Genomic DNA, 72,089 nt, shown 5'->3' with positions numbered 1-72,089 from the left:
AACTAGGCATTTTAGCGCTGTGTGCAAGAAACGACAGTGGCGCCCCCCCCCCCATGTAAATAGGGGCAGTGCGCGCCCCAGGCGCGCAAAAAAATTATAGGGGCGTGGCTTCACAGGGAAGGGGCGTGGCCACAAAATAATAGCAATTCATACTACGGTGCACAGTAGTCTACATTATTCAAATTACGCTGCACAGTAGCGCCACTACACCAGGTAGAGCCCCTTTTATACATTACAGCAGACAGCGTCCCCCTTTTTACACATTACAGCAGACAGTCCCCCTTTTTACACATTGCGGCAGCCAGTCCCCCTTTTTACACATTACGGCAGCCAGGCCCCCTTTTCTCTGACGTCCTAGTGGATGCTGGGAACTCCGTAAGGACCATGGGGAATAGCGGCTCTGCAGGAGACTGGGCACAAAAGTAAAGCTTTAGGACTACCTGGTGTGCACTGGCTCCTCCCCCTATGACCCTCCTCCAAGCCTCAGTTAGTTAGATTTTTGTGCCCGACCGAGCAGGGTGCAATCTAGGGGGCTCTCCTGAGCTTCTTAGAAAAAGTTAGTTTTAGGTTTCTTATTTTCAGTGAGACCTGCTGGCAACAGGCTCACTGCATCGAGGGACTAAGGGGAGAAGAAGCGAACCTGCCTGCTTGCAGCCAGCTTGGGCTTCTTGGCTACTGGACACCATTAGCTCCAGAGGGACCGAACACAGGCCCAGCCTCGGAGTCCGGTCCCAGAGCCGCGCCGCCGGCCCCCTTACAGAGCCAGAAGCAAGAAGAGGTCCGGAAAATCGGCGGCAGAAGACATCCGTCTGCAACAAGGTAGCGCACAGCACTGCAGCTGTGCGCCATTGCTCCTCAGGCACACTTCACACTCCGGTCACTGAGGGTGCAGGGCGCTTGGGGGGGGCGCCCTGAGCAGCAATATAAACACCTTGGCTGGCGAAAATACACCACATATAACCCCCAGGGCTATATGGATGTATTTTAACGCCTGCCAGAATTCAGCAAAAAGCGGGAGAAAAGTCAGCCGAGAAGGGGGCGGAGCCTATCTCCTCAGCACACTGGCGCCATTTTCCATCACAGCTCCGCTGGAAGGACGTCTCCCTGACTCTCCCCTGCAGTCCTGCACTACAGAAAAGGGTAAAAAAGAGAGGGGGGGCACTAATTTGGCGCAGTTTGATAATATCAGCAGCTATAAAGGGAAAAACACATTATATAGTGGTATCCCTGTGTATATATAGCGCTCTGGTGTGTGCTGGCATACTCTCCCTCTGTCTCCCCAAAGGGCTAGTGGGGTCCTGTCCTCTATCAGAGCATTCCCTGTGTGTGTGCGGTGTGTCGGTACGATTGTGTCGACATGTTTGAGGAGGAAAATGATGTGGAGGCGGAGCAATTGCCTGTAATAGAGATGCCACCCCCTAGGGAGTCGACACCTGAGTGGATGGGCTTATGGAAGGAATTACGTGACAGTGTCAGCTCTTTACAAAGGACAGTTGACGACATGAGACAGCCGGCTACTCAGCTTGTGCCTGTCCAGGCGTCTCAAAGGCCATCAGGGGCTCTAAAACGCCCGTTACCTCAGATGGCAGACACAGACGCCGACACGGATACTGACTCCAGTGTCGACGATGAAGAGACGAATGTGACTTCCAGTAGGGCCACACGTTACATGATTGAGGCAATGAAAAATGTTTTACATATTTCTGATAATACAAGTACCACTAAAAAGGGTATTATGTTTGGTGAGAAAAAACTGCCTGTAGTTTTTCCTGCATCGGAGGAATTAAATGAAGTGTGTGATGAAGCGTGGGTTTCCCCCGATCAAAAACTGATAATTCCTAAAAGGTTATTGGCATCATACCCTTTCCGGCCAGAGGATAGGGCACGTTGGGAAACACCCCCTAGGGTGGATAAAGCGCTCACACGCTTGTCTAAACAGGTGGCACTACCCTCTCCTGAGACGGCCGCCCTTAAGGAACCTGCTGACAGAAAGCAGGAAAATATCCTAAAATGTATATACACTCACACGGGAGTTATACTGCGACCAGCAATCGCCTCAGCCTGGATGTGCAGTGCTGGGGTGGCTTGGTCTGATTCCCTGACGGACAATATTGATACCCTAGACAGGGACAGTATATTACTGACTATAGAGCATTTAAAAGATGCATTTCTATATATGCGTGATGCACAGAGGGATATCTGCCGACTGGCATCAAGAGTAAGTGCGCTGTCCATTTCTGCCAGAAGAGGGTTATGGACACGACAGTGGTCAGGGAATGCGGATTCCAAAAGGCATATGGAAGTATTGCCTTATAAAGGGGAGGAGTTATTTGGGGTAGGTCTATCAGACCTGGTAGCCACGGCAACTGCTGGGAAATCCACATTTTTACCCCAGGTAGCCTCTCAACATAAGAAGACGCCGTATTATCAGGCGCAGTCCTTTCGGCCCCATAAGGGCAAGCGGGCAAAAGGTTCTTCTTTCCTGCCCCGTGGCAGAGGGAGAGGGAAAAGGCTGCAGCAAACAGCCAGTTCCCAGGAACAGAAGCCCTCTCCCGCCTCTGCCAAGTCCTCAGCATGACGCTGGGGCTTTACAAGCGGACTCAGGCACGGTGGGGGCCCGTCTCAAGAATTTCAGCGCGCAGTGGGCTCACTCGCAAGTGGACCCCTGGATCCTTCAGGTGGTATCTCAGGGGTACAAATTGGAATTCGAGACGTCTCCCCCTCGCCGTTTCCTAAAGTCTGCTTTACCGACGTCTCCCTCCGACAGGGAGGCGGTATTGGAAGCCATTCACAAGCTGTATTCCCAGCAGGTGATAATCAAGGTACCCCTCCTGCAACAGGGAAAGGGGTATTATTCCACGCTGTTTGTGGTACCGAAGCCGGACGGCTCGGTGAGACCGATTTTAAATCTAAAATCCTTGAACACTTACATACAGAGGTTCAAATTCAAGATGGAGTCACTCAGAGCAGTGATTGCGAACCTGGAAGAAGGGGATTATATGGTGTCTCTGGACATCAAGGATGCTTACCTCCATGTCCCAATTTACCCTTCTCACCAAGGGTACCTCAGGTTTGTGGTACAGAACTGTCACTATCAGTTTCAGACGCTGCCGTTTGGATTGTCCACGGCACCCCGGGTCTTTACCAAGGTAATGGCCGAAATGATGATACTCCTTCGAAGGAAGGGAGTTTTAGTTATCCCTTACTTGGACGATCTCCTGATAAGGGCAAGATCCAGGGAACAGTTGGAAGTCGGGGTAGCACTATCTCAGGTAGTGTTGCGGCAGCACGGTTGGATTCTCAATATTCCAAAATCGCAGCTGATCCCGACGACACGTCTTCTATTCCTAGGGATGATCCTGGACACAGTCCAGAAAAAGGTGTTTCTCCCGGAGGAGAAAGCCAGGGAGTTATCCGAACTAGTCAGAAACCTCCTAAAACCAGGCCAAGTGTCAGTGCATCAATGCACAAAGGTCCTGGGAAAAATGGTGGCTTCCTACGAAGCAATCCCATTCGGCAGATTCCACGCAAGAACTTTCCAGTGGGATCTGCTAGACAAATGGTCCGGGTCGCATCTTCAGATGCATCAGCGGATAACCTTGTCACCAAAGACAAGGGTGTCTCTCCTGTGGTGGTTGCAGAGTGCTCATCTTCTAGAGGGCCGCAGATTCGGCATTCAGAACTGGGTCCTGGTGACCACGGATGCCAGCCTGCGAGGCTGGGGAGCAGTCACACAGGGAAGGAATTTCCAGGGCTTGTGGTCAAGCCTGGAGACATCACTTCACATAAATATCCTGGAGCTAAGGGCCATTTACAATGCTCTAAGCCTAGCAAGACCTCTGCTTCAAGGTCAGCCGGTGTTGATCCAGTCGGACAACATCACGGCAGTCGCCCACGTAAACAGACAGGGCGGCACAAGAAGCAGGAGGGCAATGGCAGAAGCTGTAAGGATTCTTCGCTGGGCGGAAAATCATGTGATAGCACTGTCAGCAGTGTTCATTCCGGGAGTGGACAACTGGGAAGCAGACTTCCTCAGCAGGCACGACCTCCACCCGGGAGAGTGGGGACTTCATCCAGAAGTCTTCCACATGATTGTAAACCGTTGGGAAAAACCAAAGGTGGACATGATGGCGTCCCGCCTCAACAAAAAACTGGACAGGTATTGCGCCAGGTCAAGGGACCCTCAGGCAATAGCTGTGGACGCTCTGGTAACACCGTGGGTGTACCAGTCGGTCTATGTGTTCCCTCCTCTGCCTCTCATACCCAAGGTTCTGAGAATTATAAGACGGAGAGGAGTAAGAACTATACTCGTGGCTCCGGATTGGCCAAGAAGGACTTGGTACCCGGAACTTCAAGAGATGCTCACAGAGGACCCGTGGCCTCTGCCTCTAAGAAGGGACCTGCTCCAGCAAGGACCCTGTCTGTTCCAAGACTTACCGCGGCTGCGTTTGACGGCATGGCGGTTGAACGCCGGATCCTGAAGGAAAAAGGCATTCCGGAGGAAGTCATCCCTACCCTGATCAAAGCCAGGAAGGATGTAACCGCAAAGCATTATCACCGCATTTGGCGAAAATATGTTGCGTGGTGCGAGGCCAGGAAGGCCCCAACGGAGGAATTTCAACTGGGTCGATTCCTGCATTTCCTGCAAACAGGAGTGTCTGTGGGCCTCAAATTGGGATCCATTAAGGTTCAGATTTCGGCCCTGTCGATTTTCTTCCAGAAAGAACTGGCTTCAGTTCCTGAAGTTCAGACGTTTGTCAAGGGGGTGCTGCATATACAGCCTCCTTTTGTGCCTCCAGTGGCACCTTGGGATCTTAATGTAGTTTTGGGGTTCCTCAAATCACATTGGTTTGAACCACTTAAATCTGTGGTTTTAAAATATCTCACATGGAAAGTGGCCATGCTGTTGGCCCTGGCTTCGGCCAGGCGAGTGTCAGAATTGGCGGCTTTATCCTGCAAAAGCCCCTATCTGATTTTCCATTCGGACAGGGCGGAATTGAGGACTCGTCCTCAGTTTCTCCCTAAGGTGGTGTCAGCGTTTCACCTGAACCAACCTATTGTGGTGCCTGCGGCTACTAGGGACTTGGAGGACTCCAAGTTGCTAGACGTTGTCAGGGCCCTGAAAATATATGTTTCCAGGACGGCTGGAGTCAGAAAATCTGACTCGCTGTTTATCTTGTATGCACCCAACAAGCTGGGTGCTCCTGCTTCGAAGCAGACTATTGCTCGTTGGATTTGTAGTACAATTCAGCTTGCACATTCTGTGGCAGGCCTGCCACAGCCAAAATCTGTAAATGCCCATTCTACAAGGAAGGTGGGCTCATCTTGGGCGGCTGCCCGAGGGGTCTCGGCTTTACAACTTTGCCGAGCAGCTACTTGGTCAGGGGCAAACACGTTTGCTAAATTCTACAAATTTGATACCCTGGCTGAGGAGGACCTGGAGTTCTCTCATTCGGTGCTGCAGAGTCATCCGCACTCTCCCGCCCGTTTGGGAGCTTTGGTATAATCCCCATGGTCCTTACGGAGTTCCCAGCATCCACTAGGACATCAGAGAAAATAAGAATTTACTTACCGATAATTCTATTTCTCGTAGTCCGTAGTGGATGCTGGGCGCCCAACCCAAGTGCGGATTGTCTGCAATACTTGTACATAGTTATTGTTAACTAAATCGGGTTATTGTTGTTGTGAGCCATCTTTCCAGAGGCTCCTCTGTTATCATGCTGTTAACTGGGTTCAGATCACAAGTTGTACGGTGTGATTGGTGTGGCTGGTATGAGTCTTACCCGGGATTCAAAAATCCTTCCTTATTGTGTACGCTCGTCCGGGCACAGTATCCTAACTGAGGCTTGGAGGAGGGTCATAGGGGGAGGAGCCAGTGCACACCAGGTAGTCCTAAAGCTTTACTTTTGTGCCCAGTCTCCTGTGGAGCCGCTATTCCCCATGGTCCTTACGGAGTTCCCAGCATCCACTACGGACTACGAGAAATAGAATTATCGGTAAGTAAATTCTTATTTTTACACATTGCGGCAGCCAGTCCCCCTTTTTACACATTGCGGCAGCCAGGCCCCCTCTTTACACATTGCGGCAGCCAGTACCCTATTTTACACATTGCGGCAGCCAGGCCCCCTTTTGTCCCCCTTTTTACACATTGCGGCAGCCAGGCCCCCTTTTTACACATTGCGGCAGCCAGGCCCCCTTTTTACACATTGCGGCAGCCAGGCCCCCTTTTTACAGCCAGTCCCCCTTTTTACACATTGCGGCAGCCATCCCCCTTTTTACACATTGCGGCAGCCATCCCCCTTTTTACACATTGCGGCAGACGGTGACCCCCTGAGAGAGAGAGAGAGAGAGAGAGAGAGAGAGAGAGAAAGAGAGATATACTTACCATCTCCCTGCTGGCAGTCAGGCTCCTCGTGCAGCTCCCTCGGTCACGGTGCAGGCAGTGAGGTGAGAAGGAGGAGGAGGGAGGGGGAGCAGGGAGCCGCAGCAGCGCTATGTCATTGGTAGTAAGCGCCGCTGCAGCATCCCCCTCTCCTTCCGTATTGGCTGCCCGGCGCTGCTGTGGATGCTGGGATGGAGGAACCGCATCCCAGCATCCACAGCAGCGCCGGGCAGCCAATACAGAAGGAGAGGGGGATGCTGCAGCGGCGCTTACTACCAATGACATAGCGCTGCTGCGGCTCCCTGCTCCCCCTCCCTCCTCCTCCTTCTCTGCTGCCCGGCGCTGGTCCTCTTCTCCCTCCACAGCGCGGCGCACACAGCACACAGCAGAGGCGGCATGTAATGAGTCAATTTGACTCATTACATGCCGCTGGCCGTGCGCCCTCAGGGCAACTGCGCTGTGTGCCAAGCCCACTTGGCACACACGTAGTTACGGCCCTGCTCTTCGCTACCTCTTTCAGTTGGAGTACCGCAAGGCTCAGTCTTAGATCCTCTGCTTTTCTCTATCTGTACCTCATCTCTTGGTAAACTAATCAGCTCTTTTGGTTTTCAGTATCATCTGTACGCAGATGATACTCAAATCTACCTATCCTCACCTGACTTGTCCCTATCTCTACTGGACCGTGTCACTGAATGCCTTTCTGCCATTTCATCCTGGATGACATCTCGCCACCTCAAACTGAATATTTCAAAGACAGAGTTAATTATATTTCCACCGGCCAATAGTAGGTACCAACCTGATATCTCTATCACTGTTGAAAACTCGACTATCTACCCTACCCCACAAGCTTGCTGCCTAGGTGTCATCCTTGACTCTGATCTGTCCTTTGTTCCCCACATTCAATCTGTCTCAAGATCATGTTACATGCATCTAAAAAACATATCCAAAATACGACCATACCTTACACAAGACACTGCTATAACTCTAATCCACGCTCTCATTATCTCCCGCATTGATTATTGTAATAGTCTCCTAACTGGTCTTCCCAAAACGAGACTCTCACCACTACAATCCATTCTGAATGCAGCGGCGAGGCTTATCTTCCTCGCTAGATGTTCATCGTCTGCAGATCCACTCTGTCAGTCCCTCCATTGGTTACCTGTACTCTACCGCATTCAATATAAAATACTTTTACTCACACACAAGGCCATTAACCAAACTACACCAACATACATCACTTCGCTTATCTCAAAACATCTCCCAACCCGACCTCTTCGCTCTTCACAAGACCTGCGTCTCTCATCCACACTCATTACTCGCTCCCACTCACGATTGCAGGACTTTCATCGGGCTGCACCCACTCTGTGGAATGCCCTACCACGCACAATAAAACTTTCCTCTAGTCTCCAAACCTTCAAGCGTTCCCTGAAAACTCACCACTTCAGGCAAGCATACCAAATTCCAGAACCGCCCACATAACTTTCATAAACCTTCCTATCAAATTGCATCCACTCTGTACAGTCCACACATATCCTCACATGTCTTCTCATTCTATGCAATAGATAGCACCTTTCCTTGTGTACATATGCCTATTTCCCTATAGATTGTAAGCTTGCGAGCAGGGCCTTCCTATCTCTATGACTGTTTGTTATCACCCATTTTGTTATTGTTATTTCAAATTGTAAAGCGCAACGGAATTTGCTGCGCTATATAAGAAACTGTTAATAAATAATAAATAATAATATACTCTAATTGTATTTTTCTCTGTGATTTTAGTCACCATACCTCTCCTGTATCCCTGCTTGTGCTCACTACACTGCACAGGGGTTTGGGCAAGAGGTATTGGCCCTCATTCCGAGTTGTTCGCTCGCAAGCTGCTTTTAGCAGCTTTACACACGCTAAGCCGCCGCCTACTGGGAGTGAATCTTAGCTTCTTAAAATTGCGAACGAAAGATTCTCAAAATTGCGATTACACACCTCTTAGCAGTTTCTGAGTAGCTTCAAACTTACTCGGCATCTGCGATCAGTTCAGTGCTTGTCGTTCCTGGTTTGACGTCACAAACACACCCAGCGTTCGCCCAGACACTCCTCCATTTCTTCAGCCACTCCCGCGTTTTTCCCAGAAACGGTAGCGTTTTTTCGCACACACCCATAAAACGGCCAGTTTCCGCCCAGAAACACCCACTTCCTGTCAATCACATTACGATCACCAGAACGAAGAAAAAACCGTGAGTAAAATACCTAACTGCATAGCAAATTTACTTGGCGCAGTCGCACTGCGGACATTGCGCATGCACATTCGCGACTAATCGCTCCGTTGTGAAAAAAAAATAACGAGCGAACAACTCGGAATGACCCCCATTGTGCTGCTGATAATTGTACTGTGTTACCTGATATTGCAAGTTATATCATGTCTGCTTCTGAGGGTAACGGTTTTGGGGCTGAACACACTACCGGTGTTGCTGACGCCACAGATCCCTATGAGGATAATAAAGCAGCTGAGGGCTCTGGTTCTGGGGGCTCTTTGCCCCCCAGTGGGACTGTGGCAACGGGGGTCCTTAATGACCCACCATGGGCTGCTTTCTCCACACTTCTGAACACGCTAGTTACTAAACTAACGCCCCCTATGGGACCTCTTAAGCTGGTTCAACCGTATGTGGTCCCCACGGCTAACCCGCCGTGGGCAGATAACATGTCTGCTCAATTGAAGAAATTGAACCAGTCTTTGACTACTAAAAAGTCTGACCCTCGCTCGCCTAAGACCAAGGGGTCCTCTAAGCGAGCTATTACCTCCTCACAATCCACTGCTGTCACTGACGCCTCGTCTGATGAAGATGGCGCTTACTCTGACCCACAGATTCTGACACAGATACTGCTGATGGGGAGGGTAGTTTGCAAGTGGATGTTCCTGATTATGGATGATCCCGAGCCATCCGTCCCTCCTAAGAAACCAGATAGGTTCAAGCGTCAGAAGGTTGTTATACAAGTTTTACCTCATTCTGATCACCTGGTGGATATACATCAGGAATCCTGGGAAAATCCAGGGAAGAAGTTTGTGCCTCACAAGAAGATGCTGGCTCGCTATCCTCTCATGCCAGAACTGTCAAAAAATTGGGAGACGCCTCCTACAGTGGACTCGCATGTGGCAAGGATGGTGGTTTCCTCAGCTCTACCGGTCACTACCGTCACGTCTCTGAAAGAGCCTATGGATAAACGCGTGGAGGGTTGTCTGAAAGCGATTTACACCCTCACGGGTGCTGCGCAAAGGCCCACTATTGCAGCAACATGGGCTGCAGAAGCTATTGAAGCGTGGGCCCTAGAGTTGGAAGCTGAAATCTCTTCTGACCATGCTAGACAGTGCTTGTCGTATATTGTCACAGCTTCTCACTATATTAAAGAGGTGGCTTCTGATGCCGGTATTCTAGCAGCCAAGGCTTCTACTACGTCAGTCCTGGCCCGCCGGATATTGGGGCTGAGATCCTGGTCTGTGGATCTGGATTCTAGAAAAACCCTGGAGGTACTCCCTTTTAAGACCAAGACCGATAAGCCTATCGCATGATGGGGCGGGCCTCCCCCTGGGGGACCCCAGGGTGGGGGGCCAGAGTCTAGGGTATACCCAGGAATGGTTGAAGACCACTTCAGATGCCTGGGTACGGGAAGTTGTCACTTGAGGTTACGCCATAGCCTCCAAAAACTGTCCCCCTCGCCGATTTTGCCTGACAGACGTCCCTTCGGATCAGGTGAAGGCAAAGACTCTACATTCGGTGGTACAGACCCTCCTGGACACAGGAGTGGAAGTACAGGTGCCTCTTGCTCAGAGGGGCCAGGGGTACTATTCTCCGCTGTTTCTAGTCCTGAAACCGAATGGGTCCTCCCAGCCCATTCCCAACCTCAAGGCATTGAACAAGTTTGTGAGAATCTCCAAATTCCGTATGGAAACACTTCGCTCTATTGTTCTGGACTTGGAACCTGGGGATTATATGGTCTCCCTGGATATACAGGATGCTTACCTGCATATTCCTATAGCAGCATCGCATCAGCAATACCTGAGGTTTGCGGTTGGCAACCTCCATTATCAGTTTCGGGCGTTACCTTTTGGTTTAACCACGGCTCCGCGAATCTTCACCAAAGTTATGGTGGTGATGACGGCGGAACTCCGCCGTCAAGGGGTCAGGATTCTACCGTACCTGGACAACTTGTTGATCCTGGCAAATTCCCCAGAAATTCTCCTACGTCAATTGGATCTGACTGTCAGGTTTCTGCAAGCCCACGGGTGGCTCATCAACTGGAAGAAGTCATCCCTGGTCCCTGCTCAGAGCATGGTGCACCTGGGAGCGATATTGGACACTCACAACCATCGGTTGGTCTTGTCTCAGGAGAAAGTCCTGAAGCTTCAGGACAAGATTTGTTGCTTCCTCTCTCGTCCGCAAGTGTCGATACATTCGGCGATGCAGGTGCTGGACCTCATGGTGTTAGCATTCGACATGGTGGAGTATGCTCAATTCCATTCTCGCCCCCTCCAGAGGCTGATTCTGGTCAAGTGGGACGGCCTGCCTCACAGAATCAGGTCTCACATGATCTCATTGACTCCGGAGGTCCATCTGTCGCTGTACTGGTGGCTCCAGGACCAACGATTGTGCAGGGGCCGTCCCTTCTGGATATCTGACTGGGTCCTGTTGACGACGGATGCCAGTCTAAGGGATTGGGGTGCGGTGTTGGAGCAACACTCCCTTCAGGGTCGGTGGACCAAGGAGGAGTCTCTCCTCTTGATCAACGTTCTGGAATTGCGGGCGGTATTCAACTCGTTGAACCTGGCCCAGCATTTAATACAGAACCGTCCTGTTCAAGTACAGTCGGACAACGCCACAACAGTGGCTTACATAAAACATCAAGGCGGCACTCGCAGCCGCTTGGCAATGAAGGAAGTTTCACGGATTCTTCAATGGGCGGAATGCCATCTACCGGCCATATCGGCAATATTCATTCCGGGAGTCCTGAATTGGGAAGCGGACTTTCTCAGTCATCAGGACGTACACGCCAGAGGGTGGGGCCTCCATCCAGATGTGTTTCAACTCATAGTGGAAAGGTGGGGCCTTCCAGATGTGGATCTGATGGCGTCTCGACACAATCACAAGGTTCCGGTCTTCAGAGCAAGGACAAGGAATCCTCAAGCAGCATTCATGGATGCGCTGGCGGTGCCATGGAACTTTCGGCTGCCGTATGTGTTCCCTCCGGTGTCTCTCCTGCCCAGGATAATTCGGAAGTTCAAGCAAGAAGGAGGAATCCTGCTTCTCATAGCTCCAGCGTGGCCCAGGCGGCATTGGTTCTCAGACCTGCAAGGCATATTGTCAGAGCATCCGATTCTACTTCCACAATGCCCAGATCTCCTCGTTCAGGGCCCCTGTGTCTACCAGGGCCTGGCCTGACTGTCTTTTGATGGCGTGGCTCTTGAAGCTTCCGTCTTGAGTGCTAAAGGTTTTTCTGAGGCGGTCATTAAAACTATGTTGCGGGTCCGGAAACCGGCTTCTGCTCGGATTTACCATAGGGTCTGGCATTCTTACTTTGTTTGGTATGCATCTAACAATTATGACGCTTCCAAGTTTAGTACAGACAAACTTTTGGCTTTTCTTCAGCAGGGCCTAGACTTAGGCCCGCGTCTGGCCTCCCTCAAGGTTCATATTTCTGCCTTGTCGGTGTGGTTTCAGAGAAAAATTGCGACCTTGCCTGATGTTCATACCTTTACTCAGGGTGTGTTGCGCATCCAACCTCCCTATGTCCCGCCTGTGGCTCCTTGGGACTTGTCGGTAGTGTTGGAGGTGTTGCAAGAGTTTCCGTTTGAACCTCTGGGCTCAGCTGACCTTAAGTGGCTTTCCCTTAAGATGGTGTTTTTGCTGGCTATTGCCTCCGCTGGAAGAGTGTCGGATTTGGGTGCCTTGTCCTGTAATTCCCCATATCTGATTTTTCACTGTGACCGGGCGGTTCTTCGAACTCGTCCCGGATATTTACCTAAGGTGGTATCTTCGTTCCACCTTAATCAGGAGAATGTGGTTCCGGCCCTGGTCTCTCCTGACTTGTCTCCCAAAGAGCGGTCTTTGGATGTGGTACGGGCTCTCCGTATCTATGTGAAGAGAACTGCTTCTATTAGGAAATCTGATTCTCTCTTTGTTCTGTTTGGTTTTCACAAACGTGGCTGGCCTGCTCACAAGCAGACTTTGGCCAGATGGATTAGAATGGTGATTGCATATGCTTATGTGAAGGCTGGTTTGTCAGCTCCTGCTCACATTACTGCCCATTCTACTCGGTCTGTTGGACCTTCATGGGCGGCCCGCCGTGGTGCGACCCTTGAACAATTGTGCAAGGCGGCTACGTGATCCTCAGTGAACATGTTCATAAGGTTCTATGCCTTCAATACTGCTGCTTCCCAGGATGCTTCCTTTGGACGCCGGGTACTTGTGCCCACTACAGTGCGTCCCCTCCCATAAGGAACTGCTTTAGGACATCCCCAATGTAACCCTTTTTTCACCTCCAGGGGTTACTTAATACATATGACAGAGTGCCTCCACCCAAGCAATGATAGATCCACCCCAGGCTTGCTTGGGAAAGCTGAGACACGTAGTGATATATTTACAGTCTCGGGGGGGGGGTAGTTAAGATGTTGTATTTACCTGTTATATATTCTTGTGTTTTTCAGGTTCTGATCTTCAGATGACTGAGACAAATCATCCCCTTAAACGGTAAGTATTTAGTAGTAGAACTTTATTACTTTCTCATTTCCTTTCTTCACAGAATAAACACTTCTTAAATTTAAGTTCAGGGTACCGTACTAATGTTTATGGGCAATTGGAATCATTACTCGCAAAACAATAATATAATTTACCAACATATAGTAATATACATGGAATATTATATACTATACCATACAACAAATTAATTTAACTAGGGTCATCATATAGATTATCACTAAATTGACTATAATATTATCAGTCCCAATACAGTATGAAGCTTAAGCGTTGGGTATACCAGTTGGATGTCGTTGGTGCACTGTTGGGGCCCAGTTTTTTTTCTTTTTTATTCCTGAGGTCTTCTTAGCTAAATAATCACTGGACTGGTGATTATTGTACCTTTATACGAGATTTCCATCTACATGAACCCCATTTTGTAACTTTTCCAGGATAGTCCTTGTCAGGATTTTACAAGGATACTGTTCGGGAGGTATCAAATGCCTATTGAGAGCCCACAGATTATGTATTAGCAGTTTAATATTACATGCACAGGCGTATCTATAAATGCAAGATGGCTATGTTGGGGTTACCACCTTTATTATAATAGTCAAGATGATTAATATGAACTATTCTACTCGTTATTCCACACTGGCCCACACAACTGGGGCATAGGACTTTCTCAAAATATCTATATCTCCCTTGGAGGTGATACAGAACCACTTTAGGATCTTTCTCCCCCAATTACTTTGGTTAGAGAAAAGCTCGGAAAGAGATATTCCATTAGGAGACAGTTCGGAGCATATAATAACATAACGAGGGTAGTGTAGACTTTCAGAGTACTTGGTACGGGAACTCATATACTCCGGGTTTTAGTATTGGATGCTAATTATACATATATCTGCGTCCCTGTAGTAACTTATTACTGAAGCTGCGAATCAAGCAATAATTTCCTCAGAATGTGATGATTGCTAATGAATTACCATGGTGCTATTCCACTGGCGAAACTACTGACAGACTGAATGAATAGTCCGACTAGTTCTGACCGAACTATTGCAGCGTTGGGTATCCAGTAATACTGGGTAATATAGTGCTGATAAATGTGGGCAGTCACACCGTTTATTTCCTCAGTACAAGGTGCGTTAAAAGTCTATAACATAAACACTGAGTTGAATACACTGAGGGCATTATATGTGTATTATACTGCGTATCTATGATGATGATGAGGAGGGCTGAGGCACATCTGAGTACAGTACTAATTGTCCCTGACAATGCTGAGGCAGTTATTATCCTTAGTTTAATAGTCAATGACAGGACTGACTCTGGGCTGAATTGCTGAAGAGAACACTACAGGGGAATGGCTGTTACCGGCTCATCAGTAATATATCTGGTACTCTGGTTCTGTCATCATACCTCCCTCTTTGGGGATGGTATATTGTATAGTGCCGCCTATGATCCGCCCAGCCGGGAGGGAGTATACTCCGGGTACCTCATCGATGACGCCGCCAGCGTCTCCTTCCGTCACCAGCCTCCTCCTCCGCTCCGTCAAGCGGGAACAGCCGCTTCAAGTCACACTGCTGCTCACTACTGTTATGGCCACTCGGACAGTTCTCCACACGCCACCGGAGCAACCGATATGCACACCGGAGTCCTTCACTCCAAACTCCGGATCAATTCAGGTGCGTCAGTCACTCCAGGTAGCATTCACTGCCCCTTCGTCGTTCCTCTCCCTCCGTCTCTCCTCAGGCACCCGTCCTCGCGGCTCTCTCTCCCGCTTCCTTCACGAGCTGGGTTCAACGGCTCTCTCAATCCGGGCATAAGAATGAGCAGCACGAGAGCTCCTGGAAGCTTCTCTGGAGTCCAGCTCGTGCCACAGTACCACATCACCAATTAAAAGCTGCACAGTTCACCCTCACTGCTCCCCACCATCAACCCTTCAATATATATATATATACATGACAAGGGTTGCATTAACCAATTTACATATAGTTCATATATTTACAACGGCATTAAATAGAATAATGCATATTTCATACATTTACTCAGGAATTAAATAGTTAGTATATAGGGATATATATATATACATATTGTAATCCTCAGGCAACATTTATTTATTTATTTTTTACTGGGCTACACTCTCCCCCTGGTGAGTACATTTACACTTTTTTAAAGTTAACTGGATTTCACCACATACATTTACATTCCCAGGGTCATTCTAAGTATTACCAGGTACACTCCATCCAAAATATGGCCATGACATCACCATATGGGGTTGCAATATCAAGGGAATTTCAGTTGGCGTGCCTAACTGGTCACAGGTGAGTATTCTAGGTGCCCTCTTAACCCTTTGAGGCCTAGGTGACATAGGTGGTGGTTCAGGAATAACTCCTTCTCCCATATTACCCAAATGGATTTGTTCAGGAACTTCTGTTATTTCACATAGTGATTCAATTCCATTACCATCATGGCTTCCAATACTATCCTGTTCTACCCTATTACATGAAGAGGGTATTTTTTCTTGTCCCCCAGTATATGAATCCAATACATGGGTTTGGGATCCCCAAGGTTCACTATCCCAATAATAATATCCTGCATTAGAGTCATCCTCAATCTCTTCATCTTCTGTTCTCTGACTCTGAGAGTTAATTTTCTGTGTACCAATGCTTTCAACTTCATTATCTTCCATAGGACACGATACAGTATTTTCCCATCTAATGTCCTGAGCAATAGGGAGTAAATGTTTTCTATGGTAAGTGACCATATTTCCATGTCCATTCGCTGGGGCGAGTTGGTATACTGGAATGTTAGGGAGCTGTCTCAATACTATATAAGGAGTGGGTTTCCATTTATACTGTAACTTTTGCTTTCGAGGTAACCCCAGAGCTCTAATCAGCACTCGATCTCCAGACTTTAATATGTGTTCCTTAATGTGTCCATCAACATAATCTTTGTTTCTGTCACACATTTTCCGGGCAGCACTTTCAGCTAGTTGATAGGCTTCTCGCAATTGTTGACGAAGTTGTCTCACATACTGGCTGTGAGATATATTTGAACCAGAATTATTCCGAGTTCCTAAACAAATGTCTATGGGCAATCTGGCCTCCCGACCGAACATGAGATAATATGGGATGTATCCGGTAGTGTCGTTCCGAGTGCAATTATATGCATGCACTAAAGGAGCAATATATTTCCGCCAGTTGGATTTTCTTTTAGAGTCTAATGTACCCAACATGTTTAATAAAGTTCTGTTAAATCGCTCAGGCTGAGGGTCTCCTTGGGGATGATAAGGGGTAGTGCGGGATTTAGTTATACCACAGCAATGACACAGTTCTCGAATTACTTTACTCTCAAATTCGCGACCTTGATCGGAATGAATCCTTGCTGGCAACCCGTAATGTACAAAGAATTTCTCCCACAATGTTCTTGCCACAGTTATTGCAGTCTGGTTCACAGTTAAGTAGGCTTGGGCATACCTCGTGAAATGGTCAGTTACTACAAGAATATGACAGTCTGATCTGCCAGGGCCATCTAAGGTGAGAAAATCGATGCATACTAATTCCATAGGTCCCGTGCTGGTGATATTAACTAATGGAACGGTAGATATAGGTAATTTTTTTCGGATAATACAATTCCCGCAGGTTCTACAGAATCGTTCTATATCCTGATTCATATGAGCCCAGAAAAAACGATCGGACACCAACCCCTGGGTTTTATCATACCCAAGGTGACCATGGTGATCATGCAATGCTTCTAGCACCATCTGCTGATACTTGGTTGGTAATACTATCTGCATTTTAGTACCTCCGTCCTTCTTAAGTACTTTCCGATATAATACCCCATTCAGAATAGTTAACTTCCTGTACTGTCGCATCAATACTTGTGCCTTAGTTGGTAATTGAGAGCGATGTAACTGATAAGTATGATCTTCGATAATCCGAACAATAGGAAGAATATTGGGGTCATTTCGTTGTTCTTGAGCTAGTTGTTCGGAGGTTATTATCCCTAACCCCTGCAGTTCAACCCTTCCTAATCTACAATAGGAAGGTGGAATAGCTATTTCAGAAGCTCCTATATCATATACAGCAGCCACTTCTTGATTTCTGGTGATACTAATATGTCGGCACAGTCCTTTCACTACTCCAGCGGGTACTTCAATCCAATCAGAGTCACCTCCTGGAGCTTCCGTATGAGGCATTCTAGATAAAGCATCCGCAGCCTGATTATTAATACCTGGCCTATATTTGATAGTGAAGTCATAGTTGGTAAGGGCTGCAAGCCATCGGTGTCCAGTGGCATCAAGTTTAGCGGATGTCTGTACATAAGTAAGTGGATTGTTATCCGTCTGTACAATGAATTGAGCTCCATAAAGATAGTCGTGCAATTTTTCGCTAACCACCCATTTTAATGCGAGAAATTCCAACTTGTGGACTGGATAATTTCTTTCACTACTGGAAATTCCTCTACTAACATAGGCAATGGGTCTCAATAGTTGCTCTTGTTTTTGGTACAACACTCCTCCAAGCCCGTCTAAGGAGGCATCTATGTGTACTTCGTAAGGCAAATCAGGTATAGCATATGCCAACACAGGAGATTTAGTGAGGCGATCTTTCAGAGTAACAAATGCTTCCTCACACTGGTCCGTCCACCTGTTTCCAAACAATTCTCGGGGCTTATGGTAAGACATGTCTACATCTGATTTCTTCCTTCGGTCTTTATTGACTGGCGGATATCCTCTGGTTAAATCTGTCAATGGTTTAGCGATTTTGGAATAGTGCTCTACAAATTTCCGGTAGTAGCCGCAGAAACCCAGAAAAGACCTCAATTCTTTAAGGTTGGTGGGTCGGGGCCATTTCTTCACCGTGGCCACTTTATCTGGGTCTGTGGCTATTCCGTTCCGACTCACCACATGTCCCAGATATTTAACTGAAGATCTACACAGTTTACATTTTTCAGCTGACAACTTTAGCCCTCGGGCTCGTAGACGATCTAATACTTTCAGTAATCTGGCATTGTGTTCATCTAGATCTTTCCCAAACACAATGATATCGTCTAGGTACACTAATACTTCCCGATAACACATGTCACCTACAGTTTGTTCCATGGTTCGTTGGAAAGTAGCCGGTGCTCCCTTGATTCCTTGGGGCATCTTTAAGAACTCGTAGAACCCAATAGGGCAGATGAAGGCGGTTTTGGCTCTATCCTCCTTACTCATGGGGATCTGATAGTACCCGCATCGTAGATCAAGAACGGAGAACCACTGGCTCCCTTGAAGGCAATCCAAAGCCTCGTCTACTTTAGGTACAGTGTACTGATCAGTCACGGTTCTATTGTTAAGAGTACGATAGTCTATACATAGACGAATTTCTCCGGTCTTTTTCCGAGCAACCACAATAGGTGAAGCATACTGACTCTCGGAATCAGCGATAACATTATTTTCCAACAAATTCCTAAGGTGACTCCTGACGTCTTCGAAATCAGCTGGAGCCAATCTCCTGGATCTCTCTCGGAATGGAGTATTATTTGTCAATCTGATATGATGTTCAACACCCGAGGCAGTCCCTAGATCCCAATCACTTTTTGAAAAAACATCTTCCCTTAACATGAGTTGTTCCATTAGTAGTTTTTTTCGTGGCTGATCAATATCACTCCCATGAAAACACTCTTCCAGATTCAATTGGTGGTAATATCCCGGAGACCCAGTAGACAAAGGGGTAACCATTCGATCGGGATGACTTTCCAAAAAGTTACAGTGAACTGTTTCTGGTTCTATCGATGATCTCATCTCTTCATTATTTCCTCTGTCTTGTTTATCACACCATTGCTTTAAGTTTCTAAACATATTGGTATTAGTACCCACTATGGCGGACAAGTGGCCATTATCTCCAGGGGAATCAGGGCAGATTAGGGCAACCAATGGAATAGACTCATTAGGGGTAATTAATCCAGGTTCCAAAGTAAGTTGTGTAACTATGTACCCCAAATACGGATACTTCTGTTCACTGAGGCCCCATACTGTAAGACCGCTAAGAGCTTGAATGGGAACAGTTGACAGATTCTCCCGGTACCATGTTTCAAATACAATGGACACTTGTGACCCACTGTCCAACAACACCATACATTCCTGTCCATTTATCAAAGCTTTCATTAATGGTGCATGTCCCATGAGACTGTCTGGAATAGCATCAGACCACTGGGCACTCCCCATAGCATGAACATTTATTGTTGGGGAGCCTGTGAGGGGTTCACAGTACTCCCGTTGGGGTTTTCCATCTGCTCATCTCTGGACCGGTGGTAAAACGACATTCTTCCATTCCTTTCCATACCACTCACGGAGCATTCAAAGGATCTATGTCCTGGTTGTCCACAATTATAACAAAGCATATTCCCACGACTACCACTTCCCCTTGTCCGTCCTCGGTTTGAGTCCGATGACCAGTATGGCCTTGATGAAGCTGTACTCTGTAACGCAATCAATTGGTCTATTTTTTTATTTTGATCTTCCAACAATTTAATCAATCGATCATCCATAACAGAGGAGGTGGGGGCAGGGATAGCAGGTAGGATAGCTTTGACTCTTTTAATAGTCTTGTCTCGATTCTCGATTTGGACTTCTTCTAACTTGACCTCCTTCACAAGTTCGGTGAGACTTGGTGCTGATCCTGACCGCCGGGTACACCGTAGTCTTTGTGCAACTGGATTAAGAGTGAGAGCTCCTTTCAGAACCTGTCGCATTCTGTTTTCATCTACCGCCTCCTTATCGATCCCCCCTTTCTCTACAATTTGGTAAATCAATCTATCCACTCTATAAATATATTGAGTTAGAGTCTCCCCCGGTTCCTGATAGGTGCGATGTAATCTTGACATCAAATCCCCTACATCCTCCATGGTGCCATAGGAAAAATCCAAAGCCTCTAGATAATCCTTCAGAGTAGCTGTAGATTTACTCCTCCTTGTGGCTTGAATCACCCTCATAGCGGGTCCCCGGAGACTTTCCACTATACGTTGTCTTTTGATATGCTCGGGACATTGCCACTCTTCAGAGTGTTGAATGGCTGCCTCTCTCCAAGTATCGTAGGTTTCTTCACCCGCAGGCACAGGGGAAATACCCGAGAAAATCCTGAGTCTTCTATATCCCCCTTCATAATGTAATCTCTCCATCTGACTAACCATTTTATTCATCATTGTTTCCACTCCTTTCCCAGTAGATTCGTCCACATTCTCTGTCAGATCCTCCCCACTATGGATATGAAAACAGTCTCCTGCTGCCGTGGTATCATTTCCCATCTCGTCTCCTGGTGTGGCTGCTTCTTCCATACTTTCCGGCCATAATAGTTGAACTTTTCGCCCAGGGACATCTTCAACCACCACCATACTGGGTAGTAATGTGTTATCCAAAGGAAGTCTATTACTAAGTAAAATGGCGAAAGTTTCTCCCTCTTGTCCTTTCCATCGATCAACAGTACATGGTTGACTAATCCCATATAATTGCACCACAGCCCGAATGACTGCATCATCACTGGCTAATGAAAGTTTTCCAACCAGCCCAAAGCTGCATAAGGGTTCCACGCCCTTTTCTTTACACCACCTATAGATATCGGCGTTGGTAATTTCTTCCATAATGTATAGTTTCGATATCAACCACTGAATCTTGGGATCTCAGCAGTGCCTCCAAATGTAACCCTTTTTTCACCTCCAGGGGTTACTTAATACATATGACAGAGTGCCTCCACCCAAGCAATGATAGATCCACCCCAGGCTTGCTTGGGAAAGCTGAGACACGTAGTGATATATTTACAGTCTCGGGGGGGGGGGGGTAGTTAAGATGTTGTATTTACCTGTTATATATTCTTGTGTTTTTCAGGTTCTGATCTTCAGATGACTGAGACAAATCATCCCCTTAAACGGTAAGTATTTAGTAGTAGAACTTTATTACTTTCTCATTTCCTTTCTTCACAGAATAAACACTTCTTAAATTTAAGTTCAGGGTACCGTACTAATGTTTATGGGCAATTGGAATCATTACTCGCAAAACAATAATATAATTTACCAACATATAGTAATATACATGGAATATTATATACTATACCATACAACAAATTAATTTAACTAGGGTCATCATATAGATTATCACTAAATTCACTATAATATTATCAGTCCCAATACAGTATGAAGCTTTAGCGTTGGGTATACCAGTTGGATGTCGTTGGTGCACTGTTGGGGCCCAGTTTTTTTTCTTTTTTATTCCTGAGGTCTTCTTAGCTAAATAATCACTGGACTGGTGATTATTGTACCTTTATACGAGATTTCCATCTACATGAACCCCATTTTGTAACTTTTCCAGGATAGTCCTTGTCAGGATTATACAAGGATACTGTTCGGGAGGTATCAAATGCCTATTGAGAGCCCACAGATTATGTATTAGCAGTTTAATATTACATGCACAGGCGTATCTATAAATGCAAGATGGCTATGTTGGGGTTACCACCTTTATTATAATAGTCAAGATGATTAATATGAACTATTCTACTCGTTATTCCACACTGGCCCACACAACTGGGGCATAGGACTTTCTCAAAATATCTATATCTCCCTTGGAGGTGATACAGAACCACTTTAGGATCTTTCTCCCCCAATTACTTTGGTTAGAGAAAAGCTCGGAAAGAGATATTCCATTAGGAGACAGTTCGGAGCATATAATAACATAACGAGGGTAGTGTAGACTTTCAGAGTACTTGGTACGGGAACTCATATACTCCGGGTTTTAGTATTGGATGCTAATTATACATATATCTGCGTCCCTGTAGTAACTTATTACTGAAGCTGCGAATCAAGCAATAATTTCCTCAGAATGTGATGATTGCTAAGGAATTACCATGGTGCTATTCCACTGGCGAAACTACTGACAGACTGAATGAATAGTCCGACTAGTTCTGACCGAACTATTGCAGCGTTGGGTATCCAGTAATACTGGGTAATATAGTGCTGATAAATGTGGGCAGTCACACCGTTTATTTCCTCAGTACAAGGTGCGTTAAAAGTCTATAACATAAACACTGAGTTGAATACACTGAGGGCATTATATGTGTATTATACTGCGTATCTATGATGATGATGAGGAGGGCTGAGGCACATCTGAGTACAGTACTAATTGTCCCTGACAATGCAGAGGCAGTTATTATCCTTAGTTTAATAGTCAATGACAGGACTGACTCTGGGCTGAATTGCTGAAGAGAACACTACAGGGGAATGGCTGTTACCGGCTCATCAGTAATATATCTGGTACTCTGGTTCTGTCATCATACCTCCCTCTTTGGGGATGGTATATTGTATAGTGCCGCCTATGATCCGCCCAGCCGGGAGGGAGTATACTCCGGGTACCTCATCGATGACGCCGCCAGCGTCTCCTTCCGTCACCAGCCTCCTCCTCCGCTCCGTCAAGCGGGAACAGCCGCTTCAAGTCACACTGCTGCTCACTACTGTTATGGCCACTCGGACAGTTCTCCACACGCCACCGGAGCAACCGATATGCACACCGGAGTCCTTCACTCCAAACTCCGGATCAATTCAGGTGCGTCAGTCACTCCAGGTAGCATTCACTGCCCCTTCGTCGTTCCTCTCCCTCCGTCTCTCCTCAGGCACCCGTCCTCGCGGCTCTCTCTCCCGCTTCCTTCACGAGCTGGGTTCAACGGCTCTCTCAATCCGGGCATAAGAATGAGCAGCACGAGAGCTCCTGGAAGCTTCTCTGGAGTCCAGCTCGTGCCACAGTACCACATCACCAATTAAAAGCTGCACAGTTCACCCTCACTGCTCCCCACCATCAACCCTTCAATATATATATATACATGACAAGGGTTGCATTAACCAATTTACATATAGTTCATATATTTACAACGGCATTAAATAGAATAATGCATATTTCATACATTTACTCAGGAATTAAATAGTTAGTATATAGGGATATATATATATACATATTGTAATCCTCAGGCAACATTTATTTATTTATTTTTTACTGGGCTACACCAATGTCTATCCTTGTGGAGCCCAGTGTACCCCGCAGCAGAAAACAAGTTTTATGGTAAGAACTTACCTTTGTTAAAACGCTTTCTGCGAGGTACACTGGGCTCCACAAGGCGCCCACCCTGACGCACTTAGCTTCTTTGGGTTGGTATGGCATTAGCCGCTGACACTTCTCCTGTTGTGAGAATGTGGTGTTTGTGGCTACTAACTGTTGTCGTCTCTTTTCCTGCTACTGCATTGGGCTGGTTAACTAAAAACTGAGCTCCTATGCAGGGAGGCGGGCTTATAGAGGAGGCGGTGCTATGCATCTTGGGAACAGTCAAAGCTTTTGAGCCTGTTGGTGCCTCGGTTCAAGATCCTACTTTATACCCCAATGTCTATCCTTGTGGAGCCCAGTGTACCTCGCAGAAAGAGTTTTAATAAAGGTAAGTTCTTACCATAAAACTCGTTATTGCAGCGGCTAAGTAAGTCCTGGGCTGCGCAGAGACTGCCAAACTGATTTTTGTGCAGTTCTGCAAAAGAAGCGAACGCATACTTGCACGTGCTTTTCCCCACCCCCTGTAGGTGGTGACTATCTGATTGCAGGGCAGCAAAACACGCAGCCCAGCAATCAGATCTGAATTATCCCCCTGGTCCTAAGCAAGTATACTAACAATGAAGGTCTTTTCGTGCATGCTTTCCCCTGAAAATGCATTTTATTAGCATCGCTACGTGAATAATATGCACAAGTAGCTGGTTAATATGATATGCGGCATGCTTATATTCTGTGTGCAACTGCAGATGTATCTGTATACGAAACACAACATTACAGTATCAGTGGCTGTTTTCCACTGACATGTACCATTTCATACACAGAGACAGTAAATATTTCTCATTCACATTATTCCCTGTCCTAATGGAGCTTACAACGTACTGTAAATTCCCCAACACACGAGTGTACCAAATATTAGGGTTAATTATGGCAGAGTCCAATTAACATAACAATTTGCTTTGGAGTATGGGTGGAAACCGGAGCACCCAAAGGAAACCCACATAAAATGGGATCACATAGTCAGGAATTAAATGTATATGGTAGTTTATGTAAGAGGTGGAAAAGGCACAGTGTCAGTTGCAGACAGGGCCGTCTTTTCGTATGGGCTCAATGGGCTCTTGCCCAAGGGCCCCAGGAGTCTAAGGGCCCTAGGCTGATAGCTGAGGGTCTCCTCTTTCCAGGGGTACCAGTTTTTTGAAAATCGGCCCTGGAGAACCGGAGATATCTGACTTCGAAGCAGTGGTCCCCATCCAAGACTGTTAATTGCTCTTCCCAGCCAGATATCTCTGGTTCTGTCTGACTTAGAGTTTTTTTGAGGGTATTCTCCAAAATATGGGACTCCCCCCTTTCAGTGGACTCTGGCAGCTTGTCTCTACTATGCCCAGAACCAGAGATATCAGCCTTCAAGCAGCTGGTCCCTGCTCCAGCTCCACACATCTGGTTTGCAGTTTTATACTTTTGCCAGTGCATTGCTTTGGCTCCTGAACTCTGATCCCCAAGTACCCAGAACTTCTTGAAAGGTGGGACTCTCTAGTTTTTTATTGCATTCAAAGCTAAGAAATATATTTCCAGGAACTGGAGATATCTGCAGTCAACCAAGCTGCCCTCCCACCAAAAATTATGAATATTAAGTCCACTCCACTATCCACCCCTCCCCTGCGTATTACACACCCCCTACCACCCTGGAAATTATGTACCAGGGCCCCTTCATTCAGCCCAATGCCTCTTCTACAGTTTAGTGTTATCCCTCCCGCCCCACCTTACACCATCTGTGCAGTAAAGGAGTGATTAGCAGAAATTACTACTCCAGGTCCTACATACTGAGTGGCAGATAGCACACCCCCTACTGCCCACGGGACATCAATGCTGCGGCTGATAGCACCCCCACCCCTACCGCTGGAGGATGGGTAGGGGGCCCAGTGCATTGCTGTGCCCAGGGGCCTACACTGCTGTTAAGACGGCCCTGGTTGCAGACTCAGGTAGCAGTATACTTAAACACACCACAATATACTGTACTGTACATACATGTGTTACTTACAAGTACTTACTTTGCTTGAAAGAATGCAGCAGATTGGCTCGCCTTCCTGCAAGGACTGACAGGGCTGCCACGGGCGTCATTTAATGGAAGAAGTTAACCGTTTGGAACTCATCCACATAAGATACATTTTGCTTTAGCAATTATCTTTTTGCATATATGAGTTACTGTAGAATTATATGTACATGGATGCATAGAAAAGAGGCTGAAACTGCACATATCTGCCGCCATATACAAGTAATTGTGTCCATGTTTCCATAAAGTTTTATGCAGAGACATCATTTAAAAATTCTTTCACATTTTGGTCATGCATTGGGTGGAGGCTTCCCTTCTGATGGAGGGTCATATGACTCATATCCCATCTCTTCAGTCTGTCTGATACCTGGGAAAGCTTTATTGCTCTCCTTTCTGAGCCAGTCAGACAGTGAGTGCTTCTGTGCCATTACCTGGTATGAGACACGTGTATGTGTGGGGGACGTGTATCTGTTCTTACTGATTGTTTGATTTAGCTTTATGCTATACTCCACTTCATTAATAAGATCTTTATTGCTGCACTAGAAATGCATGAAACATTTGACCAAGTTGTAAAATTCAGTAAATGTATTTATTGGACTGCCCTACAACTTTGTCCGTTTGAAGGCTTACCAGAAATTACAATATCATATTGGTATTTCAGGGAACGAAGCAACTAGAAGTCAGTCTTTTAATTGAAACCTTCTGCATCTTTTACCATCAGCACACATCTGAACGGGATGCAGTTACAATGCCAGCTGTCAGGATCCTGGCGTTCAGGAGACGCCAGCCCGACACCAGCCCGTAATTCCCACACGGTTGGTGGGTCCACGCCACCAACCGATTGGGAATAGAAGCGTGACCCAAAGCGTGGCGAGCGCAGCGAGCCTGCAAGGGGACTCACTGCCGGGACTCTGACAGATGGGATGCCGCTGTCGGTATACTGACAGCTGGCATCCCGTCTGCCGGTAAATCATACCGGATCCATCTGAACAATTAAGTTCATTTCTTATTTCCTATGCTAAAAGGAGCACTACCACTACATAACATTAAAGTCTCTCTGAATGACTCCTACCCAATAGTAGAGTCTCGGGAGCTGCACCTTGGGCACCAGCATTACTATAGAAAAGAATCGGCACATGGCTGTGTAACTGTGTGTGCAGTCACTTATGGAGTAGCCCCAGATAAAAAACTGCTTCTGTGTACAGTTCCCAGAGCTCTGATTAGGGTAAGCAGAAAAGTTAAGCTTTAACATTTATCCAGGAGTGTCCCTTTAATGGATATATTCTACTCTAGTATTATTACAATTATTATATTCAGTAGCACTAACCATTTTTAGTTAAAAAATATAAACATTTTTTGCTTATACATTTATCCATACTGTCAAATTCTATTTTGAATCATTAAATACATGAAAAATAAAAGTAATTCACAACTAAGTTAAGCATGTGCCTAGTTTTGTAAGCAGACCATCAGCCATAACATTTTAATCACTGACAGGTGAAATGAATAACATTGGCCTCATTACAATGGCACCTGACAAAGGGTGGGATATATTAAACAAGTGACAAGTGAACACTCAGGGGTATATTTACTAAAGTTCGTAATTTTCCGGCTGAGGTTAAAGATCTAACACGAATGACATCGAAAGTGTGATTTTGCAACTTTTTGAATTTATTACGACTAATTTACTAAGCTGTCGTATTTTTCTTCTTCGTGTTTTGCCATGTCGATGTCATTCGTAGTTTTGTTTGGTAGAATGCGGCCGATTTAGTGGTTTTGCGGCCGTGTTATGTGTTTTTTTTATGGCTGCGTCACATTTTAGTCACGGCAGTGTTTGTCCGTTCGTGGCCGCATTTTTTTCTTTAGTTTCGGTTTTGTCACTCGCGTCCGTGATTGGTTTGATTCGTGATGGAGGAGTGTCTGTGCACATTACTATAAAAACGCCCCAAAACGTCCGCACCTCGTGGGTTTAGCTAGTGGAGAGGAGAGAGGAAGGTGTGTTAGGAGTTGGTGAGTTTTCTGGAGTTGTTGGTGGATTTGTTGTGGTTTTTTGCGATTGTTGAGTGCTGTACTGTGTGTGTAAGTAGTCTTGTCATACTTGTTGTGTAGTTTTTTCAAAGTTTGTCTACTTTTTTGTCCTTGTTTTTTTTCCCAAGTCTATTGTAATTGTTTGTGAGTGAGTGAGTGTGTGTGTGTGTGTGTGTGTGTGTGTGTGTGTGTGTGTGTGTGTGTGTGTGTTGGGTGTGTGGTGTGTAGTGGTAGTGGAGGAGTGTGTTTTCTGTTTTTTTTTTCTCTTTGTTATTTGTAGTTTGTCGGGATTATGTCCCAGTCAGAGGTCAGTGTGTTGGAGGAGGTGAGTGAGAGGGAGGAGGTGAGTGAGGTGGAGGAGGTTAGTGAGAGGGAGGAGGTGAGTGAGGTGGAGGAGGTTAGTGAGAGGGAGGAGGTGAGTGAGGTGGAGGAGGTAAGTGAGAGGGAGGAGGTTAGTGAGGAGGAGGGGGTCCCTGTTGCTGCGTTCTCCAGTGATAGTGATGGTGTTGTGGCTCCGCAGCCACGCACCACTACAAAGACTGGGCGCAATGTGAAGTTCAGCTATGCTGAAAACATGGCTTTGGTGCGGGAGCTGATGAGGCATCATCGGCAGTTGTTTGGCCATGATGCTGCCAAGGTGTCCACACGTAGGAAGTCTGTACTGTGGGGTAAAGTCATTGCCGCAGTGAATAGTGAGGGTGTGGTGAGGCGGACTGAGGACACATGTCGCAAGCGCTTTTATGATATAAAGCGCCGTGTGAAGGCAAAGATGGCCAAGGAGGCCAAATCAGCCCGCCAAACCGGGGGTGGACCCCCCTTCCGTGCTTCTTATCGGGATTGGGAGGAGCCTGTGCGTTCCCTTATTCCCCCCGAAGTGGTTGGTGCGCTTCATGTCCGGGATTCTGACCGGCCAAGGCAGGATGGTGAGTATTTGTTTAAAATTTAAAAGTGTTAACATCTGTGTGTTGTCATTTGTTGTTTGTAATTTAATCCTGCTAATTATGATTGTCACTTTGTTAATTGTTACCTTGTGTTGGTGATGTCGTGCAGGCCTGGGCAACCTGTGGCTCTACAGGTGTTGGCAAACTACAAGTCCCATCATGCATTGCCTCATTTTTGTTAATAGTGAATGCTACATCTGTTGCAGTGCATGCTGGTATGTGTAGTTTTACTACATATTCAGAGGCCCAGCTTGTCCATAACTTTTTTTTTTTTTAGATTCACAAAATAAATGCTTGTTTTGCATTTCTGTTTATTGTGTGTTGTTGTGTGTTTTTTATTTTTTTTAAATTTTTATTGGCATATTTTTTTTTTTGCCAAAACATTTTTATGCAGATAATTAAGGCTAGTGTTGTATTTGTTGGTAAAAATTTGTAAGCTTAGCATGCAATATTGTTGTTGAGTCAAGCTATGTATTTTAATAAAGAAACCATTACAATATTGTGCATTATTTTGCTTTGTGTATGGATTAATTAGTGTAATTGATTCTTTTTTAAAGGATACACACCCAATGAAGTCAACCAGAAAAAAATCAACATAAAATTGTTTACTTATCATTATGTTCCATATGTTTACATCAAAATAAGGAAATTCAGATAACAATGAGTATTCAAAGTATGTTCATAATGTTTTTTCACATTTTTCAACAGTACGCCAGAGAAGCACCACAGCCAGGCCACAGCCAACACTGCCAAGTGATGCAGATGGCGGGAATGCAGGTAAGAATTCACTGTAATCACATATTCTGCAAACACATTGTAGATCAAAATATTAATGTTTCTCTTATAACATAGGTTCTTCTTCTGCAAGCCGCCCTCCACTAAGGCGACCATCACAGGGCTCGGTGAGTGTGCCTAGGAGGCCAACCAAGAGACGTCATCTTGAGGCTGAGTCTGCTGCTCCATCATCACCAACCCGGCGGCGCATCTCCGCAGTGTTGCCCCTGCCACCACAGGCAATTTTGGCAAGTCCACAAAGTGATGAGCCACAATCACCTCAGCTGTCTGGTGAGTAAACATAAAAGATAATTGTCACAAAACTTAAAAACAGTGTGGTCTATGTTTTAACCTGGATAAGGCTTAACCTGGATAAGGCTCAGAAAAACCACTGATATGTGCAAGGTGTTCTATGCTGAAAAAGTGTATAAAATGAAAAAAAAAAAATTCTGTTCGTCCCTGTTTGGCTTGTGCCTTTATCACCAAGCACATATCATTGGCTTTGCAAATCGTTAGATCTTCTCCATGTTAATTCATCTGCACCACTGTTTGTGTAGTATCTAAAAAATTAAATATGTTTAATTTCTTAATCCTGCCAATAATCTCAAACAACAAGCACATGTTATTTTTGACATTCTTTAGTTTTCTTTTTCAGATGTGATGTTGCCCATAGCAACCATTTTTTTTCATACATCTTTTTTATTAAAAAAAATAAAAAAAATAATCTGGAATCCAAATGTTTGCCATGGCCAACATCTCCATTTCGAAACATAGTCCACCTTAAGACATTTACCTGTTTTTTTTTGTTTAAAAAAGTATTATTTGATAGTTTTAAAAGTTACACACACACAACACTGACTGGCTTTATCAATTTATGAGTGTGTAACAAACCACATTTATTGCATTGTGTGTGTTTCACAAAAGGAAGGGGCATACACAATCTGGAAATGCATTAATGTAAAATGGCGAAAGATCTTCGTGTTTGCAAAATAATTATGGCTTAGAGTCCGAGAAATAACAAATTATTAATACAATTGTTTTTTTTAAATTAGAAGGCACATATGTTTTTCAAAAGGTAAGCTTCCTAGGTAATTTAAGCACACAAACTCTGAAACATTTTCAACATGAGTATTATTAAGTAAGCCATGTTTTGTTCAAGCAAAGAAATATAATAATAACTAAATAGTGGCTGTTATCAACCCCATACAGAACCACCCATCATGGTCGAGGACGCACAGCAGGAAAGTGACCAGCAGCCTACCTACACACTACTCCTGCAGCCCATTGATCCTACCCAGCCAACCACGCAGCAGGACATAACACAAACACCACAAACATCCGTTAGCCCCCAATTGATGCCAACAACACCCCAGCAACAAATGACCCCTGACTTTTGGAACAGTTGGGCCACACAACAGGCACAAAACTATGCCTGCCTGAACACCCACACCCAACACCTTGCCAGTCTGCCCCATCATCTTCCTCGCATCAGTCGGAACTCAGGCAGACTGATAGCTCAGGTAGGCAGAATAGCAAATTCTATGGAACAAATGAGGGCAGACAACAGTCAAATGCTTGCCAATTTAACAAGAATCATCGATGAACAACAGCGGCAGCAACAAGCATTAATCCAAATAATCCAACACAACCAAGTGGTCCACGAAAATTTATCCAGAATTATTGCCAGCAACACTGCCACAAATAACCAACTTAATGCAAGTATACACAACCTCAGCCAAAGCATTAATGTGTTGGCATCCCAACAAGTCAGCTCAAGCTTCGGAACTACTACACCAAGTCAGACCCCAGTTACCTCCCCTATTAGACGCTCCAGCAGAACACGGGCCACCGAACCTGGTCAATCCTCTGCACCCAGCACCAAAAAAAAAAAATAAGGAAGGATGCATCAAATGTTTGTTCCAAAATAAAAATTTTGGTATGGTTTACCCAAAAATGCCTGTGTCCGTGCTAATCATTTTAAAATACGCAATGTGTATGGTTTAATGGGGTAATGAGTGACACTGTAAGTTAGTCAAATTACAGTATAAATGTACTGACCAGTATTAAATGTTAAAATAAAAATACAAGAAAAACATTCACACCTACAATACATTTAATAAAAGTGGTTAATCAAGGCTATTTGAAACTAAACAATACTTACCGGTAAAATAACGCTGAATAACTTCTTGCCTTACCTGCCTCCCTACATCTGTACTCACACTGTCACCAGATGTTTCTAACTCACCTACTTGCTGACTGTTTTCTTCATCAACATGTGGCAGATGTTGGGTCAAACACAGATTATGAAGAAAACAGCAGCAGAACACAATCCGAGTCACCTTTGAAGGACTATACAACAAAAGACCAGCAGATTTATCCAGACACCGAAACCTAGATTTCAGCACCCCAAAACATCTTTCTATCACATTCCGCGTAGACTTATGTGCATGATTGTAATTGTGTTCAGCAGGAGAATCAGGTTGGGACAATGGAGTAAGTAGCCAAGAGTAGCAGCCATAACCACCATCACCTGAAATACAGATATAGCCAACATTAGTACATGTGTATTATGAAAAAACACCTAAAAAAACCCAGGAGTTTTAAGTTACCACACATACACACAACACACTTGGAACATACCCAGCAGCCAGCCATCAGGCATTTGTCCGTCCTCAAATTTATCAAAGAGGGATGACTGACTGAGGATGAAGGAGTCATGGCAGCCGCCAGGGTAACCTGCAACCACACTCATAATTTTTAGATTTGCATCACAAACCACCTGGACATTAGTTGATTGTCTAGAATGCCGATTGGTAAAGACATATTGCCTGCCCCTAGGTGGTCTCAGCTCAACGTGTGTGCAATCTATGGCACCCAGCACATTGGGCATGCCAGCAAGCTCATAGAAAGCTACCCTGACTGCATGCCACTGCGACTCCTGGGTAGGGAAGCAGATAGAGGCATCTATATGGGGTTCCAAGACATCCAAAACCTGAGTGGACATTAATAAATATAAGGTGAGTGTCATGATCTGTAATCAATACAATACTGTGTTCTAAGACCTAACAGAAGCAACACTTAGACATAGACGTGTATGTATATTTAAACTCACCTGATTCAAATATTTAGAAAAGGTGGGCTGGGAGATACCAATGACGTCGCCTGTCACAGCCTGGAAGCTCCCAGTAGCCATAAAGTGCAACACAGCCAGGAGTTTGTGCAGGCCTGAGACAGAGCGAGAGCGTGCTGTCTCAGGGTCTAGGTCCAGTTTGACAAGGTCATACAGACGGAAAATGTTGCTTCTATTTAGCCGAAACATCTGTATGACCCTATCATCAGACAATGCGTTTAAGTTTAAATGACCCCTAAAAAAACGAGGCCGGCGGAGCCTCCGCGGCACCTGTACAACCTGCTGACCATGTTCACTTACCTGGCCCAGATTTCTAGAAGACTCATGAAGCAGTCTCAGGTATCCCCCAGCAACCAGAAAATCATTAGCACACACAGCAGCAGCCATTTCAGAGTGAGAGTTATTCAAAATGTGCCTGGGACTCTTTTATAGGGCCAAACATTCAGGTGTGACAAATGGATAATTGAATACACATGTAAACATGCTTATCAAAAGCAGGTCTACTTTTTTTTAGGACTTTTTTACGAATTGTATTTTTTCACGACCGCAAATGCATTTTCACGGTACACATTACAAATACGAATGGTTAGTAAATGACCGTGATTCATACCTAAACAGCCGCGTTTGGCCGAAGATGTATTCATTCGTATTTTTTTACAAGAACTTCCAAAAAAATACGAATGCTCTCATCACTGCCGTGATTTGAGTTTAGTAAATTCCCGAAATGACACTTTGAAGAAAAAACATCATCTCGGTCAAAATCGGGACCTTAGTAAATATACCCCTCAGTTCTTGAAGTTGATGTGTTGGAAGCAGGAAAAATGGGCAAGTGTAAGGATCTGAGCATCTTTGGGTCAAGTTAGTAATTATCAAAAGTGGTACAAGAAAAGACAACAAGGGACATGGTGACAGGGTCATGGGTACCCAAGGCTCATAAATGCATGTTAGGAGTGAAGGCTAGCCCGTCTGGTCCAATCCCATGGCTGGGTGTGTGTGCGTCATTTACCTGGGGAAGAGATGGTACTATGATATATTATGGGAAGAAGGCAAACTGACACAGTGTGATGCTCTGGGCAATGCCTTCAGTTCTGGCATTCATGTGCTGTTACTTTGACACGTACCACCTGCCTAAACATTGTTGAAAACCAAGGGGGTAATTCCAAGTTGATCGCAGCAGGATTTTTGTTAGCAATTGGGCAAAACCATGTGCACTGCAGGGGAGGCAGATATAACATGTGCAGAGAGAGTTAAATTTGGGTGTGGTGTGTTCAATCTGCAATCTAATTTGCAGTGTAAAAATAAAGCAGCCAGTATTTACCCTGCACAGAAACAAAATAACCCACCAAAATCTAACTCTTTCTGCACATGTTATATCTGCCCCCCTGCATTGCACATGGTTTTGCCCAATTGCTAAAAAAAATCCTGCTGCGATCAACTTGGAATTACCCCCCAAGTACACCCCTTAATGGCAATGGTATTCCCTGATGGCAGTGTTCTCTTACAGCAGGATAATATGCCCAGAAACTCTGCAAAATTGATCAGAAATGGTTTGAGGAACATGACAAAATGTTCAAGGTGACTTGGCTTGCAAATTCCCCAGATCTCAATCTGATCGAGCATCTGTGGGATGTGCCGGAAAAACAATTCTGAGCCATGGAGGCCCCACTTTGTAACTTAACATGAGTAGACACTGGCTGATATATTGGGCATTCAAGCAAATGCACGATAAATCGTGAGTTTGATGGCGGGTGTTTACCCAAGATATGCCTGTGAATGATGTTGTTCACAGATATATAGCATCGGCTGTGCAGCACAGCTGTTTGCCAATATATCTGCAGATATATCGGGCCATCTGGCTGTGTGTATGCGTGGTCTGCCGACAACCCATGTACTTGCTGCGGGGGTGATGTGTTGGCTTGGAGTCTGAATCAGGTAGCCTGCGGTGTGAACGGTGTGACCCAGGTCATCGACCTGGGTCACATTAAAAGCATACAGAGATCCAGATGTTTAGGTGTGAAAGGGGTAGAACTCTTCAACAACACTTCTCATGGGGAAGCAATTACCTTACTGACGGCCCGGATCCCAGCGGTCGCTATACTGAAGAGGTTACAATATCCCGGGGTTTACATACCGATGCCGAACGGGATGCCAGCGTCACAATACCGACAGCCGGCATCCTGAACGTCCTGACAGTGGAACGCACTTTTGTCCTGCTGTGCGCAGTGAGGGGGAGGTTAGGCTTGGACAGGAGAAGGGGGGTTAGGGTTAGGGGGCTGGGCCAGGAAGGTTAAGGTTATGGACCGAGTAGGTAGGGTTAGGGTTAGGCATCAAGCGGGAAGGGATAGGTTTAGGCAGCGGGGAGAGGTGGGTTAGAGTTAGGCACCATCGGGGAGGGTTAGGGTTGGGCACCCACAGGGGCTTGCTGGGGGACTGTCGGGATTATGATTGATGGATGCCAGTGTCGGTATGCAGACCACCGGCATCCCATCCATCGGTCATTCATACTGATCCCTTCTCAAGGTGTTGATTTCACTGATACTTTGGGAGTCTTTGTGGTGATGCATGTAATTTTCCTCCATAGCTCCGCACCAAGGGGGTAATTCCAAGTTGATTGCAGCAGGATTTTTGATAGCAATTGGGCAAAACCATGTGCACTGCAGGGGAGGCAGATATAACATGTGCAGAAAGAGTTAGATTTGGGTGGGTTATTTTATTTCTGTGCAGGGTAAATACTGGCTGCTTTATTTTTACACTGCAATTTAGATTGCAGATTGAACTCACCACACCCAAATCTAATTCTCTCTGCACATGTTATATCTGCCTCCCCTGCAGTGCACATGGTTTTGCGCAATTGCTAACAAAAATCCTGCTGCGATCAACTTGGAATTACCCCCCAAACTAGGGTGTCATCCACAATAATCTCTCAAGGGTATCCCTCAAAGAGATGCTTTTTACAGTGTTGGAATACTTCATTGCCAGTGCAAATGCTGTAGTGCATTCAGAGGAAGCCGTATCTACCCATAGGTGTCATGAATGTTAACCTTCCTTGTTCAATGTGCAATGTAAGCCTGCCAGTCATTAGCATTACGCATGTACCTCTACCAGCAGGCAAAATTGTATTGTTTGCCACAAGCGTTGCAGCCTTTATTCAAATAAGGACATTTGTGGCATTCATAGGAATGGCAGCAGCCACAATTCGTAGAACATATTTGTTTCTGCACGTGTTGATATTGGTCGCAAACATCAGACTCTCTTTTAAACTCCACTGCACTTTTAATGGACTGTTCATGCAGCATGGTGGATATATGTTTGGCAGTGTCCAGCATTCCTTCTCGTGTAATAAGTGTGCACGAGTTACAGTTCATCATTATAAGCTCACACAATTCTGTCCCTGATGAGCTCACTTGCTAATGCACCATAATCACAGCAGCATATGACTGTATAATCTCAGAGGGGCTTTGCACAGCACTTTCACAAGCATGTGTGTCCACTATATTTTTTCACCAGTAAACATATCTCATCAAACCTTTTATTTAGTGTTTCTTGATCCTCCTGATCCTCCTCTTTCAAATAAACAAATGCATCTGATTTATCAACAGCTGCTACATCCTAGGTTGAACAGTCTATATGTATGTACCTTTTCTGACTTGTCTGAGAGCTCGGCACTGCAGTATATGCATCATTCCTTCTCGAGCTTGAGCCATGCGTCCATGATGGTGTCATCGAAAACAAGTGAATTTAAGCATTGAGACATTGGCACTGATTTAGAGATGTTAGTAAACTCGATGGTTTGCATACATCTACAATGTAGTGATACTCACTACGTGCATCTCTGAATCCGGCCCATTGAACTATCACGAAAAGAAAAAAATAGAAGTGCTCATGTTATTTATAATATCATAGTGCCTAGAATACAACCAAAGAGTCAATGAACATTAAAAATATATATTTATTATTAAGATAAAAATTATTTTTATAAACAGATACTTTCTTTAGGACAGATCATAAAACATGCACTATGTGCTAACCATGTTTTCACTGAAAGAATATGAATATAAGAGACTAACACAGATTATGTATAGTAATCCAATAGCTAGCTGAAACTGTGGAATGAAATAAGTAGCTACTTATAGTTCAACAGTGTTACAAGCAGTTTTTCAATGAACATGCAACACTGTAGCAGGTGCTGTTATGGAATAATTATTCCTGCTGAATTGGACACAGTAACTTTTATGTGCAGTATTTTCTTTTTGTAACTGGAGGCTCATAGAGGTATATTGTAGCCGTCTGTGGAAATACCTCAATGTTCAAAGAGCCAATATAGACAATAAGTATATCTGTTGTTACATCTCCAATAGGGCCAATGAACCCGAGCGTCCTCTGGTGTATGTAGCGTGTGCCCAGTATGAAATGTGGCTGGAGGGTGGATGGCTTGTATAATTGTGTGAGCCACAATGTCTCACTGTCAACTGTGTCCACAATTTCCCGGGGCGAGCACCGCCCGCTGCAGATTACCGGGAAGGAGGCAGGTGTGCGGTCAGCCAGCTGTAGTTAGCCGCAAGGCTCCCACTAGACGTGGGTCTCCTCTTGTATTCCTTGGACGAGCGTCGTCCACTAAAGGTGAAAAGGGGAAAGCTGAATTCCGTATGCCCGCTGTCTGGTGTCTCGGGACGCATTTGACCCGCTGCTGAAACCAATGAAGCAGGTCAATTGCAAATGCGTCCCTGGCCGTGTATTCGGTTCAGTGACCACAGGGGAGGAGTCCATTGAACTATCACAGCTAGACTTTTAACAATGGAAATCTGCAAAAGTGTGTCTAAACTAGCTACATACAGTACTTGCCGAACAATGGCTGCAGAGGAACATTTTGAATAAGAAGTCGGCAAATCCTTTAGTCAGGGCCGGCTCTACCATTAGACAGCTTTAGGCAGCTGCCTAGGGGTGCCAGCCACTTGAGGGCACCATTGAATTAATTGAGCAAAAAACTGAAGGATGTCTCTGTATGCTAAGGTTAACTAATTTAATTCAAGATGCTGGTATTATGGTGGTCAGGATGCCACTGTTGGTATTCTGACCGGTGGCATCCCATACTCAACCCCAATTAAATATCCCCACCAGACCCCATATACAGTATTATACAGTATACTGTATAAATAATAGATGGCACTCAAGGACTTTTAAAATAAAGTATATTATGAACAAAGTAAAAAAAATTACGTTGTTTACAATATACTTTATCACTTTAAAAGTCCTGAGTGTTGTCCCTTTTCTTTGTATATGTATAATGATGATATTCACCACAGTCCACCTAGTGGCCAACTGCATCACATCTCCGTGAGGTGGTGGTGGGGGTTTGCAGGTTAGGGGGTGCTAGGCTGAAGCTTTGCCTAGGGTGCAGAAAGACCTTGCATCGGCCCTGCCTTTAGTGCATAATACACACAGGTAATCATTCTATGGATTTGACAATTATTTTCAAGCTCTTGAAATGCATCTCAGTACACTTGTCTGAGAAAAACATACTGTAGATACAGTGGGCGGGATTAAAATCTTTTATTGCCCCTGATCTCCCGTCTAAAGTGACGAGAGATCGTGAGGCTATATTCTATGGCCCCCTGTTATCGTGCTGATCGCGCCCACAAGAGACGGGTTTAGCGGCGTAAAGCAGCTAAACCCGACTAAAGTCGTGGGCGCGATCATGAAAAGTTCCATTTGGGCATCCAAACGGGTCACTTTTTGTGCATTTTAGCTCACCACCCCATGGGGTGGTGAGCTGAAATGCTGATATCGCGCCCATCGGCAGTAACATTTGAATACTGCGGGAGGGCACGATGGGGTGCGGAAGGGCAGCTGCAAGATTTGAATCCCGCCCTGTAAGTACTGAGTAGTATACTGTACATATGGGTTTTCCTAAATGCTTTTTTCTGCATTCAACATCATCATTTAGTTATAAGGCGCACAAAACTCTTTCGTGCCAGTCTGTATAACAAATATTATAATTAAAAACAGAGAAGGACATACAGTATGAGTTTGATGGACAATGTGCAAATGTGGTACCCCAGAAAATGTTGCGTGTGTGTGTGTGTGTGTGTGTGTGTTTACCCCTTTAAGAATAACATATAACTTCACAGCAGAAGAGAAGGGTGCTGGCATAGCAAGAGTTAAGCGGGGACCCTTGTCTTATGTTGGCTGACTGTGTGAAGCTGATTGGGCAGTGCATCCTGGGGAGAAAGGAACCTTGTGGGAATAAGGAGGTGGAGCTGTGTGGAGACAGGAGGTGCTGGACGCATGCTGAGTAAGAAGCAGAACAGGAGCTCAGGATGAGTGCCATCTGGACCCTTTTAGGGACCTGGAATTTTTTCTCAGGGTTTTCCCATGCTTTTTCAAATATAGCATTCAATTCCTTTGACGCAGGGAAGGTTAGCGAGGCTTTTTTATTTTCAGTGAAAAAAGCCTCATCAACCTGCTCAGGTGTGGTATCATTAACATTTCACACATCCCTGATAGCCACCATCAACAATTGCACCCCCTTTGCCAGATATGCGGACCCCCGTAACACATCCCCATCACCATCTGTAGTGTCATAATCGGTATCCGTGTTGTCTTGTGTGACATGCACAAGCGCACGTTTGTGGGGGTATATAGCGGGGTGTCCTGAGGTACCAGAAACAGGCCACACAGCCATATAGCTCTGTAATACCTGCGTTGCAGACAGAGGCGTCGGAATGGGGGGGAGGGGCAAGGGGGCAGCTCGCTCCCCCCAAAACATGAGAGAGGTGCCATCCAGTCCACCTGGACCCGCATCCACCAGCTTCAGCGCTACCCGCGCTGTATTAGCAGCGGTGAGTCCGGCACTGCTTGTACACAGCGGGCAGCGCTGAAGCTGCCTTCCCCGTGTTCTCCGCCCCCCACCTCGTTCCTGCAGCGTCTGAGCGCGGGCGGGAGGCACCAACTCGAGACGCTGGCTGGTCACTGCTGTACCCGTGTGCCGACCTCCGGGAACCCGAGCTCAGTCACCCCCAGCCACCGGCCCCAGGGGTGCGTACCAGTCACCACACAGTGCCTGACAGCTAGGAGAGGGCCAGTGTGAGGAATCTTATTACTGCTCAGGCCATTCCCTGTGCCCCCATATCTATACCCCAACATCCCCCCTCTCTCTGTGCCCCAATACCTCCACCTTTCTCTGTGCCCAAACACTTTCCCTCTTCCTGTGCCCCAACACCTCCCCTCTCTCCCTGTGCCCCCATATCCTGCCCCCACTGTGCCCCATCACCTCCCCCCGTGAACCAATAACCCCCCATCCTCGGCCCCCCCTCCCATTACCTCAGGTGCACCCCTCTATCCCCTGTATACCTGCACCCAGCGGTGCATTGGGGCGCCGGGATGCCGGGACAGTCCACTGGTCAGCCGCCCCCCCCCTTACTAACTCCAGCGGCCGTGCTCCCCCCACGCTTTGGCCGGTTCATATATACGCGTCTGCTGCTGCCGTGATCAGAGCTTTTGCACATGCGCAGAAGCTCATGCAAGCAGGAAGCCATGGCAATGAAGCGTGCTGCCGGAGCTGCGGAATTAAAGCCGGAACAGCAGCAATGAAAAGTGCTGCCGTCAACGTAATGACCAGGGGCAGCCAGGGCACTGACTGAGTGGCCAGGCGTCCAGAGCCGTCCAAGCCATTTAATTGCACGGGGTCATCCTGGAGCCATACAGCCATTGGGGACAAGGAACCAACAGCCTGCAGGAAATGGAAGTGCGACCTTATCCTCGGACAGAAGCATGCGTACAGGTTAGTGCCGGTGACTCCTTGCTCATCTGTGTCTTAAGGTGTGTACACACGGTGAGATTTTTTCTTACGATTTGACTGTATAGTCAGATCGCAAGGTGAAAGTCACCTTGCGATCCTGATGCGATGCCGATGCGCTGGTCGGGAGCTACTCTTGAAGTGCAAAGGCATCACCGCTGTGCGATGCTTTTGCACTTCTGCGGGGGGGGGGGGGGGGGCACTGACATGCGGTGCGGACTAGCCCTGTGCTGGGCGTCCCCCCGCATGTCTGAGTTAAAGATCGTAGCTGTGCTAAATTTAGCACAGCTACGATCAACTCGGAATGACCCCCATAGTCAGTATCGCAAGCACATTCATTATGTGCTTGCGATACCAACCTGGGGGGTCATTCCGAGTTGCTCGCTCGCTAGCTGTTTTTAGCAGCCATGCAAACACATAGTCGCCGCCCACGGGGGAGTGTATTTTCGCTTTGCAAGTGTGCGAACGCCTGTGCAGCCGAGCTCTGCAAAAACATTTTGTGCAGTTTCTGAGTAGGTATGAACTTACTCTGCCCTTGCGATCACTTCAGCCTGTCTGGTCCCGGAATTGATGTCAGACACCCGCCCTGCAAACGCCTGGACACGCCTGCGTTTTTCCAACCACTACCAGAAAACGGTCAGTTGACACCCACAAACGCCTTCTTCCTGTCAATCTCCTTGCGATTGGCTGTGCGAACGGATTCTTCATTAAATCCATCGCTCAGCAATGATCCACTTTGTACCCGTACGATGTGCCTGCGCATTGCGGTGCATGCGCAGTAGTTACCTGATCGCTGCGCTGCGAAAAACTGCAGCATGCGATCAGGTCGGAGTGACCCCCCTAGTCCGTATCGCACAGTGAGAATCAGGGTTAGCCCGAATCTCACCGTGTGTATGCACCTTGACTCTACAGTATGGGCTGGGTGCCAGGGAGAGCTGCAGTATCAGGAAAGTTATTCCCAGTGGCGGATTGGCATGCCGGGACGCCGGACCGGATTCTGTTTGGCCATTTGGTCATCCCCTCATTGGCTGCCCGCCAGCCGCGATCACGGCAGCGTTCACTGAAAGCTTCCGCGCATGCACAGAAGCTCAGTGAAGCACTTTGAAAATTGCCGCCGTGTGAGCTTCTGCGCATGTGCAGCAACCCCTCCTCCCCATAATGCATAGTATTCTGAGCCGTCGGTCACTACTGACGGCTCCGCCTCCCTTCCAGCCGCATCATGTGTTCAGCCTCCTCTCAGACCCCGGCCGTCACAGCAAGCACACTGCACAATGGACTTGTGGCTGCTGCAGCTAGCATGCAAAGCAGGAGCTAGCAACCAGCAAATTCTGACTGCGTCACACACCAGTTGTGTGACAGTCAGTAAGTACTGTACAATTAACTGGTGCAATATGTATAATAACTAACGTGCAAAATGTATAATGTGCTCTACCTGGTGCAATGTGTATTAGTGATGAGCGGGTTCGGTTTCTCGGAAACCGAACCCGCCCGAACTTCACCCTTTTTACATGGGTCCGAGGCATACTCGGATTCTCCCGTATGGCTCGGTTAACCCGAGCGCGCCCGAACGTCATCATCCCGCTGTCGGATTCTCGCGAGATTCGGATTCTATATAAGCAGTCGCGCTTCGCCGCCATTTTCACTCGTGCATTGGAAATGTTAGGGAGAGGACGTGGCTGGCGTCCTCTCCGTTTATTCATTGTTGAGTTGATGCAAATATTTGTGCTTGCTTATATCATTATGGGGACTGGGGAGCAGCTTTATATTAATATAGGAGGAGTACAGTGCAGAGTTTTGCTGATCAGTGACCACCAGTTTTATCCGTTCTCTGCCTGAAAAAAACGCTCCTTATCTGTGCTCAGTGTGCTGCATATATCTGTGCTCACACTGCTTAATTGTGGGGACTGGTAAGCAGCTGTATTATATAGCAGGAGTACAGTGCAGAGTTTTGCTGACAGTGACCACCAGTATACGTTGTCTGCCTGAAAAACACTCCATATCTGTGCTCAGTGTGCTGCTTTATTGTGGGGATTGGGGAACACCAGTATAATATATATATAGGAGGAGTACAGTGCAGAGTTTTGCTGACCAGTGACCACCAGTATATAATATATAGCATTACGGTACAGTAGGCCACTGCTGTACCTACCTCTGTGTCGTCAAGTATACTATCCATCTACATTCTATACCTGTGGTGCATTTTAGTTTTGCAGTTTGCTGACACAGTGACCACCAGTATATATAGCAGTACGGTACGGAAGGCCACTGCTGAACCTACCTCTGTGTCGTCAAGTATACTATCCATCTAGATTCTATACCTGTGGTGCATTTTAGTTTTGCAGTTTGCTGACACAGTGACCACCAGTATATATAGCAGTACGGTACGGAAGGCCACTGCTGTACCTACCTCTGTGTCGTCAAGTATACTATCCATCTGCATTCTATACCTGTGGTGCATTTTAGTTTTGCAGTTTGCTGACACAGTGACCACCAGTATATATAGCAGTACGGTACGGAAGGCCACTGCTGTACCTACCTTTGTGTCGTCAAGTATACTATCCATCTAGATTCTATACCTGTGGTGCATTTTAGTTTTGCAGTTTGCCGACACAGTGACCACCAGTATATATAGCAGTACGGTACGGAAGGCCACTGCTGTACCTACCTCTGTGTCGTCAAGTATACTATCCATCTAGATTCTATACCTGTGGTGCATTTTAGTTTTGCAGTTTGCTGACACAGTGACCACCAGTATATATAGCAGTACGGTACGGAAGGCCACTGCTGTACCTACCTCTGTGTCGTCAAGTATACTATCCATCTAGATTCTATACCTGTGGTGCGACCTTGGTGCGCCTCTTTTTTTCTTTGCATCATGTGCTGTGTGGGGACTATTTTTTTGAAGTGCCATCCTGCCTGACACTGCAGTGCCACTCCTAGATGGGCCAGGTGTTTGTGTCGGCCACTTGTGTCGCTTAGCTTAGGCACACAGTGACCTTGGTGCGCCTCTTTTTTTCTTTGCATCATGTGCTGCTTGGGGACAATTTTTTTGAAGTGCCATCCTGCCTGACACTGCAGTGCCACTCCTAGATGGGCCAGGTGTTTGTGTCGGCCACTTGGGTAGCTTAGCTTGGTCACACAGCTACCTCATTGCGCCTCTTTTTTTCTTTGCATCATGTGCTGTTTGGGGACAATTTTTTTGAAGTGCCATCCTGCCTGACACTGCAGTGCCACTCCTATATGGGCCAGGTGTTTGTGTCTGCCACTTGTGTCGCTTAGCTTAGCCATCCAGCGACCTTGGTGCACCTCTTTTTTTCTTTGCATCATGTGCTGTTTGGGGACAATTTTTTTGAAGTGCCATCCTGTCTGACACTGCAGTGCCACTCCTAGATGGGCCAGGTGTTTGTGTCGGCCACTTGGGTTGCTTGGCTTAGTCATCCAGCGACCTCGGTGCAAATTTTTGGACTAAAAATAATATTGTGAGGTGTGAGGTGTTCAGAATAGACTAAAAATGAGTGGAAATTATGGTTATTGAGGTTAATAATACTATGGGATCAAAATGACCCCCAAATTCTATGATTTAAGCTGTTTTTGAGGGTTTTTTTGTAAAAAAACACCCGAATCCAAAACACACCCGAATCCGACAAAAAATTTTCAGGGAGGTTTTGCCAAAACGCGTCCGAATCCAAAACACGGCCGCAGAACCGAATCCAATACCAAAACACAAAACCCGAAAAATGTCCGGTGCACATCACTAATGTGTATAACGTGCTCTGCCTGGTGCAATGTGTATAACGTGCTCTGCCTGGTGCAATGTGTATAACGTGCTTAACCTGGTGCAATGTGTATAATATGCTCTGCCTGGTGCAATGTGTATAACGTGCTCTGCCTGGTGCAATGTGTATAATATGCTCTGCCTGGTGCAATGTGTATAACGTGCTTTACCTGGTGCAATGTGTATAATATGCTTTACCTGGTGCAATGTGTATAACGTGCCCTGCCTGATGCAATATGTATATAATGTGCTTTACCTTGTGGCAATGTGTACAAAGTGCTCTCCCTGGTGCAATGTGTATAATGTGCAATGTGTACAGTATAATGTGCTTTACCTTTAATCTGTAATAATGTGCTCTGCCTGGCGCAATGTGTATAATGGCCCTCATTCCGAGTTGTTCGCTCGCAAGGCTATTTTAGCAGAGTTACACACGCTAAGCCTCCGCCTACTGGGAGTGAATCTTAGCTTCTTAAAATTGCGAACGATGTATTCGCAATATTGCGATTACAAACTACTTAGCAGTTTCAGAGTAGCTTCAGACTTACTCGGCATCTGCGATCAGTTCATTGCTTGTCGTTCCTGGTTTGACGTCACAAACACACCCAGCGTTCGCCCAGACACTCCCCCGTTTCTCCAGCCACTCCCGCGTTTTTTCCGGAAACGGTAGCGTTTTTATCCACACGCCCATAAAACGCAGTGTTTCCGCCCAGTAACACCCATTTCCTGTCAATCACATTACGATCGCCGGAGCGAAGAAAAAGCCGTGAGTAAAAAAACTATCTTCATAGCAAAATTACTTGGCGCAGTCGCAGTGCGAACATTGCGCATGCGTACTAAGCAGAAAAACGCTGCGATGCGAAGAAAATTACAGAGAGAACGACTCGGAATGAGGGCCAATGTACTTTACCTGGTGCAATGTGTAATAATGTGCTCTGCCTGGCGCAAAGTGTATAACGTGCTTTGCCTGGCGCAAAGTGTATAATGTGCTCTGCCTGGCACAACGTGTATAACGTGCTCTACCTAGTGCAATGTGTATAATATGCTTTACCTGGTGCAATGTGTATAATGTGATCTGCCTGGCACAAATTGTATAATTGACTCTGCTTGGCGCAAAGTGTATAACGTGCTCTTCCTGGTGCAATGTGTACAGTATAATGTGCTTTACCTGGTGCAATGTGTATAACGTGCTCTGCCTGGCGCAAAGTGTGTACCGTGCTCTACCTGGTGCAAAGTGTAGAACGTGCTCTATCTGGCGCAATATGAATAACATGCTCTACCTGGCGCAGTGGACTGTATAGGAGGTTCTACTTGGTGCAATGTGTATAAGCAGCACTACTGTGTGGTGTATTGTGAATTGGCACGATTATGTGGCCACGCCCTTCCCCACAAAGCCACACCCCTAAAATCTTGCAGCGCCTGCTGTGCGCACTTTACATACATGCCTGTATTCAGGCCTTCTGAGCAGTGATCCCACCCACTTGACAGACTCCACCCCCCAACAGACCCCACCCCTATTAGGGCTGGTTTTAGATTCCAATCCGCCCCTGCCTGCACCCCCATATTCTGTGGCCCTTCTGCATCGGGGCGCATCACCCTACCCCCTGGGGCTGCCATGAAGCTGACCGACAACATGCTGCACAGCTTCCGGGTTGCAAAGATTTTCCGCAAGAACTCCGATAAGATCAACTGCTTTGACTTCAGTCCTGGCGGGGAGACAGTCATTTCCAGCTGCGACGACGACTCCATCGTGCTGTACGACTGCCAGGAGGGCATGCCCAAGAGGACGCTGTACAGCAAGAAGTACTGTGTGGATCTCATCCGATACACACATGCAGCAAATACCGTGGTTTATAGCTCCAACAAAATTGATGATACCAGCTCTCTTCATGATAATAAATATAGCCGTTATTTCCCGGCCACAATAAAAGGGCCGTTGCGTTATCTATGTCTCCGGTGGACGATGCATTTATTTCTAGGTCCTTGGATAAAACTATCCGCCTGTGGGACCTCCGGTCTCCAAACTGTCAGGGTCTGATGCACTTACAGGGGAAGCTAGTGTGCTCATTTGATCCAAAGGGTCTTATTTTTGCTGCAGGAGTTAATTCCAAGATGGTGAATCTGTATGATCTTCGCTCTTTTGATAAGGGTCCGTTTGCCACCTTTAAGATGAACTGTGGGGGTCATTCCGAGTTGATCGCTAGCTAAAAATGTTCGCAGCGCAGCGATTAAGTGGAAAAATGGCACTTCTGTGCATGCGGCGCAATGTGCACGCGCAAAGTACTTTCACAACAGCCGATGTAGTTTCACACAAGGTCGAGCGAAGCTTTTCAGTCGCAATGGCCGCTGCAGAGTGATTGACAGGAAAGGGGCGTTTCTGGGTGTCGACTCACCGTTTTCAGGGAGTGTTCGGAAAAACGCAGGCGTGGCTGGGAGAACACAGGCAGTGTTTGTGATGTCAAATCTGGAACTGAATGGTCTGAAGTGATCGCAAGCGCTGAGTAGGTCTGGAGCTACTCTGAAACTGCACAATTTTTTTTCCTGCCGCTCTGCGATGCATTTGTTCGTACTTCTGCTAAGCTAAGATACACTCCCAATGGGCGGCGGCTTAGCATTTGCACGGCTGCTAAAAACTGCTAGCGAGTGAACAACTCGGAATGACCCCCTATGACCGCACCTGCGAATGGACGTCACTCAAATTTAGCAACGATGGAAAAGTAATTCTTCTCTCTACCAATGACGGCTTCCTGAGGCTGGTTGATGCATTTAAAGGGCCGTGCTACACACCTTTGGGGGTTATAACAACAGTTAAACGGTCACACTAGAAGCTTCTTTCACCCTGGATTCTCAGTTCATTATGATCGGGCAAGATCCATGTATGGAATGAAGAGAGCAGCATGAAAGTGTCCGTACTGGATGTCAAGCACACTGGATCCATCACCTGCTTACAGTTCATTCCCAAGTTCATGACCTTTGCATTGCATTGGGGAAGCAGTAGGGAGATGAACAATGAGGAGGAGGCACTTAACTAGCAGATGTGTATAATGGGCTCTACCAGGCGTAATGTATATATGGGCTCTATCTAGCATAATGTGTAATATGCGTAATGGGCTCTACCAGGCGTAATGTGTAATGGGCTCTACGAGGTGTAATGTGTATAATGGGCTCTACCAGGTGTAATGTGTAACATGTGTAATGGGCTCTACCAGGCGTAATGTGTAACATGTGTAATGGGCTCTACCAGGCGTAATGTGTAACATGTGTAATGGGCTCTACCAGGCGTAATGTGTATAATGGGCTCTACCAGGCATAATGTGTATAATGTGCTCTACCAGGTGTAATGTGTATAATGAGCTCCACTTAGCATAATGTGTATAATGGGCTCTACCTGGCATAATGTGTATAAGGGTCTCTACCAGGTGTAATGTGTACAAGGGGCCACTCCCAGCTGCTCCATAGAGTTCCATACAGGTGCAAGAGACCTGTCTAAAGTGGCCTGGAGCTAGGGGCGCCAAACTGAGATTTTATCTTGCCCCCCCCAACCAAAAAACGTTCTGACACCCCTGGTTGCAGATTCATTACTTGCAACCCTGTCAGAAATCTGAGAAATCCAAGATTTGATAGAGGAAAACCACTCTGGAAACCACTCTGGTTCCTTTGATGGTATCTGTGCTAACCTGATTACATGGAATGGGATCATCCTGGGAGGATAAATCCTCTGCAGCATATGACACAGTGTCCCTGGACATAGCTAAAGGAGACCACCAAACACCACACACACACACACACACACACACACACACACACACACACACACACACACACACACACGTGGGGGCAGACAGTTTCCCCCCCAAGAAAGGCAAGAAAGACACAGAGATCGGAGCCAACCCACACACAGCACTTTCAGCAAAGGGAGACCCCTTGTCAGCACAGACTGTGTCCCTTAATAGGAGACACAGTCGTTTTACAGCCTACCCTCCCTTCTACAACCCACTGGTACCGTGTACTGATAGCTGGAGTTGCTGTGGAGGGACCTGTTCTTCCATCCAGCACTGTGCAGGCAGGAAAATGGCGCTGGAACGCTGCTGGGTCCGTTCTGAGGAGAAGCTCCACCCCCTTAATGGCGCTGTCTTCCCGCTCTTCAAGAATTATACTGGCCTGAGGTAAAACTTGCTGGCTGAGATCCGCGGACCCCGACAGACTTGATGACCAGTGTGGGGGTAAGCGCTGGCCCAAGGCGCCCCTCACAGTGCCGCACCATGTGCCTCTGAACCTTCATAGTAGCGCAGTTAATACTGCGCTCCCTTTCCTGCTGCCGCCATCTTCACACCGCCCTCCCGCTTGCTAGTAGGGTCGGTGTCTCCCTCACCATTCTTCAGCACTGTAAGGGGTTGGCGGCATGCTGCTGGGGCGAGCGGTTCCCTGTGGCAGAGAACGATCCGACCTCTCTGGAGCTCAGTGTCGAGTCAGCGAAGACAGTGGCTCAGACCCCGCAGGGCGGACACTGCTCTCCCCCTTAGTCCCTCGTTGCAGGCCAACAGCCTCCTGTAAAAAAATAAACTCTGTAAATAACTTTAACTAGAAAAGCTCTGTAGAGCTCCCCTAGCTGTGACCGGCTCTTCCGGGCACATTTTCTAAACTGAGTCTGGTAGGAGGGGCATAGAGGGAGGAGCCAGCCTACACTCTCAAACTCTTAAAGTGCCAATGGCTCCTGGTGGACCCGTCTATACCCCATGGTACTAATGTGGACCCCAGCATCCTCTAGGACATAAGAGAAATATATATATATATATATTAGTGCTGGGCAACGATTAAAATTTTTAATCGCAATTAATCGCAGGATTTCATGCGATTAATAGCGATTAATCGTATTGTTAGCCGACTAAAGTCAATAATGAATTCAAAAGTGGTGTATTGCGCACTTTTAGTACTTCTATATGAACAACAGTGCAATAACATTAAACAACACTGCAAAAACATTTGGTTTGCAGTTTTCCCTTAACACAGTAGCATTTAAAAAACTTTAAAAATTAAAATTAAAAATAAAATATGTTTTCTGAGAATCTAAATCTGTTTTCTTTCCCAGATTTTTGTTCCCACCAGATTGGACAGATATATTTTAGGTGTGTAACCTATTTACTCCTCTGCACCAAGCCAGTTGCTAAGACACACAAGGTTATTTACATTTTCAGATGATAAAGAAACTCTCTTCTTCTGTACAATATGACCAGCAAGAGAAAACAACCTTTCACAGGGTACTGATGTTGCAGGTGTGGCCAAGTACTTCTGTGCAATGGAGGCCAGCCTGCTGTGTGAGCTTGCATGTTTGGACCACCACTCTAATGGACAGGACTCTGTACTGATGGTGGGCTCAGCTCTGAATCGACGCACACTGTTCTCAACTGAATCTTCCTCCTGTTCAGAATCAGACTCTGATGAAGCAGCCAATAGGGCTAACTTTTTATTTGGTGGCTCTGATGTTGTTGCTTCCACAGGTTCTCTGCATCAAACCTCTGTTCCTTTAGTAAGTTGGTGACTTAAGCCCAGTACCCACGGGCTGATGCAGGAGAGATGTGTGCTGAGCGAACCGCTCAGCACACATCTCTCCTGCCGCTCAGCACAGCGCGATCTGTGCTGAGCGTGCGGGGGGAGACGGGGGGCCGCTCATTTCACCCAGCGGGTGAAGTGAGCGACCCGCTAGATTGGCCCGCATGCAGGCCAATCTAGCAGCAGCGATAGCGATGTGCGGGGCCGCGCATCGCTATCGCTGAGGGGGCTACACACGGAGCGATCATGCTGATATTCTAAGCAATCTAGTCAGATTGCTTAGAATATCGCTCCGTGAGTACCCCTCTTAAGGCCCACACCTCACCCCTCTCAGCTCTGGGTATACACTTGAGGTCCTTGAATCTAGGGTCCAATGCGGTAGCAATCTTCAGATATGCAATGTTGGCATTTTCTTTGCGTGTCTCCAGGTCTGTTCTGAATGTAGACTTAAAATTGACCACGTAGGCAGGGTCATCATATGAACTCTCCATGACCCGAGAGAGATGGCAAAAAGCAGGCAGAACCACAGAGCATGAAATATACTTTTCTCCTCCCAGAAGTTCAGTCACATACCTGCAACAGCAAAAAAAAAATCAAACCCATTTCTTTGGGTACGGGAGAATGCTGGTGGTCAGAAGACCGACAGCGGCATCCTGGAATCCAGATACCCAAAAGTCCCCTAACCCTCCCTGCTCCCTACTAACCCTAACCCTCCCTGCTTCCTACCCACCACCAGTAAGTGCCTAAACCTACCTAACTACATCCCATTCATGCTATATTTTTTACAGACAGGACAGTGGAAAAATGAAATATATGAAGTATGTAAAATATACCTGCAGAGCTCCAGTAACGTTTCCAACCTCTGCAGTTTGTGTATTTCAGCTGTAGTTGGCATGGCAATCTTGGTGTTGTGTGTGGTGAGGACATCCCTCAGTGGCTGTTCATTTCTACAGACACTTTTAATCATGTCCAGAGTCGAATTCCATCTGGTTGGAATATCTTGTATAAGCGACTCCTTATTTTGTCTATGCTGAATTTGTTGTTTATGTAATTCTGTAGCACTTGCTGGACTGTGTTTAAAGTGGCCTACAACTTTTCTGCATTTGGCCAGGACATTGTCAAACGCACTGTTCTGCAGAGATACTGTGACAGAACGCTGGAGACTGTGCGCAGTGCAGGGGACATGTTCAAAAGGCAGGTGTCTTGCAGCAGCAATCATATTTCTTGCACTATCTGTGCTAAGTGTGCCGACTTTATCTGAAATGTTCCACTCCTGTGCAACATGAATAAAATGTTCAGCGCACGTTTCAGCAAAATGTCTCTCTTCTGTTTTCATTACAGTCAGAGCATGTGAATGTAGCTCCCAGTGTTCATCAATATAATGCACTGTAACTCCGAGGTAATTATGGTTACCCAGCGATGTCCAGTAATCTCCAGTGAGAGCAACATGTGGTGCACATTGTAACGCCATCGCTTTCGTAGTCCTCTCATTTTCATACAAGTCATGTATTCTTCTTGTGATGGTGCGTCTTGAGGGAGGCTCATACGTGCTGTCATTCGTTGCGATCCTAAGAACGTTCCTCAGACCGATATCTTCGACAATACTAATTGGCCTGCAGTTTGTAGCTATCCACTTCGATATGTTATTTGTTAGCTTATCTTGCTTTTGTTTATCTATACTTCTCCCATACGCTGTATCCAATGTAGTCTGCCGAAGATTCCCTCCACTGATTGTTTGAGTGGGTGAGTTGCTGGCATCAACGGTGTGTATTGCATTTAAGTGATACTTCAGACTCGAAGTACTCCGGTGATAAGAAAATTCAGCTTTGCAGTGTTTACAAATAACTTTGGTTTTATCAACTGTGCCATCTGGTAGAGATTTAAAATGAAAATGTCCATGTAAGATTTTGGTTCCTTTCTCCATTTTCTGTGAAAACATTTTTAAATAAATAAAATAAAATTTATAGCAGATTAGGCACCCCAGCAATAAAAGGGAGTATAATAGCTCAGCAGGGAGACCTTAATGAATGAAGGAGGCCCAAACTTCCAATCCCATCCACTAATTCTCCTGTTAATATAAGCAATATCAGCCCCAATGTACATAAACCCGTCACATCCAGTCCCACAGCGGCGTTGATAGAACCAGTGAATAGCCGCCGATGAGAAGTGCATCCTGCGCTGTCTCTGATACTTGCGCGCCGGCCAGCGCGCACGCTGCGGGACCATTCTCATCCAGTCCCACAGCGGCGCCCGCCGGAGAAGAGAAGGGCTGCCCTGCGCGCTGCAACCCACGCGACCGAGGTTTCTCCTCAGCCACGCGTAACTAAGTTACCCAGTTCAGGCCAGCGCGCGCTACGGGATCCCACTCACCCAGTCAACCGCGGTGCAGCTCCCGCTTGTGTTCTAACTTAGAACACAAGCGGGAGCTGCGCCGCGGTGGGACTGGGTGAGTGGGATCCCGTAGCGCGCGCTGGCCGGAGCTGGGTAACTTAGTTAGAACTTCTAAGTTAATCGCTACCTATCTAACTAAAAACTAAATGCTAAAGAGCAGCTATAAGGGAATCCTATGCCTTTGCTAGGGCCCTGTATAAAAACCAGTACTCACAGAGATATTGTGAAGATGTCTCAGTCTCAAAAGGTTAGGGCGGCTGGCAGCTTCCTCTTCTCCGACGGCATCCGGTGGCTTCCTCTTCTCCGGCGGCATCCAGCGGCTTCTCCATCAAGGGGGTCAGATGAATTACTGCTTCCGGTGGCTTCTTCCGCTACTGCTTCCGGCGCAGCAGCGTTAACGGTGTTAACAATATTATCGCTGTTATTGCCTTATGGCGTTAACGCGTTAATAACACGTTATCTTGCCCAGCACTAATATATATATAAATATATATATATATACACAACAAATCTGAGGGCGCTAACAGCTTGTTAATCTATTACAATCAAAATGATTTAAAAATGTATTCATAAAACAGAATACTTTCTCCATTTCACAGTGTTAATAACATTATCACCATACAGGATGGATATTCAATCTCACATGTATAAATTCCAATATGCACCAATTAGGTTTGACCAGATGCAGAACCCAATTCCAATATGCACCAATTAGATTTGATCAGATGTAGAACCTGACGCGTTTCGTCCCTTAGGACTTCCTCAGGGGTATTAGATCTGAACGAACAAAAAAGTACAATAACTTAATATATTCACAATACATAATTATATAACTATCCAGACCCATTGGTTAGATACAACGTATTACAAAAAATATCCATCATTTGGACTAAGAAAAAATGATTACCTAAACGCAGTGACTATTTTAATAGTGCCAGATAATAAAGTGAAGATAGAGCAGGTGACGTGAAATATGATATTGCATAATATACATACCAATAAATGTCTGAGGCTAATAACTCCAGACGATATCCATATTTAAAAGATCAAGATAAACCTAGACCAATATTGGACCTATAGTGAAAATAATTATTTATTATATGTGGAAATTTTTTCCCAAAATAATTCACGCATGTGATGGAAGTATGAACAATATACATACCGATCACACATATAGACCGATATCAGGGTAAAAGTTTTTAACGATCAAAAAAGAGAAGAGTAGGTCTATAAATTTGCATCAGATCTACAATAGAAAAATTATATTCATGTAGGAGACTCACCAAGAATTATTAAAACCACCTTTGTGAAAGAGATAATGTTTTGAATACATACCCACATACTGTATGTTTATACACAACACTGGATGGATTAAAAATAGTTGGCCTCAAATCATGAAGTTTGAGTGCCTGAAACATTATAAATTCATAATTAAAATTTTGACTTCTTAATAATATGTAATAGCAAACTGCCTTGTATCAAAATCCCAATCGGCTGGATTTACAATCTTTATATAATCTCACAAATAAATTAACTCCATTTAAACTACATATATTCTTTTTACTATATAGAAGTATTGAACCAATAGAGCAGTATAACTTACTTCAATGCTGCCACCTCTCTCAAGATCCAGTGAATGACTGAGAGTGGTGCTATATCCTCTTATTTATATCCCCTTAACGATGACCTCATTCCTCCTTACTACGGATTGGTGAATCCTCAACATCTAATTTTACCCCTATTATAAACTTATGTGAAGGGACCTAACAACACCTTCCATGTATTAATGTACCAGGCGCTTTCCGGTAGGATATTATGTATAATACCCACGTGGAAATGCATGTATTCGACATGCGTCCACGGCCGGGTATATACTTCCGGTAAATGCGTTCCACCGCCGTCACTTCCTGGCTAGCGGGGGCGGAGGCAGACGTGCGCCACAGAGGCGGATGTACACTGCAACGGGGGGAGAGCATGCTCCACCCCGTCATTGAGGTTGCCATAGCACCTATTTTTAACGGTTGCCATAACAACCGTACGGCGCTGTTAGTGACAACCTCATCTTACAAGTTGCTATGGTTCCCTATAATGGCGGTCGCCATAACAACCGGGCGGCACAGTAAATGACAGCCAGATGGACATATCAGATACTACGAGGAAGGTGCTTTTAATCATGCACTTTACCTCGTTATATTTATCCTAGCATCTAATCATGATAGTTGCCATAACAACTGGATGACGCAAATTCACCAGCTACACTACTCTAATACAGACATCCATAGGACCTTATATTTAGATCATTCTAAACCCAGACCTTTCTTATCATAAGGGCCCCTCATCAATAAGACTATCATCATCTAAATTATTATAATTATTATTTTCCATTAACTACTCAAAGGTTCAATACCTCCATATTTACAGACAACAGATGACTCTCGTAATAACATCACAATATACCCATATAAAGATACATATACAAAAATAGACTTAACAATAGGCCTATGTTAGCATATTCTCATATTTATACAGAAGGTAAATCAGATAAAGGAGGCAATATCTATCCCTTCATTTAGACCAAAGGGAGTCAATGAGTTAATCATATATATCCAAAAACTTTCTCGTTTTGAAAGAGTTAATTCCCTACTCCCCCCTCTTTTAGGTTACATAACAAATTCCAATACAGTGAAGCTAAAATTAGTAGTTAAAACTTCAGATTTATGCTTGTCAGCATAATGCCTCGGTAAACTGTGTGTCCTTATTTTATTTTTAATATTGCGCATGTGTTCTTGTATTCTTATTTTCAACTGCCTCTTAGTTTTCCCTATATAAATTAAACCACAACTGCAGGATATTTTATAAATAACAAAACTACTTGTACAAGTGACTGCTTCATCAAACGAGTATCGTCTCCCCGTATCCAGTCTAAATACAAACTTAGTACGGTGCATATATTTGCAGCATATGCATTTCTGGCAAGGTAAACAACCTGATTTCTTATCAGCCAAGAAGTTCTAATTCTCTAAATTAATTGTCTTATTTTTTTTTTAAATCTGCTTGGAGCGAGTATACTTTTGAGATTGGTAGATCTCCGAAAAACCACCTGTGGTTTTGCTGGCAGATGGGGACCAAGTATAGGGTCTTTCTTAAGTATTCCCCAATGACTATCAAGGACCTTTCTAATTAAGTAATTCTCTTTATTATACTGTGTTAGAAATGGTCTATTCAGCATCTTTTTCTCTACCTTGGGTTTAGGAGCAAGGAGATCCAATCTCTCTCTAACAGAAGCTTTTTCTCTAGCTTCCTCAATGAGATGGGGATCATACCCTCTCTGTAAGAAACGATCCACAAGTACCTGGGATTGAGACCAGTAATCATGAAAATGACTGCAATTGCATCTAACTCTTAAAAACTGGGAATATGGAACGCTTTTTTTCCACATAGGGTGGTGGCAGCTTGAGAATGGGATATAACTATTAGCGTCTACTGACTTAAAATTAGTTTTAGACGATATAGGTTCTCCTGGTATACCTTTTAACTCCAGGTCCAAATAATCAATCTGAATAGGATCTTCTGAATAAGTGAAACGGAGATTGCGGTCATTATCATTAATATACAGAATAAACTCAGGGATTAACCCTGGGTTCCCTTGCCATATAATCAAGATGTCATCTATATAGCGTTTATACAGAACTATGGGGGTCATTCTGAGTTGTTCGCTCGTTGCCGATTTTCGCTATATTGCGATTAGTCGCTTACTGCGCATGCGCAAGGTTCGCAGAGCGCATGCGCTTAGTTATTTTACACAAAAGTTAGGTATTTTACTCACGGCATAACAAGGATTTTTCATCGTTCTGGTGATCGTAGTGTGATTGACAGGAAGTGGGTGTTTCTGGGCGGAAACTGGCTGTTTTATGGGAGTGTGCAAAAAATCGCTGGCGTTTCTGGGAAAAACGCGGGAGTGTCTGAAGAAACGGGGGAGTGTCTGGGCGAACGCTGGGTGTGTTTGTGACGTCAAACCAGGAACGAAACTAACTGAACTGATCGCAATGGCTGAGTAAGTATCGATCTACTCAGAAACTGCTAAGAATTTTCTATTCGCAATTCTGCTAATCTTTCGTTCGCAATTCTGCTAAGCTAAGATACACTCCCAGAGGGCGGCGGCTTAGCGTGTGCAATGCTGCTAAAAGCAGCTAGCGAGCGAACAACTCGGAATGAGGGCCAATATTCTCCTCAAATTTCGAACCGTAGATGTAACTCTTTTCCCAGGCTGCCATAAAAATATTGGCATACAAGAGGGCAAACTTTGTCCCCATCGCCGTCCCCTGGATCTGCAGATAGAACTTTCCGTTATATTCGAAGAAATTATGTTCTAAAATAAACCTTATGCAATTCAAAAGGAACACTACCTCTTTTTCCTCCACTGCAGGGTTTGTAACTAAGGCTTTCTGTACCGCTTCCATTCCTTTAGAATGGGGGATGCTAGAATATAATGCTTGGACATCAACAGTGATCCACATCATATCCGAGGACCAAACTAGATACTTGACAATGTTCAATATAGAAGATGAATCTTTCAGATGTGATTTATTTAATAAAACTAAAGGCTGTAACTTTATATCTACGTAATGTGATAAATTGGCGGTCAGTGAATTCACCCCCGCTACAATAGGTCTTCAGGGGGGTTATTTTTGTTCTTGTGAACCTTGGGGATATGGTAAAAAATGGGGATAATTGGGAATCTAACCAAAAGGTAATTGTATTCCTCCATACAAATGCAGCCATCTTTTAGACCTTTATTCAAAAGTAGGGACAGTTGTTCAAAAAACTCATCAGTGGGATTCCCATTCAAACTGACATATGTAGTTTCATCTAAAAGGATCCTGTTGGATTCATCCATATAGGTCTGAACATTCTGTAGAACTACAGCGCCCCCTTTGTCGGCCTGTTTAATGATCGTATTTTCATCCTGTTTTAGCGACTTTATGGCTTGTTTTTCTTGTGGATTCAAATTCCCCGTATATCTGGAATTGATTAACTTGATGTTATGGAAATCTTCTTTAACAGAGTCATAAACGATGTCAATATGACTTCCTCGAGATTCTACGGGGTAAAACCGCGAAGGTAAAGCCACCACAGGTTTAGATTTTTTCAAGGGTGAGATTTCAACACATGGGTTTTTCAAAAAATGACGTTGAACTGTGAGACTGCGTATGTATTTATTCAAGTCGATAAAGAGATTAAACTTATCGAGATGCTCATCAGGGGCAAATTTCAGTCCCTTATCTAGAACCGAGAGTTCTGCTGTTGATAGTTCTTTTTGGGAATTATTGATGACCCCTGTGACTGGATGTTTTTCCGTTTTTGGGGGGACCTGTCATCCACCTCTTGTTCCTCGTCTGTGCCAAATCCTCTTTTTTTGCCTTGGGGGGAATCTAACCTCGTGTGAAGCTCTTCCTTCCACTGACGAGGAGGAATATTGGGGCGTCTTCCCAATCTGCCCTCTAAAATATGGCACCTGACATTTACCTCTGGAGTGGGGGATCGAAATACTTCTGACCTTTCAACAAACCTTTCTGATCTCCAATTGGGAGGGGCCCTATTACGTGGGTTATTATATCTCCCCGTATATTCCTCTCTTTGGTGTACAGAATCCCAATATTGGGAAGATTGTTTCCTGGATTTGGGATACCATTTCCTTTGATAATCATCTCTATGAGATTCATATCGAGATCTTCTTCCAATATCCTCCCCCCTACTGGTATCTGACCTATGCCACCTCCCAGTAGGTTGATATTCAGCCTTTGGAGGGTACCTCCTATTGCCCTTCTGTACTTTTACCGGATGTACATCATTGGCACAGTTATAAATCTGCCCACTTGCATAATCCTTCTTGTCCCTTTGAAACTTTTTTGTTTTCTTACAATTATATCTTTTTCAAGATTATCAATCTTGTATTGCAAATCTTTCATATTCCTTTAATATTCCTCACTTTCATCGAACTTGGTTATAAAAGTTTCAATCTTAGCAATTTCCTCCTGTAGTTTAACCATTTCCAGTTTGCGTTCACTGATAATTTTATTAATCAATTTCTCAGAACATTCATTTAATATAGTATTCCATTTCTTTAAAAAAGGCACATTATCACCCCCAAATGTGGGCAACTTAAAGATTCTCAACCCTCTTGGGATCCGCCCTACCTCTAGATACTTCTCTAACGTTACAAGATCATACCAGCTTCTCATCTCTTTGGAAGCCAATTTTTCCAAAGAATTGAGATGGTTAAAGTAATCATCTTCCTCCTCCAATTCCACTAACTGCTCATCCTCCACAAATATATTCCTGGCTTCTTGGGACCTTTTGGTCCTGTCTAAACCAAAAGGCATCTCCCAGCAGCAATCTGGATGCTAACGAACAGATACACAAATGCAGAAATGGTACCAAATTGCGCTCAGGATATGTAAGCAGCACCTCTAGAAGAATCCCTCGTTAGCAAGGATTCGAAAATAGTCCATAACAACAAATCTGAGGGCGCTAACAGCTTGTTAATCTATTACAGACAATCAAAATGATTTAAAAATGTATTAATAAAACAGAATACTTTCTCCATTTCACAGTGTTAATAACATTATCACCATACAGGATGGATATTCAATTTGACATGTACAAATTCCAATATGCACCAATTAGGTTTGATCAGATGCAGAGCCCAATCCTTAAGAAAGTATAAATAAGAGGATATAGCACCACTCTCAGTCATTCACTGGATCTTGAGAGAGGTGGCAGCATTGAAGTAAGTTATACTGCTCTATTGGTTCAATACTTCTATATAGTAAAAAGAATATATGTAGTTTAAATGGAGTTTATTTATTTGTGAGATTATATAAAGATTGTAAATCCAGCCGATTGGGATTTTGATACAAGGCAGTTTGCTATTATATATTATTATGAATTCAAAATTTTAATTATGAATTTATAATGTTTTAGGCACTCAAACTTCATGATTTGAGGCCAACTATTTTTAATCCATCCAGTGTTGCGTATAAACATACAGTATATGGGTATGTATTCAAAACATTATCTCTTTCACAAAGGTGGTTTTAATAATTCTTGGTGAGTCTCCTACATGAATATAATTTTTCTATTGTAGGTCTGGTGCAAATTTATAGACCTACTCTTCTCTTTTTTGATCGTTAAAAACTTTTACCCTGATATCGGTCTATATGTGTGATCGGTATGTATATTGTTCATACTTCCATCACATGGGTGAATTATTTTGGGAAAAAATTTCCACATATAATAAATAATTATTTTCACTATAGGTCCAATATTGGTCTAGGTTTATCTTGATCTTTTAAATATGGATATCATCTGGAGTTATTAGCCTCAGACATTTATTGGTATGTATATTATGCAATATCATATTTCACGTCACCTGCTCTATCTTCACTTTATTATCTGGCACTATTAAAATAGTCACTGCGTTTAGGTAATCATTTTTTCTTAGTCCAAATTATGGATATTTTTTGTAATACGTTGTATCTAACCAATGGGTCTGGATGGTTATATAATTATGTATTGTGAATATATTAAGTTATTGTACTTTTTTGTACATTCAAATCTAATATCCCTGAGGAAGTCCTAAGGGCTGAAACGCGTCGTGTTCTACATCTGATCAAACCTAATTGGTGCATATTGGAATTGGGTTCTGCATCTGATGCATCTGTATGGTGATAATGTTATTAACACTGTGAAATGGAGAAAGTATTCTGTTTTATGAATACATTTTAAAATAATTTTGATTGTCTGTAATAGATTAACAAGCTGTTAGCGCCCTCAGATTTGTTGTGTATGTACTATTTTCGAATCCTTGCTAGCGAGGGATTCTTCTAGAGGTGCTGCTTACATATCCTGAGCGCAATTTGGTACCATTTCTGTATATATATATATATATATATATATGTGATTGCAAGAGAATGCCGCACCACTTGTGATAACACAAACTCTCAATTATATATATATATATATATATATATATATATACTCTCCCAATCAAAGAGTCACTCCTGGGCTGCCAATACGGTGAATCATTAAGGTGCTTTATTCAACGTTTCGGGGTACTGCCCCCCGTCATCAGGACACACAACCCTCAGACATTTATTGGTATGTATATTATGCAATATCATATTTCACGTCACCTGCTCTATCTTCACTTTATTATCTGGCACTATTAAAATAGTCACTGCGTTTAGGTAATCATTTTTTCTTAGTCCAAATTATGGATATTTTTTGTAATACGTTGTATCTAACCAATGGGTCTGGATGGTTATATAATTATGTATTGTGAATATATTAAGTTATTGTACTTTTTTGTACATTCAGATCTAATATCCCTGAGGAAGTCCTAAGGGCTGAAACGCGTCGGGTTCTACATCTGATCAAACCTAATTGGTGCATATTGGAATTGGGTTCTGCATCTGATGCATCTGTATGGTGATAATGTTATTAACACTGTGAAATGGAGAAAGTATTCTGTTTTATGAATACATTTTTAAATAATTTTGATTGTCTGTAATAGATTAACAAGCTGTTAGCGCCCTCAGATTTGTTGTGTATGTACTATTTTCGAATCCTTGCTAGCGAGGGATTCTTCTAGAGGTGCTACTTACATATCCTGAGCGCAATTTGGTACCATTTCTGTATATATATATATATATATATATATATATGTGATTGCAAGAGAATGCCGCGCCACTTGTGATAACACAAACTCTCAATTATATATATATATATATATATATATATATATATAAAACCAAGGAAAAACAGGCGGCACTCCAATACTTTTAAGCAAATAGAATTTAGTGCACAAACTCAGTGCATATCATCAACGTTTCGGGGCATAACACCCCATCATCAGGATAACAACAGTGTACAATAGTGAATACATTTATACTTACACACTCCCGCCTCTACCTGCCCGCTGTCACACGCCGAGTCTGGAAACCGTCATCCATGAAACAGCGGAGTTGACGGGCTGGGAGGGGAGTGCACACACAGGGCTAGTTACCATGGCAATCGCCAAACAATAACATTATAGCAGAAACAGTATTGTTCAGTGCAAAACCTATAAAATCAATGCATGACAATGATAACCTTAATGTTACATGTTACACAGGTTATCAACTCTGCTGTTTCATGGATGACGCCGCATCCGGTACACATGACAGGAAGATTGGCACGGTCCGGCTGTGGTTGGCGGCACTGTCCGGACGGCGATGTCACTTCCGGTAATCGTCACCGGAAGTGCAGCGGTTTCCAGACCCCTACACATTTACCCACTGCCATGAATATTCCCTGCATGGTACACTAGTCCCCCTTCCATCCGCACCCCTCTATTTCTGGACGCTCACTTTTAGTCTTCTCATCACCCCCCTTGCATCCCATCTGGTGGCTTGTATGAGACTCTAACACCCATTAATAGGTATTCCAAGTGCATGTCGCTACAAGTCTCATTCCAGACCATGAGCAATTGGATGACGGTACTCTCCATATCTTCTTGATACATCTCTTTTCCAAACAATTTTTTATATAGTAGACTAGTATCGGTATGTCTCCTAATAACCCTTTGCTATTTAAATTCAATCAATAGCCCAATCCCACCACATTTCTAATTTAATTTTTTTCAAAACTAAACACTCCCACTTTTTCAAATTACAACATTTTCATTGGTTATATTTTCATTTATTTTAACTCTCCTCCCTATTAAAAATCCTATAAAGAGGTACTTATAGCTCTGTTGTACATAATCAACATTCATCAAGAACTCATTCATATTTCTTCAACTATAGCTGATGAACCTTCATGTCATTTGGTTCCTTCTCCAAGAGGAATGCTCTTACACATAGACGGATATCTTATGGCTAAAAACAAGCAGCGTGGTGATGTCGTCTATTAGCACTGCATAGAGATGAAGACTGGCCCTTGTTCATGCTTTGCAAAGACGACCATCATTGCAGGACAGCTCCAACTGAATACTCATGGAGAACATACTCATACTCTGAAGGCCAAAAAACAGATGTTGCCATTGCCAAGGCATCAATAAAGCAACGTGCACGGGCTACCAATGATCCACCATCTGTTAGAATTCAAGCGGTGACCACAAATGCCCTCTACCAATGCTGCCGGTCTTCCGTACAGTGAATCCCTCAAAAAACTTGTGAAAAGGGTAAGGAAAGAGGATTGCCCACCTGAGCCAACCACACTCGATGATATTGATATCCCACATCATTTGGAATACATTGATGGGATAAAATTTCCTGGAAAGGACAGTACGAAAGAACACTATTATTCAGTACAGAAGCTAACTTGAGGAAGCTTCATGAGGCACCATATTGGGTAATGGATGGCACTTTCAAAACGTGTCCAACCCTATTTAGACAAATTTACTCAATTCATGCTATTGTTGGCACAGATGATAGTACGCAATGCTTTGTCCCATTGGTATATGGATTGCTTAGTAGCAAAAGTGAAGTTTGTTATACCCGTTTTTTAGAAGACCTACAGGATTATGGATAGGAATATGATATCAAATTTTGTACATATTGACTGATTTTGAGAATGCTGCAATACAAGCAGCTAAACAAGTTTTTCCAAGCAGCACCCATAAGTGTTGCTTGTCCCATTTTGGTCAAAATCTGTGGCAAAAAATTCAATCATGTGGCTTATCTTTACAGTATGGACGTGATCATGGATTTGCTATAAAACTTAGGCACCTTCAGGCCCTTGTTTTCCTCCCGGCAGACGAAATCCCTCCTGCATTTGAACAATTAAAATCAGAAATGCCTCTGAATGCTGCACCATTTGTCACATATTTTGAGGAGACCTATATATTGGGTCGGCTTAGAGAACGTGCCAGAAGTCAAAACAGATCTCCCCTTTGGTGGGATTCCAAGAACACAAAATAAGTTGGAAGGATGGCACAGGAGATGGAACATTCTCCGGGGAGAGAAAAAGTTTGGCGTCTACAAACTTATCTCATATCTGCTAGAGATGAGCGGGTTCGGTTCCTCGGAATCCGAACCCGCCCGAACTTCATGTTTTTTTTCACGGGTCCGAGCGACTCGGATCTTCCCGCCTTGCTCGGTTAACCCGAGCGCGCCCGAACGTCATCATGACGCTGTCGGATTCTCGCGAGACTCGGATTCTATATAAGGAGCCGCGCGTCGCCGCCTTTTTCACACGTGCATTGAGATTGATAGGGAGAGGACGTGGCTGGCGTCCTCTCCATTTAGATTAGAAGAGAGAGAGTGAGATTGATTTGAGACAGAGACACTTGATTTACTGGAGCTTAGGAGTACTGTAGAGAGTGCAGAGTTTAGTAGTGACAGACCACAGTGACCACCAGACAGTGCAGTTTTATTTAATATAATCCGTTCTCTGCCTGAAAAAAACGATACACAGTGACTCAGTCACATACCATATCTGTGTGCACTGCTCAGCCCAGTGTGCTGCATCATCTATGTATATATCTGACTGTGCTCACACAGCTTATAATTGTGGGGGAGACTGGGGAGCAGTGCCAGTTATAGGTTATAGCAGGAGCCAGGAGTACATATTATTAAAATTAAACAGTGCACACTTTTGCTGCAGGAGTGCCACTGCCAGTGTGACTGACCAGTGACCTGACCACACTGACCACCAGTATAGTTAGTAGTATACTATATTGTGATTGCCTGAAAAAGTTAAACACTCGTCGTGTGACTTGTGTGGTGTTTTTTTTTTTATTCTATAAAAAACTCATTCTGCTGACAGACAGTGTCCAGCAGGTCCGTCATTATATAATATATACCTGTCCGGCTGCAGTAGTGATATATATATATTTTTTATATCATTATTTATCATCCAGTCGCAGCAGACACAGTACGGTAGTTCACGGCTGTAGCTACCTCTGTGTCGGCACTCGGCAGTCCATCCATAATTGTATACCACCTACCCGTGGTTTTTTTTTCTTTCTTCTTTATACATACATACTACATCTCTTTATCAACCAGTCTATATTAGCAGCAGACACAGTACAGTAGTCCACGGCTGTAGCTACCTCTGTGTCGGCACTCGGCAGTCCATCCATAATTGTATACCACCTACCCGTGGTTTTTTTTTCTTTCTTCTTTATACATACATACTACATCTCTTTATCAACCAGTCTATATTAGCAGCAGACACAGTACAGTACGGTAGTCCACGGCTGTAGCTACCTCTGTGTCGGCACTCGGCAGTCCGTCCATAATTGTATACCACCTACCCGTGGTTTTTTTTTCTTTCTTCTTTATACATACATACTACATCTCTTTATCAACCAGTCTATATTAGCAGCAGACACAGTACAGTAGTCCACGGCTGTAGCTACCTCTGTGTCGGCACTCGGCAGTCCATCCATAATTGTATACCACCTACCCGTGGTTTTTTTTTCTTTCTTCTTTATACATACATACTACATCTCTTTATCAACCAGTCTATATTAGCAGCAGACACAGTACAGTACGGTAGTCCACGGCTGTAGCTACCTCTGTGTCGGCACTCGGCAGTCCGTCCATAATTGTATACCACCTACCCGTGGTTTTTTTTTCTTTCTTCTTTATACATACATACTACATCTCTTTATCAACCAGTCTATATTAGCAGCAGACACAGTACAGTAGTCCACGGCTGTAGCTACCTCTGTGTCGGCACTCGGCAGTTCATCCATAATTGTATACCACCTACCCGTGGTTTTTTTTTCTTTCTTCTTTATACATACATACTACATCTCTTTATCAACCAGTCTATATTAGCAGCAGACACAGTACAGTACGGTAGTCCACGGCTGTAGCTACCTCTGTGTCGGCACTCGGCAGTCCGTCCATAATTGTATACCACCTACCCGTGGTTTTTTTTTCTTTCTTCTTTATACATACATACTACATCTCTTTATCAACCAGTCTATATTAGCAGCAGACACAGTACAGTAGTCCACGGCTGTAGCTACCTCTGTGTCGGCACTCGGCAGTCCATCCATAATTGTATACCACCTACCCGTGGTTTTTTCTTTTCTTTCTTCTTTATACATACTACATCTCATTATCAACCAGTCTATATTAGCAGCAGACACAGTACGGTAGTCCACGGCTGTAGCTACCTCTGTGTCGGCACTCGACAGTCCGTCCATAATTGTATACCACCTACCCGTGTTTTTTTTTTCTTTCTTCTTTATACATACTACATCTCATTATCAACCAGTCTATATTAGCAGCAGACACAGTACGGTAGTCCACGGTTGTAGCTACCTCTGTGTCGGCACTCGGCAGTCCATCCATAATTGTATACCACCTACCCGTGGTTTTTTTTTCTTTCTTCTTTATACATACTACATCTCATTATCATCCAGTCTATATTAGCAGCAGACACAGTACAGTACGGTAGTCCACGGCTGTAGCTACCTCTGTGTCGGCACTCGGCAGTCCGTCCATAATTGTATACCACCTACCCGTGGTTTTTTTTTTCTTTCTTCTTTATACATACTACATCTCATTATCAACCAGTCTATATTAGCAGCAGACACAGTACGGTAGTCCACGGCTGTAGCTACCTCTGTGTCGGCACTCGGCAGTTCATCCATAATTGTATACCACCTACCCGTGGTTTTTTTTTCTTTCTTCTTTATACATACATACTACATCTCTTTATCAACCAGTCTATATTAGCAGCAGACACAGTACAGTAGTCCACGGCTGTAGCTACCTCTGTGTCGGCACTCGGCAGTCCATCCATAATTGTATACCACCTACCCGTGGTTTTTTTTTCTTTCTTCTTTATACATACATACTACATCTCTTTATCAACCAGTCTATATTAGCAGCAGACACAGTACAGTAGTCCATGGCTGTAGCTACCTCTGTGTCGGCACTCGGCAGTCCATCCATAATTGTATACCACCTACCCGTGGTTTTTTTTTCTTTCTTCTTTATACATACATACTACATCTCATTATCATCCAGTCTATATTAGCAGCAGACACAGTACAGTACAATAGTCCACGGCTGTAGCTACCTCTGTGTCGGCACTCGGCAGTCCATCCATAATTGTATACTAGTATCCATCCATCTCCATTGTTTACCTGAGGTGCCTTTTAGTTGTGCCTATTAAAATATGGAGAACAAAAATGTTGAGGTTCCAAAATTAGGGAAAGATCAAGATCCACTTCCACCTCGTGCTGAAGCTGCTGCCACTAGTCATGGCCGAGACGATGAAATGCCAGCAACGTCGTCTGCCAAGGCCGATGCCCAATGTCATAGTACAGAGCATGTCAAATCCAAAACACCAAATATCAGTAAAAAAAGGACTCCAAAACCTAAAATAAAATTGTCGGAGGAGAAGCGTAAACTTGCCAATATGCCATTTACCACACGGAGTGGCAAGGAACGGCTGAGGCCCTGGCCTATGTTCATGGCTAGTGGTTCAGCTTCACATGAGGATGGAAGCACTCAGCCTCTCGCTAGAAAACTGAAAAGACTCAAGCTGGCAAAAGCACCGCAAAGAACTGTGCGTTCTTCGAAATCCCAAATCCACAAGGAGAGTCCAATTGTGTCGGTTGCGATGCCTGACCTTCCCAACACTGGACGTGAAGAGCATGCGCCTTCCACCATTTGCACGCCCCCTGCAAGTGCTGGAAGGAGCACCCGCAGTCCAGTTCCTGATAGTCAGATTGAAGATGTCAGTGTTGAAGTACACCAGGATGAGGAGGATATGGGTGTTGCTGGCGCTGGGGAGGAAATTGACCAGGAGGATTCTGATGGTGAGGTGGTTTGTTTAAGTCAGGCACCCGGGGAGACACCTGTTGTCCGTGGGAGGAATATGGCCGTTGACATGCCTGGTGAAAATACCAAAAAAATCAGCTCTTCGGTGTGGAAGTATTTCACCAGAAATGCGGACAACATTTGTCAAGCCGTGTGTTCCCTTTGTCAAGCTGTAATAAGTAGGGGTAAGGACGTTAACCACCTCGGAACATCCTCCCTTATACGTCACCTGCAGCGCATTCATAATAAGTCAGTGACAAGTTCAAAAACTTTGGGCGACAGCGGAAGCAGTCCACTGACCAGTAAATCCCTTCCTCTTGTAACCAAGCTCACGCAAACCACCCCACCAACTCCCTCAGTGTCAATTTCCTCCTTCCCCAGGAATGCCAATAGTCCTGCAGGCCATGTCACTGGCAATTCTGACGAGTCCTCTCCTGCCTGGGATTCCTCCGATGCATCCTTGCGTGTAACGCCTACTGCTGCTGGCGCTGCTGTTGTTGCTGCTGGGAGTCGATGGTCATCCCAGAGGGGAAGTCGTAAGCCCACTTGTACTACTTCCAGTAAGCAATTGACTGTCCAACAGTCCTTTGCGAGGAAGATGAAATATCACAGCAGTCATCCTGCTGCAAAGCGGATAACTGAGGCCTTGACAACTATGTTGGTGTTAGACGTGCGTCCGGTATCCGCCGTTAGTTCACAGGGAACTAGACAATTTATTGAGGCAGTGTGCCCCCGTTACCAAATACCATCTAGGTTCCACTTCTGTAGGCAGGCGATACCGAGAATGTATACGGATGTCAGAAAAAGACTCACCAGTGTCCTAAAAAATGCAGTTGTACCCAATGTCCACTTAACCACGGACATGTGGACAAGTGGAGCAGGGCAGGGTCAGGACTATATGACTGTGACAGCCCACTGGGTAGATGTATGGACTCCCGCCGCAAGAACAGCAGCGGCGGCACCAGTAGCAGCATCTCGCAAACGCCAACTCTTTCCTAGGCAGGCCACGCTTTGTATCACCGCTTTCCAGAATACGCACACAGCTAAAAACCTCTTACGGCAACTGAGGAAGATCATCGCAGAATGGCTTACCCCAATTGGACTCTCCTGTGGATTTGTGGCATCGGACAACACCAGCAATATTGTGTGTGCATTAAATATGGGCAAATTCCAGCACGTCCCATGTTTTGCACATACCTTGAATTTGGTGGTGCAGAATTTTTTAAAAAACGACAGGGGCGTGCAAGAGATGCTGTCGGTGGCCAGAAGAATTGCGGGACACTTTCGGCGTACAGGCACCACGTACAGAAGACTGGAGCACCACCAAAAACTACTGAACCTGCCCTGCCATCATCTGAAGCAAGAAGTGGTAACGAGGTGGAATTCAACCCTCTATATGCTTCAGAGGTTGGAGGAGCAGCAAAAGGCCATTCAAGCCTATACAATTGAGCACGATATAGGAGGTGGAATGCACCTGTCTCAAGTGCAGTGGAGAATGATTTCAACGTTGTGCAAGGTTCTGATGCCCTTTGAACTTGCCACACGTGAAGTCAGTTCAGACACTGCCAGCCTGAGTCAGGTCATTCCCCTCATCAGGCTTTTGCAGAAGAAGCTGGAGACATTGAAGGAGGAGCTAACACGGAGCGATTCCGCTAGGCATGTGGGACTTGTGGATGGAGCCCTTAATTCGCTTAACAAGGATTCACGGGTGGTCAATCTGTTGAAATCAGAGCACTACATTTTGGCCACCGTGCTCGATCCTAGATTTAAAACCTACCTTGGATCTCTCTTTCCGGCAGACACAAGTCTGCTGGGGTTGAAAGACCTGCTGGTGAGAAAATTGTCAAGTCAAGCGGAACGCGACCTGTCAACATCTCCTCCTTCACATTCTCCCGCAACTGGGGGTGCGAGGAAAAGGCTCAGAATTCCGAGCCCACCCGCTGGCGGTGATGCAGGGCAGTCTGGAGCGACTGCTGATGCTGACATCTGGTCCGGACTGAAGGACCTGACAACGATTACGGACATGTCGTCTACTGTCACTGCATATGATTCTCTCAACATTGAAAGAATGGTGGAGGATTATATGAGTGACCGCATCCAAGTAGGCACGTCACACAGTCCGTACTTATACTGGCAGGAAAAAGAGGCAATTTGGAGGCCCTTGCACAAACTGGCTTTATTCTACCTAAGTTGCCCTCCCACAAGTGTGTACTCCGAAAGAGTGTTTAGTGCCGCCGCTCACCTTGTCAGCAATCGGCGTACGAGGTTACATCCAGAAAATGTGGCGAAGATGATGTTCATTAAAATGAATTATAATCAATTCCTCCGCGGAGACATTGACCAGCAGCAATTGCCTCCACAAAGTACACAGGGAGCTGAGATGGTGGATTCCAGTGGGGACGAATTGATAATCTGTGAGGAGGGGGATGTACACGGTGATATATCGGAGGATGATGATGAGGTGGACATCTTGCCTCTGTAGAGCCAGTTTGTGCAAGGAGAGATTAATTGCTTCTTTTTTGGGGGGGGGTCCAAACCAACCCGTCATATCAGTCACAGTCGTGTGGCAGACCCTGTCACTGAAATGATGGGTTGGTTAAAGTGTGCATGTCCTGTTTATACAACATAAGGGTGGGTGGGAGGGCCCAAGGACAATTCCATCTTGCACCTCTTTTTTCTTTTCTTTTTCTTTGCGTCATGTGCTGTTTGGGGAGGGTTTTTTGGAAGGGCCATCCTGCGTGACACTGCAGTGCCACTCCTAGATGGGCCCGGTGTTTGTGTCGGCCACTAGGGTCGCTTATCTTACTCACACAGTCAGCTACCTCATTGCGCCTCTTTTTTTCTTTGCGTCATGTGCTGTTTGGGGAGGGTTTTTTGGAAGGGCCATCCTGCGTGACACTGCAGTGCCACTCCTAGATGGGCCCGGTGTTTGTGTCGGCCACTAGGGTCGCTTATCTTACTCACACAGTCAGCTACCTCATTGCGCCTCTTTTTTTCTTTGCGTCATGTGCTGTTTGGGGAGGGTTTTTTGGAAGGGCCATCCTGCGTGACACTGCAGTGCCACTCCTAGATGAGCCTGGTGTTTGTGTCGGCCACTAGGGTCGCTTATCTTACTCACACAGTCAGCTACCTCATTGCGCCTCTTTTTTTCTTTGCGTCATGTGCTGTTTGGGGAGGGTTTTTTGGAAGGGCCATCCTGCGTGACACTGCAGTGCCACTCCTAGATGGGCCCGGTGTTTGTGTCGGCCACTAGGGTCGCTTATCTTACTCACACAGTCAGCTACCTCATTGCGCCTCTTTTTTTCTTTGCGTCATGTGCTGTTTGGGGAGGGTTTTTTGGAAGGGACATCCTGCGTGACACTGCAGTGCCACTCCTAGATGGGCCCGGTGTTTGTGTCGGCCACTAGGGTCGCTTATCTTACTCACACAGCTACCTCATTGCGCCTCTTTTTTTCTTTGCGTCATGTGCTGTTTGGGGAGGGTTTTTTGGAAGGGACATCCTGCGTGACACTGCAGTGCCACTCCTAGATGGGCCCGGTGTTTGTGTCGGCCACTAGGGTCGCTTATCTTACTCACACAGCGACCTCGGTGCAAATTTTAGGACTAAAAATAATATTGTGAGGTGTGAGGTATTCAGAATAGACTGAAAATGAGTGTAAATTATGGTTTTTGAGGTTAATAATACTTTGGGATCAAAATGACCCCCAAATTCTATGATTTAAGCTGTTTTTTAGGGTTTTTTGAAAAAAACACCCGAATCCAAAACACACCCGAATCCGACAAAAAAAATTCGGTGAGGTTTTGCCAAAACGCGGTCGAACCCAAAACACGGCCGCGGAACCGAACCCAAAACCAAAACACAAAACCCGAAAAATTTCCGGCGCTCATCTCTAATATCTGCACAAGGAGCAACAAATGACCACCAACACGATTGAAAAATGTACCTGTAATGTTGCCCGAACACCCACCAAACGTGAAAATACTGCTCAAGAAGATGCACTTCAGAAATGTTTTTCACAACTTGGTTGCATTGATTTGATGGAATTTCTACATGCCATTACCTTCCATCTCAAGTTGGATTAACTTGCAAAAGTTTTTAAACATTGGTCTTCTTTAATTTTAAAATTAAGTTTAATCTTACCCATGGTTTCTTTTGCATTTGTTGACTTTAAATCATTTAAAATACAAAATATTAAAAAAAAAATAACTTTTCACATATTGAATTTTGGGATCCTATCATTACTGGTAAGTAGACTATTTAAAATGTTATAAAATAGCTATTATTCAAATAATTTCTACATTTTGTTTTCCATTCTAAAATATACATCTTGGTAATTTCTCAAGCTATATTTAAAATGTAAATATATATAATGGTTTCCCATTTTAGTTTAATACAGTATGTCACCCATTTAATGTTTTAATTAAAGTTTCCCTTTAGTATGTTTAACATAAATGGTATTAATATTCAGCAATTATAAAAATGCTATGCTTTCTGAAACACCTTTACAAACTTTACAAGCTTTCCTATATTTAAAAAACAAAACAAAAACATTGATCCCTTTTTTGTTCCAGCATGTAGTCAATAGTAGTTTGACTGCAAGGGGTAGATCCTTTTATTGCCTAATCCAGGGGCGGACAAACTGTGGCTCTCCATCATCTGTGGAACTAAACATCTCAGCATGCCTTAGCACATCGTTGCTGTTAGTATATTCTAAAAATGTGGCAGGGCATGCTTGCATGTGTAGTTCCAGATCAGGTAAAAAGCAACAGGTTGCCTAACTTGGACTAGATCATGTTTAGGCAATCTGTGGCTCACCTACTTTATGGGAACTACACATCCCAGCATGCACTATCACAGTTTTGCTGGTAATATATTCTGAAAATGTTGCAGGGATGTGTAGTTCAAAATCAGATGTAAACCCTGGACTAGTCCATGGTTAGGCAACCTTTGGCTCACCAACTTATGTGTAACTACACAACCCAGCATGCACTGCCACAGTTTGGCATTAGGATAATCAAAGAAATCTTGCATGGCATGCTGGGTTGTGTAGTTCCAAAGATGGTGTAGACACATGTTGTGTAACCCTGGCCTATTCCTTCAGAAATAACTGTCGTTAAACCACCATTACTAATAATAATTATAATTTATGTATAGACATAAAAAAATATAAAAATATCTACGTATAAATTATACTAGTAATAGTTTCTTACGGATATTACTGAATATATATAATTATTCTTATTAACCAATCTTACTTTGTTACACCCCCCCCCCCCAAACTAGCAATATACCCCCTCCATTACCCCCTAAATTAATTTTTATAATTTTATGTTTATCCTCTATTTATGAACATTAATCAGCTATTAGAACCAAAGATTTTAATGTTTACAGTACTAATAATTATTGTTTAATTACATTAACTAGTTATCTGCTGTGACCTTCAAATCATCTGCAATCTAAAGAAGAATTGCTCTCCTCATTACTCTGTTTAGAGGTAATATATACAGTACTAATACATTTTTTTCCATTATATTATCTAGTTAACTGTTATGACCTTCCAATTGTCTGCTATCCGTTTCAGAATTTTTCTTTTCATTAATTTGTTTTGGAGGTAATTATACTTATATAAACAATTATATTTCTAACATGAATCCTTGAATCATGTACCTTTCAA

At 44.8% G+C, this 72,089-nt stretch overlaps 1 protein-coding gene and 1 pseudogene across 1 annotated transcript; both read left to right on the top strand.

The window, feature by feature from the left end:
• Positions 1-20,982: 20,982 nt before the first annotated feature.
• On the top strand, positions 20,983-30,899 carry LOC134965429 (uncharacterized). The gene is made up of 4 exons (XM_063941876.1): positions 20,983-21,005; positions 28,880-28,948; positions 29,024-29,236; positions 30,155-30,899. Exon 4 carries the CDS (start codon positions 30,166-30,168, stop codon positions 30,838-30,840), a length of 675 nt encoding a protein of 224 aa, XP_063797946.1. The 5' UTR covers positions 20,983-21,005; positions 28,880-28,948; positions 29,024-29,236; positions 30,155-30,165; the 3' UTR covers positions 30,841-30,899.
• A 14,358-nt stretch (positions 30,900-45,257) lies between these two features.
• LOC134965265 (WD repeat-containing protein 82-like) lies at positions 45,258-46,674 on the top strand (annotated as a pseudogene).
• The last annotated feature ends 25,415 nt before the right edge of the window (positions 46,675-72,089 follow it).

Source organism: Pseudophryne corroboree, chromosome 10 (genome assembly GCF_028390025.1).
Source record: "Pseudophryne corroboree isolate aPseCor3 chromosome 10, aPseCor3.hap2, whole genome shotgun sequence".
Classification (NCBI taxonomy): domain Eukaryota; kingdom Metazoa; phylum Chordata; class Amphibia; order Anura; family Myobatrachidae; genus Pseudophryne; species Pseudophryne corroboree.
The sequence above is the reverse complement of the archived record's forward strand: the minus strand, read 5'-3'. Positions and strand labels throughout refer to the sequence as shown.

What these genes read in the sequence shown, in the direction of transcription:
- LOC134965429 (XM_063941876.1), top strand. Translation starts at nt 30,166, where the DNA reads ATGGTCGAGGACGCACAGCAGGAAAGTGACCAGCAGCCTACCTACACA.